Source organism: Coffea eugenioides, chromosome 7 (assembly GCF_003713205.1).
Source record: "Coffea eugenioides isolate CCC68of chromosome 7, Ceug_1.0, whole genome shotgun sequence".
NCBI classification, from domain to species: Eukaryota; Viridiplantae; Streptophyta; class Magnoliopsida; order Gentianales; family Rubiaceae; genus Coffea; species Coffea eugenioides.
This window is the reverse complement of record NC_040041.1, coordinates 30,507,552-30,579,640: the sequence shown is the minus strand read 5'-3', so window position 1 is coordinate 30,579,640 and position 72,089 is coordinate 30,507,552. Positions and strand designations below refer to the sequence as shown.

Below are 72,089 nucleotides of genomic sequence, written 5' to 3'. Positions count from 1 at the left end.
GCCTTTGGGTGATGAACCCTTTTTGAGACAAGATCGCGAATGAAATGATGCTTTATATCAATGTGCTTAGTCCTAGAGTGCTGAATGGGATTTTTTGTCAGATTAATTGCACTAGTGTTGTCACAGTACATAGGTACACATTCATACACTAAACCAAAATCATTCAATGTGTTTTTCATCCATAACAATTGAGCACAACAAGCACCAGCAGCAACATATTCAGCTTCAGTAGTGGACAATGAGATAGCATTTTGTTTTTTACTAAACCAAGATACCAAACAATTTCCAAGAAAGTTGCATATACCAGTAGTACTTTTCCTATCTATTTTACACCCACCGAAATCCGCATCAGAGAATCCATATAAAGGAAGTTCATGACATTTTGGATACCACAAACCAAAGTTTAAGGTTCCTTTAAGATATCTAAAAATTCTTTTTACTGCATTCAAGTGTGATTCCTTTGGACAGGATTGAAATCGAGCACATAAGCATACAGCAAACATGATGTCAGGCCTACTGGCAGTTAAATAAAGTAAACTTCCAATCATACCTCTGTACTTCTTTTCCTCAACTTTTGTACCTTCCTCATCCTTGTCAAGTTTGGTAGAGGTGCACATAGGTGTTCCAACAGGCTTTGAATTTCCATTCCAAATCTTTTCAGCAGTTCCTTGGTGTATTTTGTTTGATTTATGAATGTTCCATCTTGGGTTTGAACCACTTGGAGTCCAAGGAAGAAGTTCAGTTCTCCCATCATGCTCATTTCAAATTCTTTTTGCATGATGATGGAAAAGTCCTTGCACAGGCTCTCATTAGTAGCACCAAATATGATATCATCCACATATATTTGCACAATTAAAAGATCTCGTGAGCTTTGTTTTGTGAAAAGTGTAGTATCTACAATGCCCCTTTTAAAACCATTTTCAATCAAAAATCCACTCAGACGTTCATACCATGCTCTAGGAGCTTGCTTTAATCCGTATAAAGCTTTTGAGAGTTTAAAAACATGATCTGGATAAGATTCATTTTCAAAACCAGGAGGTTGGTCAACATAGACTTCTTGATCTATAAAACCATTTAAGAAAGCACTCTTAACATCCATCTGAAATAATTTAAAATTCTTGAAACATGCAAATGCTAGAAACATTCTTATGGACTCCAGCCTAGCTACAGGTGCAAAGGACTCATCAAAGTCTATTCCCTCTTCTTGAGTATATCCCTTAGCCACCAGCCTGGCCTTATTTCTAACAACCTCCCCTTTATCATTCATTTTGTTTCTAAAAACCCACTTTGTGCCAATGATAGGATGGTCTTGTGGTCTAGCAACCAGGGTCCAAACTTTGTTTCTTTCAAATTGGATTAACTCTTCTTCCATAGCTAAAATCCAGTGCTCATCATTCAATGCATCAACAACATTTTTAGGTTCAATATGTGATACTAAAGCAAGATTATCTACTAGGTGTCTAGAAGAACGAGTTCTGACCTTTTCAGATGGATCACCAATTATAAGCTCCCTGGGATGGTTATGAACAAATTTCCAGGTTCTTGGAAGATCATTAGGAGTAATGGTATCTCTGTCATTCACTTCTCCAGCTGGACTGTCCTGAGTATCAGCATCCTTTAAATCAGTTTCTGGTGAAGCAGAGTCATGATCATTGATTGCTAACTTCTTTAGTTCTTCTTGAACACCTGTATCATCATCTTCACCACAACTCATAGAAATGTCACCATTAGATTCATCAAATGTAATGTGTATCGCCTCCTCTATAATCAGTGTTCTACGATTATAAACTCTGAAGCCTCTTTTGTTTTCACAATATCCCAAGAAAATTCCCTCATCAGATTTCTTGTCAAACTTTCCAAGATGTTCCTTGATATTCAAAATGAAACATTTACAACCAAATACTCTGAAGTAACCAACAACAGGCTTTTTGTCAAACATAAGCTCATAGGAGGTTTTGTTCAAAATTGGTCTTAGGAGAACTCTGTTCATGGTATAACAGGCTGTGTTTATGGCTTCAGCCCAAAAATATTTTGGTAAATTGCATTCACTAAGCATGGTTCTAGCAGCCTCTTGGAGAGTTCTATTTTTTCTTTCTACAACTCCATTTTGTTGGGGGACTCTAGCAATAGAGAATTCATGAGTAATGCCATTATGATCACAAAATTCTGGAAAACCACAGAACTTGAATTCTGACCCATTATCACTTCTAATCCTAACAATTTTCAAGCCAAGCAGATTTTGCACTTTAGCAAACAATGAAGTAAAATTCTTAAAGGCATCATCTTTATGAGCAAGAAATATCACCCAAGTATATCTAGAGTAATCATCAACAATCACAAAACAATATCTCTTACCACCAAGGCTTGTAGTTTGTGTAGGACCAAACAGGTCAAGGTGTAAAAGTTCAAGTGATTTTGAAGTAGAAACACATTTCTTGGGTTTAAAAGATACCTTGACTTGTTTTCCAAATTGGCAAGCATCACATATCCGGTCCTTTTCAAATCTGATTTTTGGGAGACCTCTAACAAGATCCTTTTTAGAGATTTCCTTTAGCAAATCCATGTTGAAGTGACACAGTCTTCTATGCCATAACCATGGGTCCTCATTTGCTACTTTGAGACATTTGAGATAGGAGGAATCAATTTTTTCAAGAACAACTACATAGACATCATTAACCCTTTTTCCTTTGAAAACAATGTTGAACTTTGAGTCAAATATGAGACATTCAAGCTTTTTGAACAATACAAACAGATTCCTATCACACAGTTGGCTAACACTTAATAAATTGTAGCTCAGATTGTCAACGAGAAGAACATTGTGGATAGAGGTTTGACCATTCTTACTAACATCACCAATACCAACAGTTTTGACTTTGTTATCATCTCCAAACGTTACCTTTCCACTTGCTTTTTGTTTGAGTTTAATGAATTGTGATGCATCACCAGTCATATGTCTTGAACATCCACTATCAATGAACCATTTTGATTCTTTAGCAATGTTATCCTGGTTCACTTCTTCATCTCCAATGGCCATGAAAGCCACTTGAGCAGATTCCTCATCTTCTTCAACTTCGCCTTCTGAGTTGCAATCATTCCAGGTAATCTGGAAATTGTTGAACTTTGGTTTTCGTTCAACCTTGTTCTCTTTCTTTTTCTTCATTGGGCACTCATTTGCATAGTGTCCTGGTTGGCCACATTCGAAACACTTATCAGTCAGCTTCTTGTTGAATTCCAGTTTCCCTCTGTTTCTGAAGTCATTAGACTGATTTGGTAAGGAATAGTTGGATCCGCCTTTCCTGAATCTTCTCTTGTTGAGAAATCTTTTGAAACCTCTTGTGATGAGTGCAATATCACTGTCATCACCTTCCAAATCATTTTCATCCTGTGGGGCTGTTTCATCTTCGTCTTGTGAAGCTTTCAGAGCAATACTCCTTCTTACTTTTGTGTCTTCTTCATCCTGCATCTTAGATTTAAGTTTCAGTTCGTAAGAAGTTAGAGAGTTAATCAGAGATTCAATGGATAAAGTATTTAGATCCTTGGCTTCCTCAATGGCAGTCACTTTGCTATCCCAGTCCTTTGATAGAGCATTCAGAATTTTTCTGTTCTTCTCACCTAGTGAGTACTCCTTCTCAAGCACCTCTAAATCCTTGATCAGATCATTGAATCTACAATACATTTTGTCAATATTTTCATGAGGCTCCATCTTAAAAGATTCATACTTAGTGACCAGAATGGATTTCTTTTGTTCTCTCACATTCTCGCTTCCCTCATGGATCTCTCTAAGTTTATCCCAAATTTCTTTTGCAGATCTGCAGCCTTTGACTCTAATAGACTCATTTGAGTCTAATGCACTGTATAGAACGTTCATAGTCTTGGCATTTAGAGTGAGATGAGTTCTATCTTCAGCAGTCAGCTCACTTCTGGCCTTTTGTCTCGGCCTATGAGTAGTTTCATCAATAGTCGTTGCGTCATATGGACCTTCACTAACAATAAACCACAACTCAATATCAATAGATTGTAAGAATATAATCATCCTTTCCTTCCAGCTCACATAGTTTGATCCATTGAACATTGAAGCTCTAGTAACAGATTGTCCCTCAAAGAACATGGCATTGTTGGTTGTTATATCTACTCCCAAGCCGATTGAGCTTAATCTCTAGGAGACCAAACTCTGATACCAATTGTAAGGATCGAAAACAACCTAAGAGGGGGGGTGAATTAGGTTTTCAAAAAACCAGCTAAGATATAGGTCACTTTTCTTCAAAGCCTACATTTCTTTTCTCAAAGACCACCCAATGGATCAGATTACTAGAAAGCACAGGTATTCGTAAGATGAAGAGGAGAGCAGTTTATATGGAAAAGCTGTAAACGAAAATAGAGAAACAAACCAGACTTCAAACTCTACTGGAGTTTGAACAGCACTTTTATATACCAGGTTACTTCAAGTTGAACAATCTTGCAACCAATATCCTGTGTACAAGGGAAGGATCACTTCCTTCTTGCCCCAAACCACACTTGGTCAAGCAAGAAAGTTTTACAAACACTCGAAAAACCCTCACAAAGCTACACTATTGAAGAAGCCGTGTCACACTTGAAAAACTACCAGAAAATTGCACAAGCTAAGAATACAAATGTTCCTTTGGAGTATTCTAACACTTGAATCACTCACAATCTGATGTAGACTTGATGTGCAAAGTTGTTCTGAGGTGGTTGACTTTGTTCTTTTTATAGGTGACCAGAAAATTCTTCAATTAATGCTGTCAACGGGTAGAAGGCAACTGAAGAGTCAACTAGCCGTTGGTGCTGTCGGACGTCCGATATTCAGTTTTTATGCGTCCGAACGAGATCAATGAGTTCTGAAAGTTTTCTTGAATCTCTTAGGACGTCCGATCCCTTATCACCATGCATCTGAGGGTAAGATGCACACTTGGAATTTCCTCTTCAATTCCTTCGAACGGCCGATGTGTCCAGAGTGTTGCGTCTGAAGTGCAGCAACGCTTGTAGGACATCCGATACTCAGGTGTTGAGCGTCCGATCGTGATCAGTAATTGTAGAAGCCTTGGCCTGTCTTCTTCGGACGTCCGAGTCTGAGTTATTCACACGTCCGAAGATACTCAAAGGATGTCGGACGTCCGATACTCTCCTTTTGTGCGTCCGACAACTTCCTCAGCACTTTACATCCTTTTTTGATCTTCTTTTGTTTGCTTTAAGTCCACAGACCTGTTTAGTGTCATTTCTGAAAAGGATCACTACAAAGAGTATTAGTAACATCCATTTGTTTTGTAATCATCAAAAGATATGAATTGAGATAAACAGTAGGGATGATAGGTCTTTAGAGATCTGGCTGATTCTCAAGTTTGGAAAAAATTTGATGAACAAAATCCATCTTTTGCTACTGATCCTAGGAATGTTACACTTGCACTAGCTGCTGATGGCTTCAATTCGTAAGATAGAATGAGTTTGAGATATAACACATGGCCAGTGGTGCTTATAATCTATAAGTTGCCACCTTGGTTATGCAAGAAGCAACCATTTTTCCTATTATCTGTGCTTATTGAGGGTTGCAAAGGACCTGGAAACAAGATTGATATTTATTTGCAGTTGTTGATCGAGGAACTAAAAGAATTGTTTAATGTTGGTATACAAACTTATGCTGCATCTACTAGAAAATGTTTTTTTGTTAAAAGCTGCTCTTTTATAGACAATAAGTGATTTTTCAGCTTATTCAATGTTGTTGGGTTTGCTAGTCTCAAATATCCCAATTGCTCTAAGGCTGGTCTTAAGTAATAGTTGGAACAAAGGGCCCAGTTCTGCAGTTACCGCCTTACATTCACACAACGCATGAGTAACTGAAGGCTATCTAGCATACCCGACATCTCAGATAAGGATGCCAGCGAAGAGCCCAGTTCAGCCGCTGCAAGAAGATATACAACCGGCCTACATTTATACACATGTACATTCAAGTCTACATGCAGGATTATATTATTCAACTTTACAAAGGTCGAATGCAAATAAGTACATATTCACCTAGCCAAGATCAAGTCAAGTAAGTTTAGCATGTTAAGTATTTCAAGCATTTCAAATATTTCAAGGTCAAGTATTTCAAGTCAAACCTCAATCACATGTATATCAAGTTACTTGTACATGTATTCATTTTGGACAAGCCTTCATTGGAACTATCCCGAATTTTCACATTTATTCATTTTGGACAGAATGTCTCATATTTTGCCTCAAGACAAAGGCTTTGTGTATCTTTGCCCAAATTCAGTTGTTTTGTTTGCAAAGTTGTTTTATAATCCGACAATTTTTTTTCATATTTTCTTTTATTGTCACTTACTTGCCTCAAATTCTTGATTGTTTCAATGGTTGAATCATGATTTTTTTTCCTATTGTACTATCTCACTTGGTGCATGTATAATTTGGTACATGTTAGGTTTCGTAGTGCATGATACTAGTGTGACCAATTAGTGAAGTGTGTATCACAAATTTGGAGGATTAGAGAGAGTTTTGGGTAAAAAGGAATATTATGTTATAAGGTGTTAAGAGATAATTAGAGATGGGATAGATATTTTGGTGAATGGAAGACAACTAGATAAGGATTACATCTTTGATTTGCCATTTGTCAATAAGCCACCAAGTTTGACCAAGACTAAAGTTTGATCTTTATCCTTATTAAGCTTCCATTTGACCACAAAATAATCTCCTTCACTAAGCTTCTTGGGCTGGACAAAATTTGAGAGGAAAAGGAGAGAAAGTTACTCCATTTTTAGCCTTGATCTCTTAATTAAATCATGAATAATCCAAAGAAAAATCTTAATCTACTCCGATCAATCTTGAGGTAAGTTTGGAGAGAAACTCTTGGTGAAGTTTTGGAAGAAGAAAATCTTGTATCCCTCTTGATTTACTTGTCATCTTGGGGTTTTCAAGTAAATGTTCTAGGAAACATCTCTTTTTACTTGTTTCTTGAGATTCATCCAAGATATGCCATAATTGAAGGTAAATGAAGCATGTTTATGGAAGATTTTATGGTTTTGTTAGGTTTTGGAGAATTTTTTAGATTTTATTTCCAAAAATTTATGGTGATTTTAGCAAGGCTTTTGCTTAAGATACTTTGTTAAACCTTAATCTTCACATGTCTGTTGAATTTGAGCCAAGGGAGTGAAATTTTGTTAAGAAAAGTTTTATTTTCTCAGGTTGCTGGAAATTTGGAAATTTTCGTAGGGAGCTCTGTGCAGCTTTGGGAAATTGGCTATAACTTCGTATAGAAAAGTCGGAATTGAGTTCTGTTTGTTGCATTTGAAACTAGACTCATAGAGCTTGCAACTTTGGTTCAATTTCTTTAATTTCTTTAAATACCAGCAAATCTGTAAATTTTCTTGAAAATCATGACTGTTCTGTTTCTACACTTGTGATAGCAGTGATTTTAAACTGAAATTTGACTAATTTATGAGTTGAATTTCATGAAAATGTCTTCTAAAACCTGTTAGTGCTTCGAGTTTGTTTTCTAACGGTATAAGTTTTGTGAATTTTGGACATATGAAACTCAAGTTATACCTTTTCAAAGAATGTCACCAAAGTTGGAAATTTTATCAAATGGATTGAGTGGGATTTGAAAATTTTGGAAAACTTTCTAGGTTTTAAACGTAACTTTCTTTGGTTAAATCCTACATATTTTGATTTGAAATACTTAGTGGTGTGTTAACCTTAGCATGCATGAAATATTTTACTTGATTTGAGCAAGGAAACTTGGTGATTTTGAAAAGGAAAAAGTTCATCTTCCTTGGCTATTTTCTAAGTTTCTTTGAGCTTTAACTCTAAAATGTTGGCTACGAACTTATACCTTTTGGTTTATTAAACTTTTAATGCTTTAAACATGGCATGCATGAGTCGATTCATTAGTTTTGGAGAAACATGAAGTAATCATGGTCAGAGAATTGTATGAAAGAAGCTAAGAGTAAGGACAAGGTTTCCAACCTTATTTTCATGCATTTGGTTGCAAGACTCTATACCTTTTAACCTACATGTATGATAAGTTTTAAAATTAGAGCTTTATGTGTCTTTCACTTGCTTTAATCAAGGTGATAAGTGTAATTGTAGCTTGGGCATGTCTCAGGAATCGGTGGTGAATTAGAAGGAAACCCCAAAACTAAAACATGACTGTCCACTTGATTTGGTGAGTGTTTCAATGGCATGGTCTGACTTGTACTTGATTCGAATGTTGTTTTGATGAGATTATCAATTGATTGGAATGTTAGCTCTCTTGAATTGGTATTGGCTAGGCGAGTATGTACTTTATCGCACTCGACCTAATTTGACTGGATTACTATTCTACTGTTTACTTGTAAAATGATATATATGTGCTTGACTTAAAATCGTTTGGATATGTTGTCCCATCGACTATATTGAGGGACTTGAAATGCAACACTCAAGCGTTGTACAAGTGTTTATAATGACTCCTTTGAGTGATTGACTTGAAATGCAAGTGAAGTGCCAGGGATCCCAAACCCATTGGCTAGTTAGTCGAATCGAGTCAGTAAGGGCTTGGTCGAGAAGATTGACGAACCATGGGTAGTGTTTATTGTTTTATCCACTGAATGCGTCCTTTGGATTTGATATATATGAGTATTACCTCTAATGTTTATCGTGTTTGGTGTGTGGACCTGGTAGGGGGATGAACGGTGGACGGAGACTAGAGTGAAATGGAGTTTTACTAGATATTGTTACTATATGTTATGGTTGACAGAGTGTCAACGGATCCTGGACGAGCTACTGTGGAAGCTGCTCTTGAGAGCAGACTGTATCCTTATGCGTGAAAATGTTAATCGCTTATCTGACTTGTTTGCTTGAAATGTGAATGACTTGTCTTGTGAATATCCTCTTACTTTGATTTGAGCTTGCTTTGAGATTATGATATATGTAACTGCCAACTTGCTACTTTGTTTGCATATTGTCTTGCAGTCTCATTGGGTGAAAGCTCATTCCTTTAGTTTGCTTTTCTTAGCATGCATTGACAATATGGAAGCGGGGGAATAGACAGTTCGCTAGTTGACGTCATGCTTTAAGTAACTTCTCATCCTAGTTGTGCTTAGTGATTTGATTAAATGTGTTAGATTTTTTTTCCGTTTGATTGTAAATATATAAGTATGGATAATTTGGAATTTTGGATAGTGTGTAACATTTAACCATGGAGTTTTGATGTTTATTTTGGGATTTATGTTATCATTCTTGGGAATTGATATTATTTTCTAAAATATGTGAATGAGTCTTGTGACAGTCCCACCTTCCTCTAAGGCGAACCAAAGGGTTCGGCGGGCTGCCAGCTCAACTCGCGCCAGGACTCACTCATACGATCAAATAAAATACTTCCGAAGTGCTTAAATAACAATTCCACAGCTTATAACATAGCGAAGTTCAACTTACAACCCGACTAATAAAAATACGATCCAACGTACTTAAGATACAATCAAAGTTCGTCTTACAAGCTTCCAAAATATCGAATTCAAAGTTTAGCAACCCAAAACAATATACAAAAGAAACAAGGTCACACCCTAACTGACAGCGGCTTCACTCAGGTTCCCAATTCCTATTAAGGAAAACAAATTGGAAAGAATAAGCTAACGCCCAGTGAGTTCCAAAAAGCATACAGTCACATAGAACAGTTCAAATTACACTTCAAGTTCACAATTCAGAGCGAATAAATAAAGCGAATAACAATATCAAGGGGATAGGATACAGGTGACTCTCAAGAGCCGATTTCCATGAATCTTGATCTTATTTCACGTAGTCGGCACTCCGTCGACTTTCAAGTTATATCACTATGTAGAACTCCACTTACTTCATTCTCCTTCTAACGACTCCCCCCATCGGGCCCGAAATCCAAAACACTTAAAATGGGTATAATTCGAGCATACCATAGTTTTCACTTCAAAAGGGACAAGTCTAAATGCCAAGTCCAGTGAATATAAAACACTCTCCTATGGCTCGTCAAATCACCTCAACCAAGTCCTATGACTGGCTCGAATCGACATACTAACCTATATGACTTAGGAATTCCCAAGAATTAACATGCATACTCAATCACTTATCGTCGATGGGATAACAATCCAGGCGACATCACAACATTTCAACAATTCAAAACACTATTCATCTCAATCATAACATCAAGTTCATATCTATGTCACATTTGCAAATTCAAGGCAGATAACATGCATGAAAACTCACCAATAAATCAAAGCTCAGAATCCAAGTTAGGATCGGTATCACACTTTTCAATCACTCCTATAAACACGTAAAGAGAGACAATAAGTTTCGCCCCAACAATTCGCGAAACTAAACCAAATTCACTTGAACTCGACACATAAGCTCGAGTTATGAAAATAATATGTATCTAGAATAGTTTTTCCCAAAATTCGACGCATGAGAACACAAAATCAAGGGTAAAACAGTTTCGAGTTCACCATTGCTGCCGGGATAGCTTTAGCCCAAAAAATAGTGAAATAAAAATGACTTTTAACCATTAAAGTTCCTAACTTAATTCAACATATAATCATAGTTTAACATAATACCAAGTCAATTGAGTGCAATTTAGTCAGAAAGAACACAAAAATATCAAAAATGGAGGTTGAAAATTAACCCTCTTCATTCAGCTAGCTCATTCGAAAATTTCTCAAGAATTTCGCCAACAAAACAACCATTTAACCAACAAAAACTCACTCAAATCCCTATGGGTTTCATCAATCATTAGCCCTTGGTTATCAAAAGACAATTTTCAAGTAAATCCAACCAACAAATTAAGAGTTAAGTTAGCATTTTAACCACTAGAACATCTAGTGGTACAACTTCAAGAAATTTACTAGATCTATCATAGATCTTACTTAAATCAAATGAATCTAACATTTTCATGGCTAGAAATTAAAGATTAAGGGTGATTTTTAGTTCTTACCTCAAGATGTAACTAGATCTAGTATGATTCAACCTCAAAACTTCCTTCCAAAATTCCCCTTTCAAGTTTCCTCAAGAAAGGTCAAATCTTCTAGGTTGCTTGGTGATTTCTTCCACAAATCCGCAAGGAGCAAGATGAACGGTGACCCTTCTCTCTTAGTTGCTCTCTCTCTCTCTTGGCTCAACAAGAAAGAAAGAAGGAGGAAAAGAAAAATTAGGGCAGTTAATGGTTTTCCAAGTGATGTTCAAGAGCAAGATGGAGAAGGAAATGGAAAGCTCTCAAGTCTCCCTCTCTCTCTCTAAATTTCGGATGGCTCAAGGAGGAAGTGAGAGAATGAACTCTCAAGTCTAGTTTCTTCCTTTAAAGTGTGGTAGGGGGACCACCTCACCTACTCGCTTTTGTGTCGCGTTCTCTTGCAACATCTTATCCTTAACTAGATTTCCCTCAACCAACATTATCCTATCATTTTTCTATTTCTTTAAAGTCTCTACATGTTCTAGATTTTATCTTAAGATTAAATTCCACGTCACCACTCCAACATTTCACACTTAATGCTAGCCAAACGATAACCGGACAATTAATAATAAAAATTCAACTAAGTTGTAAAATGACATTTTAATAAATGAGAATACCAAAAATTTGGCAAAATCACATAATATAAATATTTTCATCATTATTATTTACCTTTCAAAAATAGTAAAATTTCTAGAGCCCTCACAAGTCTTGACGAGAGTTGGGCAGACGGTCCGCTAAACCCTGGGGTACACCCTAGGGAGAGGTGGGGTCATCACATTATAGGACTAGATGAAGGCTCATTATATAGTAACCTTGGAATCTTGGCCTAAAATGGCTATAGCGTACCTTTGACTTGCCCGTCTTGGACAGAGGTGCCTGTTAATATTCTAAATGATCTTTGGTGAGAGGTGCATGTCAATTTAGTTGTTGCTTTAAAAATGTGTGAATTTTTAAGTCTTTATATACATATCTATGTTAATAACATATTTATATAGGTCAATATTTCTTGTACTAACAAGCTATTTCACAAATCTTTGACAAAAACTCACTTGCAACTCAAAACTCAGTTTAAACTATAAAAATACATTTGCATGCAAAGAATGCATTCTCAATCAATCAAATGCATATGAAAAACTAGAAAATGCAAATTTGAGCATGAACTTCCCTTTTCTCCTCTTCAACTGCTAAGTTTGAGTTCTTCCTAATTCTTCTCCATGCAAAATGTTCTAAACCTACAGAAAACACCTAAACAAAGTCAAAATAACATCAAATACTCAAAAACATTAGGTTACCTCCCAACAAGCGCTTCTTTATACTTCCTGTGTCCCAATTTTAGGGACGTTTATTGGGAGTGCAACCTTTTATGTACAAAATATCATTATTGATAGCCAAGCCTTTACTTCCAAATTTACCCCGTTACAAATACAATAGTCAGCTGAAATTTGTGTTTTGTATGGAGTAATGATTTCGTGGGTCCTATCTCAACCAAATGCATCCCTTCGTATGTTAAATACAAGCGCCATTATTGACCTTATAAAGTGGGAGTTTGTGAGGACCCAAAAATTCCTTTAGAATTTCCTCCCATTTTTGAAACATTAATTTATATTTCATTCTATATTTCTTTACTTGATTTTTGGGTCTAAACTTCATTAGTTGATTCTAGCTCTAAACTTCATGGTGATTTCATTAGTTGATTCAAGAGTTTTACTTTTACTTTAAAAGTTAAAGTAAGTTAGGATTTTGGTGCATTTTGGTAGTGTGATCGATTGGTGAGGTGTGTGCACTAAATTTGGTGGATAAGAGTGGGTATATAGTAAGAGGAAGTATGCGGTTAAAAAGTGCTAAGAGTAAGTTAATGAATCATAAGTTAAGATAAAAGTATAAGAGAGTTAAGAAAATAGGCTTGAACCGACGTGCGCCGTTTGTTACCGGTCGAGCACACCACTTGACCAAGACTTTTTTCCCCTAATCTTCTTATTTTTATTTCATTTTTCTTTCCCTAATTTTTCCCTATGGTTGGCCGAAATTATTGACCAAAAAAGAGAGGAAAAAGAACAAAAATAAGAGGAAAAATGGTAGAGCGACAAGTGTTGGCCATCAAGCCAACTTTGAAGAAAGACCATTATGGTCTTTATCTTGTAAATTCTCCTCAAAACCTATTCATTTTCTTCCTTCTTTGGCTGACCCTTAGAGAGAAAAAAGAGAGGAGAAAGCTTCTCAAATCATCTTGATCTTGCCTTGATTTAGTAAGAAATCAACAAGAACCAAATATCTAATCCGAACAAAAGTGCAACAAAGGTGACAAGGAAGCTTGAGGTGGAGTGATTTTGCATAGGCAGCCTTAGTTTTGTATTTTTCCTTGAGGTTTGAAGGTATTAAGCAAAGAAACTCTCCTTACCTTTCTTTGTTGCATTTTATTGGATAGATGACTTGAATGTGGAAGTTTTATGGAAGATATAATGAATTTGTGAAGTTGGTAGAATTTTCCAGCTTAGGGTTTCAAAATTCTAACTTGGGTATATTTGCTTATATATCAAGTATATGTTGAATTTGGTTAGTCTTTGTTATCTAGAATATGTACCAATTGTCTCCTATAAATTGTGAGCTTGATTTGGGGCTGTTATACTCTGATATTGTAGCCTTGAAAATGGCTGGAAATTAGGGAAAATAAGGGGAAGTGTTGCTGCAAAATCTTTTCGTAGGAGACCTTGAGCAGTCTTGGAAAATCTATTATATCTTGGTGTAGAAAAATCCAAATTGAGTTCCGTTTGTTAGATTTGAAACTAGACTTATAGTGTTTTTAATCGTAAAAATTTCAAAATTTGTCCTAATTCTTATCAATATCTGTGATTTTCCAAAATTGACTGAATTTCCATTCCTGTTCTATCTTTGTGCTGGATAAAGCTGCCACTTGAGATTGGATTTTGACTGACTTGTGGATAGAATCTTGCAAAGGTGTCTCTGAGAAATTGTAACCCTTTGAATCTATTTTCCAACAGTATAAAGTTTATAAATTTTGGACTTAAGAAGCTTGAGATATGATTTTTCAAGTAGCATCACGTAAAATTGGAAAATATTCTGTTTTCTTAAAACTGTCCTTACTTTTACTTCCAACTTCAAGTTGGAGTTGTTGAACCATTTTGAGCTTGATTTTTCTTTTGGAATAATATGACTTGACATAGTGGATCTCATGACACTTTATAAATGTGATTTTAGGACGTGAAAGTGAGGTCGGAAGTGCATATGAGGCGAACACTTGAACTTGTACCGTGGTGAGTGTTCCTTGCATGTTTGTGCAATAAGTGACTATGTGAATATCTATGAGTGATTGTTTGAATGTTAAATGCTTTCCAATGACTGTTAAATGGATTTTTAATGGGCGAGTGTGTACTTTATCGCACTCGACCTAAGTGATTGTGTATTTTCAATGATCAAGTGATTGAACGTTACTTGTGCATGAATGTAAACCTTTGGGTGAACTGGGCCCTTGCCCTTCGTTGCCAGTCGACTCGAGCCAGAAGTGGACTCGGTCGGGCGGCTGGTGACCCTGGCACAGTGTTTTGGTATACTCGAGTAATACCACGAAGTCTGGTGGAGAACTGACCAATGAATGAAATACAATGAATGAAATGACTGACTGAATGAAATGAATACTGAAGGAGTTTTCACTGTCAAATGTTTTTAAATATTGGAGGAATAAGGGAAATGATCGGAGACTGAATGACTGAATGAATGAATGGCTCCAAGTGAGCACGTATCCTTTCAATGAGCGAATGTTTATTTCTTGAATGACTGTTTATTATTGTGCAAAGTGTTCAAACTGTTAAATACCATACTTCTATGATTTCTCTACCTGATTACTTGTTTGGGAACCTGACTGAGCTTTTAACTCATTCCTTTAGTTTTTGTTTTCCTTACAGGAATGGAGTTCTAGACCAATTAAGTGTGAACCAAAGTGCATAACCCTCTTGTACCTAGTCTTTTGGTAGATAGAATGTATTTTGACATTTGAAGTTGTATCATACATTTAGCTTTAGGGTTGTAAATAAGTTTGAATTTTGGTTGAATTGTAGAACTTAAATGTTATTTTAGCGGCTTGATTGGTTAATCTTGAGAGTTGATTGAAGTGAGTGAGTGAGTCCTGGCGAGAGTTGGGCAAGCGGTCCGCCAAACCCTTGGGTACGCCCTAGGGAGAGGTGAGGTCGTCACAAGTGGTATCAAAGCTACGTCGCATGGTCTCTGTGCGGGGTGAGCTTGGGGCAAGTGGTGTTATGGTCCCAATTACTTGAAAAGCGTAAAGGATTAGATGCTCTTCTTGAGCGTAAGCTGTGATGTGACAGCCCCACTCTCCCCTACGGCGAATCAAAGGATTTAGTGGACCGCCTGCCCATCTCTCGCCAGGACTCACTCGCTCACTACAGTCCTCGAATCAAATACATCCCATAACACAGGGTACAACCTCAATAATAAACGAAATAACATTTTCCCAAGCCTAGCACGTATACGTACATATATTCAAATCTCAAAATAATACAAGCCTAAATAGAACAAAGGTTCTCAAATTTGAACCAAATAATGCATTTTCATGGTAAAAAATCAGAATCTCTACGAAAACAGAAAACTGTCGGCGAATCAGGGGTTGTGGCAGTCAAGGGTATTTCAGTCATTTCACATGCTACAGTACTCTGATTGAGCTGAAATTTTGTAGGTAACTATAAAACATCATTCTATACAACTTTCATGTTTTATGCTAAGGCCAATTCGGCCTCTATCTAGGTCAAACAGTACCAGGCAGAACAGGGTTAATTACAATCCCTAAACTGGAATTTCAGCACCAACCAGAAATTTTCCGCAACCAATCATATCCAACATATACTATCTCCATTTTACACTATAACAAGCCTTCAATCCATGACTAAACCATGATTATCATATAAAACAGAAAAATAGCAATAATAAATCAAAATCCATCAAAACTTTACTTCCAACCATAAACACACCATAAATCAACATGTTCAACCACTAAAGCCACTAATTTAACATTATCAAGACTAAAGGAAGAAGTTCTTAGCAACTCACCTTGTAAACTCAAGAAAAGAAGCAATTTAGCACCTCCTCTTCCAAAACCACTCCACCACCTTCCCTAATCTTACTTAGCAAAGGGTTTTTATGGAGAAATTTGAAATTCTAGCGGTTGGATCACAAGATTTGAGCAAGATTTGGACGAAATAAGTTGAAGGTTTTGCTTTCTTTTCCTCTCAAGACTCATGGCCAAGAAGGAGCAAATGATGATGATTTTTGAGTCAATTTTGATATTTGGTAATGGTAAAGTAAAATGGTCAAAGTCCAACATCCAACCATATTGCAACACCTAGCACCCTTTTAAGTTCAAACCTATCCCTTTGTCCCTCCATGGCTAATACATCTAAGTAACCTCTAATTATCTCCTAGCACCTTGGAAAATTAATACCACTTAATATAAAATTCCAACTAGTGGTCAAAAATATATCGCACTTACCGTACTAGCGGGTCCCACGTCTACACTGCACTTCAAACTTGTCACGAACTAACTTAAACTAGGAAAACATTTTGCAAACTCTCCTCACTTATAAAATCTCTGGAAAAATCAAAATAATTGAGTATATTGAGGGAAAATGCACACGAGAAAATAAAATAAAATAATATAAAATTAAGACAAATTACGGGTCCTCACATGTGAATCATGAATGTTATAGGTATAAACCATTTTCCTTGATACTTGGGGAAGATAAATTTGTACGCCACGTAGGAATCTCTAATGTGGGTGATTTACTCGTGGGACCGGCCAGCTCGACTTGTGAATTATCCTATTTTCGAATTCATGTACCCGAGTACTAAAGAGTTGATACTTTTATGATGGTTACGAATGAAATTGAGGTAAGTGTGGAAGCTGCGATTAGGCCATGCTTATATGAATTGTTTTTGGATTGAAAGAGTAGGTTATCACCCTGGATTGGCATTACTAATGATGTATTTGAATTTGTACCTGCAATTGAAGTGGTTTGTACTTTGACTAATTTGAAATGCTTGTGATTGAGGTAGTACAAGTGAACGTAGCCAAGGGAGGTCAAGGGTATGCAGGCCCTAATGAATTTAATTTTGAGCCTAAGGTAGGGCAACTTGCAGCTGAGGGAGAAGTAGAATTAGTTGGCTCGATAATGACCTAGGTTAGAGATTCGAGAATGCAGAACGTAGGTGTAGGTAACTGGGATGACAAGCCATTTCTTGTTCTACCACTGCGTGTATGCTGCTAGTGACGTTTCAATGTTCATATGTATAGTATCTGCTTTGTTTTACGCACTCGGTTTTGATCAAGTTAATATATAAAGTATCTTTGTAACTTGATGAATGAACTTGGAATGCCATAAATGTACTAAGTGCATTTTCATATCTTTGACTGTGTGATTTAAAAATGTCTTTCTTTTGCTGCTATAGTCGATTGATTTTGTTTATGTGCTACATAACCTTTTGAACAAAAAAAGAGAGAGAAGGGTATGGAGAGTAGATGAAGTCAAGGACGAGAGGGTAGTCGGGGACGTGGGGCTAGCCGTGGACGGGGTGATAGGCAAGTACAAGTACCAAGAGAAACAAGAGACGTGGCGGCAGAGTAGCAACAAGAACCAAGGGCCGAAATAGGGGATCAAGTAGCAACAGCAATATAATAAATGGCTAATATCTTAGCGCAATTGGTAGAGCAACAAGGTCGAGCTCCAGTGAATCAGCCTAGGAACCCTGAAAATGGAGAGGACAGGGCTCTAGAGCGTTTTCAAAAGTTTGTTCCTCCTAAATTCCTTGGAGGGCCTGATCCAGAGATGGCTGAGCATTGGTTAGAGGCTATGGTTAATATTTTTACAGCCTTGAATTATACGGAAGAAAGACAAGTGGCATTTGCTGTCTTTTAGTTTGAGGGACCTGCTCGAGCGTGGTGGAATGTTATTAGGGCAAAATGGGAGAGAGAACATACGGCATGGATTTGGGTAAACTTTATGAGAGAGTTTAATGAGAAATGCTTCCCACCTCTGGTCCAAGAGAAGAGAGAGGATGATTTTATTAGGTTACGTTAGGGAACCTTAAGCGTAGCCGAATATGAAACCCAATTCACTAAATTGTCTAAGTTTACTCTTGAACTAGTGGTTACGGAGCAGGGGAATGTGAGACGGTATATACAGGGGTTGAATCTGGAGATCCAAGAAGCTTTGGCAGCTGCTCAAGTTAATACTTTTATTGAATATCTTGAGAAAGCCCAAAAGATTGAGAATGCAAAGGCACAGGTAAAAACTTTTCACGCACGCAAAAAGGAGTACACCTACTAGTACACCTGAGGAACTTAAGGAAAATGTAATACCCTCCAAAGTAAGAAAAGCGGACTTTCCGCACTACCCACCATGGACACTAGGAACGCTAGAAGAAGGTTCTACAAGGGGAAGTGAAGTGGAAAAAAGGCAACAAGAGGGAATTCCTGGAGAAGGCCAAAAGGTGGCTTCTCGTTTGACCTGTGGATACTGTGGGAAGACAAATCACACTGAGGATGATTGTTGGAGGAAGGGGCGAAAGTTCTTAGTTTGTGGCGGTAGCGACCATCAAATTAGCAACTGCCCGAAAATGCAGCCACGAAAGAATAGTGCTCAACAAGTGGATAGAACCAAACCTAAAAAAGCTAATAAAAGAGGGAACCGATCAAAAGTACCAGCAAGGGTCTATGCCGTAGACAAGCAACAAACTTCGGAGTCATCTGAGACAATGGAAGGTAAAAAATTTCGAGGATGCAATTTTCTTAAGGGGGAGAGAATGTGAGGACCCGAAAATTCCTTTAGAATTTCCTCCCATTTTTGAAACATTAATTTATATTTCTTTCTATATTTCTTTACTTGATTATTTAACTATTTTCTAACCCTAAATTTCATGGTGATTTCATTAGTTGAGTCAAGAGTTTTACTTTTACTTTAAAAGTTAGAGTAAATTAGGGTTTTGGTGCATTTTGGTAGTGTGATTGATTGGTGAGGTGTGTACACTAAATTTGGTTGATAAGAGCGGCTATTTAGTAAGAGGAAGTATGCGGTTAAAAAGTACTAAGAGTAAGTTAGTGAATCATAAGTTAAAATAAAAGTATAAGAGAGTTAAGAAAATAGGTTTGAACCGACGTGCGTCGTTTGTTACCGATCGAACACACCACTTGACCAAGACTTTCTTGCCCCTAATCTTCTTATTTTTCTTTCCCTAATTTTTCCCTATGGTTGGCCGAAATTATTGACCAAAGAAGAGAGGAAAAAGAACAAAAATAAGAGGAAAAATGGTAGAGCGACAAGTGTTAGCCATCAAGCCAACTCTGACCAAAGACCATTCTAGTCTTTATCTTGTAAATTCTCCTCAAAACCTATTCATTTTCTTCCTTTTTTGGGTGACCCTTAGAGAGAAAAAAGAGAGGAGAAAGCTTCACAAATCATCTTGATCTTTCCTTGATTTAGTAAGAAATCAACAAGAACCACAAATCTAATCCGAACAAAGGTGCAACAAGGTGACAAGGAAGCTTGAGGTGAAGTGATTTTGCATAGGCAGCCTTAGTTTTGTATTTTTCCTTGAGGTTTGAAGGTATTAAGCTAAGAAACTCTCCTTACCTTTCTTATGTTGCATTTTATTGGATAGATGACTTGAATATGGAAGTTTTATGGAAGATATCATGAATTTGTGAAGTTGGTAGAATTTTCCAGCTTAGGGTTTCAAAATTCCAGCTTGGGTATATTTGTTTATATATCAAGTATATGTTGAATTTGGTTAGTCTTTGCTATCTAGAATATATACCAATTGTCTCCTATAAATTGTGAGCTTGATTTGGGGCTGTTATACTATGAGATTGTAGCCTTGAAAATGGCGAGAAATTAGGGAAAATAAGGGGAAGTGCTGCTGAAAATTTTCCGCAGGAGACCTTGAGCAGTTTTGGGAAATCTGTTATATCATAGTGTAAAAAACTCCAAATTGAGTTCTGTTTATTGGATTTGAAACCAGACTCATAACTTTTTTAACCAAGAAAATTTTAGAATTTGTCTTAATTTCTATGAATATCTGTGATTTTCCAAATTTGACTGAATTTCCATTCCTGTTCTGTCTTTCTACTGGATAAAGCAGCCGCTTGAGATTGGATTTTGGCTGACTTGTAGACAGAATCGTGCAAAGGTGCCTTCTGAGAAATTGTAAACATTTGAATCTATTTTCCAAAGGTATAAATTTTATAAATTTTGGACTTAAGAAGCTTGAGATATGATTTTTCAAGTTGCGTCGCGCAAAACTGGGAAAAATTCTATTTTCTTAAAACTGTCCTTACTTTCACTCCCAACTTCAAGTTGGAGTTGTTGAACCATTTTGAGATTGATTTTTCTTTTTGAATAATATGACTTGGCATAGTGGATCTCATGGCACTTTATAAATGTGATTTTAGGACGTGGAGGTGAGGTTAGAAGTGCATATGAGGCGAACATTTGAACTTGTACCGTGATGAGTGTTCCTTGCATGTTTGTGCAATAAGTGACTATGTGAATATCTGTGAGTGATTGTTTGAATGTTAAATGCTTTCCAATGACTGTTAAATGGATTTTCAATGGGCGAGTGTGTACTTTATCGCACTCGACCTAAGTGAATGTGAATTTTCAATGATCAAGTGATTGAACATTACTTGTGCATGAATGTAAGCCTTTGGCTGAACTGGACCCTTGCCCTTCATTGCCAGTCGACTCGAGCTAGAAGCGGACTCGATCGGGCGTCTGGTGGCCCTGGGATTGTGTTTTGGTATACTCGAGTATTACCACGAAATCTGGTGGAGAACTGGCCAGTGAATGAAATGCAATGAATGAAATGTCTGACTGAATGAAATGAACACTGAAGAAGTTTTCATTATTAAATGTTTTTAAATATTGGAGGAATAAGGGAAATGATCGAAGACTGAATGAATGAATGGCTCCAAGTGAGCACGTATCCTTCCAATGAACGAATGTCTATTTCTTGAATGACTGTTTATTATTGTGCAAAGTGTTCAAACTGTTAAATACCATACTTTTATGGTTTCTCTACTTGATTGCTTGTTTGGGAACCTGACTGAGCTTTTAGCTCATTTCTTTAGTTTTTGTTTTCCTTACAGGAATGGAGGTCTAGAGCAATTAAGTGTGAACGAAAGTGTATAACCCTCTTGTACCTAGTCTTTTGGTAGATAGAATGTATTTTGACATTTGATGTTGTATCATACATTTAGCTTTTGGGTTGTAAATAAGTTTGAATTTTGGTTGAATTGTAGAACTTAAATGTTATTTTAGAGGCTTGATTGGTTAATCTTAAGAGTTGATTGAAGTGAGTGAGTGAGTTCTGGCGAGAGTTGGGCAGGCGATCCGCCAAACTCTTGAGTACGCCCTAGGGAGAGGTGGGGTCGTCACGGAGTTAGTCTCACACACTCCTCAAGCTTCTCCAAGTGGATAATAAATGGTGGGTCCTACAAAATTTCTTTGGACTTTTTAACACATGCACTTTGAGGGTAAGAGCGGTATGTTAGAAGGAAAATACTGTAGCATGATTCTAATTTTGAGACAATGAAAAAGGTGAAACATAACATTAACAATGGGATGGAGGGAGTAGTCATTAGCTTGACTACTTCACTTCATTTTTTAAGAAGGCTTTGTTAATGAATAATCCATCATTTTAAATCATGGTAGATCAATAAAAGTTAACTTGATAGCAAAAGCCACATATTCAAATGATGTGTGAAATGGAAGAGACTTACCTATCTCATGTGTTTCATAAATATTACCTTGTAGTAACACCACTTGAGAATTCTTCGAAGGAACGTCCACATAACCATCTTGGGTGATAACATCTTTAGAACCTTCACCTTCATGACACTCCTCAAAAGAGGTTAAATATATATCATTGAAACTCATCTCTTGAAATTCAAAGTTAGTTCTAAAGGCACAATCATGTCAAATGGATATTTCCTTATTGAAATACCAATTAGGTTCATCATTTTGATTAAAATACAATCCACTTTCACATCAGACATTCCCACCATTCACAATAGGGTCAACTTGCATATCATTAGAAGAAATAACTTCACACAAAATATACAATTGATCTTGAATTCTACCAAAGTGAGAAGCTAATTCATCTATACTTTCCTTAGTCCTATCAAAACAATTGGATATCACATTAGCTAGCCTTTCTGTATCAAAATTTACTTAATTAGCAAATTTTTGTATAGCAATCTCCCATTCACTCTTCTGCTCTTCTATGGCCAACTCCCAAAACAAATGTGTATTGGCTAACTTATCAATGGCTAACTTCTAAGATGGCTTTGATTTATTTTGTACACATTGGGGTTGATAATCATAAAAATATAGAGAATCATTATATGCACGTTGATCATCCCAACCATAAGCATAAAAATATCCCAATTAGGATCATTTTGATCAAAACAATGATTGCAATGCCCAAATTCATCATAATGATGCACATTTTGTGTTTGCATACATGTATGAGTAACATGATAACCTCCACACAAGTCACTAATCACATTATTAGAATTAAAAATATTAACATTCCTCTTTTGTTCAAATATATCCATAATGGTGTCCAATTGAACTTTTAATATTACAAAATCAAGTTTAATCTTTAACCTCAAACCATCTTCAAATGACATACCTTCGAACAACCTTTGGTAATCTCCATAGTTATAGTTTTGAGAATTGTAGTCCACTGCCGAACTTCCTTCTCTCAAACTTTTATCCACTTTTGTTTATTATTCTCCTTATAACCTAAAAATGCTTTCTAGCAATGTCAAAGGAAGATTACTCAAGAAGAATAGTTTAAAGGACAAAAACAAAAACAAGACATTAACTACAAAACAAAAGATTCAACAAAACACTAAACACAACAAACAAGACACTTGACACAACAAATACATGAAAAACAAGTAAAAATATCTAAACTAATAAAGTTGTTCTTTGTACTGATATTGAACCAAATATTCCTAACAATGGTGCCAAATACTTGATGAGATTCTAACATGCATCAAATTTTAATAACCTAAATATTCCATTTTTTGCAAGTATATAGATCGTTTATTAAGTATAGGAATATTAGAAGTGGATCCCATAGGGAAGATTGTAAATTACCAATGGTTTTTGAGCTCGTTTATTATTTAGACTATAACAAATACAAGAAAATTAATTTACACTACAAACATAAAATAAAAGTAACAAAAAATGACAATAGAAAGTCTCTAGGCTTATGGAATTCCTCACGACTCTTGTAAGTGAAATTACCAATTAATTGAATGTTGTTATCTTCGCTAGTTCTGGTGTAATTTCCTAATGCATGTGAAACTCACTCTCGTAGTGAATCAATTATATTTGTAGCTAATTTATACCTACTCTCATGGTTATAAAACTAACTACAACCTCATTTCTTCTATGAAATTACATGGAACAAGCTATCAAAGTCACAAATGTGCAGCTCGATTCTTGTGAGTGTACTTCCCAGGTTTAGCACTTCTTTGAACCAGTGTTAAATCGTATCTCTCATTACAAATCTAACACCTTGAAATTATCACAATTAATGGTACGAAGTTAATCATGATTAAAGGCACAAAAGTGTTAAATAACTTACCAAAAATAATAGTATCAAACAACCAAATAAACATCACAAACAATCATAGAAAGTTCATCCATAAATTTACGCATATGATTTTGATGGTTATAGAAGTTTGGAGATGATTTAGGTGGAAATGGAACTTGAGAACCGAAATTGGCACTCATTTCTGCCTCGAATTCGACACGAATCCATCGCCAAATTCCTCTCGGATGCTTGGGCCAAATTTGGCTCTCTATACTATCACACTTCTATTTTTTGGTCATATCTTGATGTCAAAGATTCAGAATTGGGTGCCATTTGTTACATTGGAACTAGACTCATAGAACTTTAAGCACATATAATGATCTTACACTAATTCTATACCTACAATAATTGATGAACCTTCAATATTGACCCTTGTGTTCCACTAGAGTGAGAGGATGATTTTTAGTATAGGTTATTACTTGGGGTTGGCATTTGGGGTCCTTTTTATGACAATTAAGTATGAATAAGAGTCTTTAAGATATAATTAAGTATATTATATATTTAGGTGAGTTCTTTTGGGATGGATCGAGATTGAGTTGGATGTTAGCTTGTTCAGTGTAGAGAAGTGGTGCTTGTACTTTGTATCCTTTGAAAATACACTTGTTAACCTCTTGTGACTTTAAAAGTTTTTGTATATTGAAATGGCATGAGCATATGTATGTTATTGATGTATTATAAATGAAAAACTATTGTTGAATGAGAATGATGAATATTATATTGTTGAACTCATGTGTAAGGTTACTTTTGATAGGACTAGTTCCTAAAATGATAGTAGCATTGATGAAATGGGTGTTATTGTGGTCATTGAATGGACTAACTGTGTAGTAGTTAGCATTATTGGAGGGATAATTATATTATAATTAGCACCTTGAACTACATTAACTGGACAGTTGAGAAGCTGGAATAGAGAGATTTTTGGTAATATGGTTTCTAATGTGAAGACGGCTGAGCGTGAGTTTAAAAAAAGGGAACTGGAGTATGACCTCCGCCACAGCGAGGAAGCGAAACTTCGTCTCCATGAAGCCCGGGCCATTTATCTTAGGGAACTATCTTTGGAGTGCTCCTTTTGGCATAAAAGATGGGTGTTAAGTGGCTCCAGGAGGGGGACGCTAATACAGCCTTTTTTCATTCTTTGGTCCGCCACCAACGTAACTCTAACTACATCTCTCGTATTAAGAAGGATGATGGGGTGTGGTATGAGTCTTTACAGGACATCAAGTCCTCTTCTATCGCGTTTTACTCAGAGCATTTCTCCTCTAATAGGCAACGGATGCCTATGAGTGCACTCCCATTCGATGTCCCTAAAATCGCTGAGGATGCTCACCTCAGCGGTCCCCATACGGCCGAGGTGACCTCACCCCATCCCGCACCCGAGCGCAGTCATGTCCTGAACATGACCCCTGAGCTCGGGCGGATCCCTGGTCTGCTGCTCAGGTGACCTCTGCACCTCAGGCTTCCACATCGGCTGCATGCTGATGATGTCAACCCACCTGGCATCATTTGGGACCAGTGCTTTATCTGAAAAGCACCTTATGCTCTTAATGGCAACTACGCAAGGTTCCCCGTCATCATGTCCAGGCGGCTACAGTGTCAGAGTCAGACCTCTTGGCAGGGAACAGAGCCGTAATGACCAGGACATGGGTCCCACCAGCATGAGCCCTCCATCCTACCTTCCACTCCCTCTCCATAAATACCCCTCATGTACTCCCCACAAGTAAGCATACTGTTCATCCACATATACTATTACTTTTCTCTCGTTCTCATACTAATTTGATCGTCGGAGTGATCCCAGGGGAGAAGCCCCGCCGTCCACTTCGGATAAGCAAACACACCTCCCTTCACCTGAGAAGGGACTGATTTAGGTCGGTCCAGTTACCTACCAAAAATTTCCTCTTCAATTGGCGCCGTCTGTGGTAACGAGATTACTGTTAAAATGAGATCCACGCGCTCTAGAAGTGGGAGAGTTCCCTCAAATGGGGTTGGGCAAATCTCGGGAGCCCAGCAAGGTCGCATTTCTGAAGAACACGGGTCCCCGAGGACCCAGCCCAACAACGAGGACGCTATCGCCAAGATGGCCGAGTTCGTAGCCGACAACCCTAACATCTTCGAAGAACTAGGGAGGTACTTCAAGAGGCAGGGGAAGGAAAAAGCTGAATCCTCCAAGAGGAGATCGACGAAGTCCCCTGAAGTACTTTCCGGTGAGGACTCTGATGAGGGGCACCTCTCTCGGAGTACCTCCAGGCGCGCCTCTTCCAAGACGACCTCTAAAATTGCCTCTATTTTCCGGGCGTTTTCCCGGGGTCTACTAGGGAAACGAGCTGAGGACCCACCTCGGCGCCCCGGAGGCTTAGCAGCCGACTACATGAGGGCTCCGCTCTTCACTGATGACATCAATAGGGAAATGGTGCCCCCTAATTTTAAACTCCCAGTCTTGCATTACTACGATGGCCGAGGTGACCTCGAGGATCACCTCTGCGCCTTCATCTCTGCATTCCGACTCTACTGCGTCCCCGACGCCGTGATTTGTCTAGCTTTCCCCATTTTTCTGCAAGGGGCAGCCCGAAAATGGTTCTGGGGCTTAGAACCGAGGAGCATTTCCTCACTGTACGAGTTGATAGACCGGTTCATTCATCGCTTCGTATCGTCTCGTCCAATTACGAAGACTTCAGCTTACCTCTTGAACCTGCAGCAGGCTCCCGGTGAGTCACTGCGCTCGTATGTGCAGAGGTTCAATAAGGAGAATGTGCAGATACCTGATCAAAATGAGCAGGTAACCATAGCTGCCTTCACCAACGGGTTGATTGCGGGGATATTCAACACCAAGATACATCGGGATTACCCCCGCACACTTCGAAAACTCTGGGAACGAGTAGACCAAAGAATCCGAAGTGAGGACCTAAACCGTATGAAGCGAGAAGCTCAAGTTGCTCGTACTGGGCAAGAGTCCCGGAAGAGAAAAGACACCGGCCGAGTCGAACAGGGCCCCAGTGGCTCGTCGAATCAATTTCGAGATCGCCGGAGTGTCTTCAATCGGATCGTAAAGGGAAGGTCGTCCACCTCGGACGCCGAGCTGACACCCCTCAATTCCAGTCGGTCTCACGTCTTGGCTGTGATAAGGCAAAATCACCTCGGCCGAGCCCCTTCTGAAATTCTGGGGAGGAGAGATAAGAGGAAGTCCAACCTCTACTGTGCCTACCACCGGGATGTTAGGCACGACACTGAGGACTGCAATGATCTGAAGCGAGAGATCGAGAACTTGATCCGGCAGGGATACCTGAAGCAATTCGTCCGCAAGGATGGAGGCTTCAACCGAAGCGCCTCTCACCGAGATAACCGAGGCCCTTGCCGAGAAGACAGGTGGGACAATAAGAGCCACTGCCGAGGTCCTGAGGACCATAGGGAGGACCATCGGCCCCCGCGCGATGGATTGCCGGGCTACGACCCTAGTATCGCCGGGGTAATCAACACAATCGCGGGTGGCCCGATGGGAGGAGACAGCCAGAACTCCCGAAAGCGGACCTACCGCCAAGCCGGGATAGAGGTGGCCGAGCCGAGCTCCCGGCTGTCCGAGGTGATTACCCATGGTCCTAGCGACCTTGTCCCTGCCGCTTCCAACAATCACGAAACTCTCGTGATCGAAATTCTCACCAATAGCTATATGGTCAAAAAGGTCTACGTCGACCCCGGAAGCTCGGTAGACGTCTTGTACTACCGAACTTTCGAAAGTTTGAAACTGACCAGAGAGCAACTCACTCCTGTCAGAACTCCCCTCGTCGGATTCGGGGGACACGTAGTCCACCCGGAGGGTATGGTGTCCCTGATGGTGACTATCGGACGTCATCCCCGCTGCCGAACTGTACCTGTCAGTTTCACGGTGGTCAAAACCGATTCTCCCTACAATATGTTAATAGGTCGACCCACGCTCAACGTCTTGAGAGTTGTGTACTCTACCTACCACCTGAGTTTCAAATTCCCAACGCCTGCGGGGGTGGCCGAGGTGAGTAGCGACGTGAATGCCGCCGGGGAATGCTACCTCGCCACCATCCAGGCGGCGGTCACTCCCCAGACTGCGTCAAAGGCCGAAGAAAAGAGGCCAGCTGTCCTCTCTATAGATAGCATCGATCCTTAGAAGGCAGGAAAGCCAGGCAGGCTTGAACCCGGGGATGAGGTGGAGCAGGTGGTCTTGGATGAGGTTAGACCCAACCAAGTGGTCCAAGTAGGAGCCGGACTCCCCTCGCCCCTAAAGGAAGAAGTGATTTGTTTGATAAAGGACCACCGAGACGTCTTCACGTGGTCCGTTGATGAAGTGGTCGGAGTGCCACCTGAGCTCATGATTCACCAGTTTAACGTTAATCCATAGGCCTGTCCTGCGAGGCAGAAACGTAGGCACTTCGGCCCCGAACGCAGCGAGGCCATATTTGATGAGATCGACAAACTCTTGCCCGCCAAGATGATTCATGAGGTCCAATACCCCACCTGACTGTCCAACCTCGTCATGGTCAAAAAGGACACCGATGGATGGAGAATGTGTGTGGATTTCACCGACCTTAACAAGGCCTGACCTAAAGATTGCTATCCTCTGCTGAGGATGGACGCCCTCGTTGACTCGGCAATGGGACACGAGATCTTCTGCTTCCTAGATGCCTTCAAAGGGTACCATCAAATAGGAATGAGTGAGGAGGACCAAGAGAAGACAGTGTTCTACACCGACCAAGGTGTCTACTTCTATACTACCATGCCGTTTGGGTTAAAAAATGCCGGGGTGACCTATCAAAGGCTGATCAATCGCCTCTTCAAAGATCAGATCGGCCGCAATGTGGAGGCCTATGTGGACGATATTCTCGTCAGAAGTTTGACCACTTCAGCCTTCCTATCAGATGTGAGGGAGGTCTTCGGCGTCCTGCGGGTTTCGAGGATGAAGTTAAATCCCAAGAAGTGCGTCTTCGGTGTCACCTCAGAAAAATTCTTGGGATATCTGGTTTCCCGCAGGGGAATCGAAACTAACCCCGACAAGGTCAAGGCCATTCAGGACATGTCCCCACCTCGGAACCTCCGAGAAGTCCAGAGGCTAAACGGACGCCTGGCCGCACTAAACCGCTTCCTATCTCAGTTCGCTGAGAAAGCCTTACCCTTCTTTAAGGTGCTGAAGAAGGCTGATCAGTTTACCTGGACTGATGAGTGCCAGGCTGCCTTCGACAAATTGAAACAATATTTGCACCACCTGCCTACCCTCGCCTCACCTCGGCCCGAAAAAAAGCTGTATCTCTACCTCTCCGCCGCCGACGAGGCTATCAGTGCTATGCTCATCCGAGACAATGACACCCAAGTGCCAGTCTACTATGTCAGTCGAGCTCTCCGTGGGCCGGCGATTCGGTACACCCAGGTGGAAAAGCTCGTGCTAGGGTTGGTCCACGCGGTTAGGCGACTGAAACCCTATTTCCTAGCTCACCCCATTTCCGTTAGGACAGACCAGCCTATTCGACAGATACTGGTGCGACCCGAGGCTTCCGGGCGCCTTACCAAGTGGGCCGTCGAGTTAGGGGAGTATCGTATGAGTCGCGCACCGCCATAAAAGCTCAAGCCATAGCCGACTTTCTTGCCGAGCTCACCTTCACGGAAGGTCGAGAGTCCACCTCCGCCATTGCCGAGATGTTCGCCTCACACTCGTGGACATTGTATGTGGACGGATCCTCTAATGGGGATGACAGCGGAGCAGGACTGCTCCTGGAGGGCCCCCAGGGAGAAGTATGCTCATATGCCCTCCGCTTTGACTTCCCGGCCACCAATAATGAAGCCGAATATGAGGCCTTGATCGCGGGACTCCAACTAGCCCGTAGGCTCTGTGCCCAGCGGATCCACGTCCGCAGTGACTCCCAACTTGTAATATGCCAAGTTCTTGGTGAATATGAGGCTAAGGATGAGACCATGCAACGGTATCTCTCCAAAATCCACCAACTCACCGCGTATTTTGAGTCTTTTGAAATCCAAAGAATCCTCCGCTCCCAGAATAGGCGGGCCGACGCCTTATCCCGGCTGGCTTCCACATCATTCTCTGACCTCAACAAGACCGTCTTAGTGGAAGTACTGAGCGAGCCGGGATACATGGAAGAGTTGGCCTGCCCTGTACATTCGAGAGATATATGGATGAGCCCGTTCATCCTTTTCTTAGGGCAGGGAATCCTCCTCGAGGATCGAGCCGAGGCGAGAAAGATACAACGCAAAGCCGCTCGGTACGCTCTCCGTGATGGAAAACTGTATAAACGCTCCTACCTTGGCCCGTGGCTGAAGTGCGTTACGCCCGAGGAAGGACGCCAGGTCCTCCACGAGATACACGAAGGCCTACGTGGGACTCACGTCGGCCACAGGATGTTGGCCTAGAAGACCTTGCTTCTCGGGTATTTCTGGCCTTCCGTTCGACAAGATGCCCAAAATCTTGTTCTCGGCTGTCCTTCCTGCCAAGTCCACGCCCTCGAGCACCACCAGCCCTCAAACTTTATGATTCCAATCACCTCACCCTGGCCGTTTGAGCAATGGGGGACAGACATCATCGGTCCTTTCCCTAAAACGGTCGGGGGTTATACCTTTCTTGTAACCGCCGTGGATTACTTCACTAAGTTGGTCGAGGCCGAGCCTCTAAGGACCATCACGGGGCTGGCGGTTCAAAAGTTCTTTTGGAAATGCATTGTTTCCCGTTTCGGCATACCTAAGATCATCATCTCAGATAATGGGAGACAGTTTGCCGAGAACCCATTTAAGACTTGGTGCGAGAACCTCGACATCAAACAACACTTCACCTCGGTGGGCCACTCCCAGGCCAACGATCAAGTAGAAAATTTCAACCGAACTCTCTTACATGGCCTCAAGACCCGACTACACCGAGTTGGATCATCTTGGGTAGAAGAACTCCCCAGTGTCCTGTGGTCTTATCGGACCACGTCGAAATCAGCCACGCAAGAGATCCCTTCTCCTTGACCTATGGAATCGAGGCTGTCATCCCTGTTGAGATCCTTACACCCAGTCCTCGGCTGGCAGCTTATGCAGCCGAGGTGAACGAAGAAGAGAGACTGTTGGATCTCAACCTCGTCGATGAAAGAAGGGACATTGCCTCAGCTCGGATAGCTTCCTACAAGAACACCCTGACCCACTATTACAATGCCCGCGTCAAACACCGGCGATTCCAGCCAAGTGACTTGGTCCTCAGAAAAAACTCAGTCAGCCGAACTGAGCCACAAGGGAAGTTATGCCCGAAATGGGAAGGCCCTTACCGAGTTGTGGAATCTAATCTTAGTAGGTATTGTAAACTGAGCTACCGAGATGGCTCTCTAGTGCCAAGGACTTGGCACGCCGAGAACCTTAAATTGTATTATGCTTGAGCATTTCACCAAGTTATGACTTCAGATATTTTGTTATTTTTCAACACACATCCGTCATTAAAAAATAAGGGGGACAAGCAGGGGACGAAACAAGAAATTAAAAGAGGCGAAGTGAGAAGAAATAGATATTTCATTTAATAAAAAAGAGCATTATAAAAAGATTACAAGAGCCGAGAAAAGGAGTGCTACTAAGCACCTCCCACCTTGATATTTCGCTTCAAACGCCTAGGAGGCTAGACCCCCGTCTCGGCTCCCCCCTGGCCAGTTTGTTCCCCGGTTTCTTCCCCGCCGGGATGAAACTCTCCTCCTCCTTCTCCTTCTTGCTCTTCGTCAACCTTCTCGCCGACGTCTCCCCCAATGGGAGTAGCTTCTTCATCTCCATCCTCCTCGAACACCTCGTCGAGTTCGAACAGCCATTTGTTGAACTCTTCCCTGACCTCGGCCAGGTTTCGTCCAGCTTGGATGCCCTCGGCCATCCGATCGCATAACTCGTTGGAGTCCTCGTTCTAATTGGCATTGTTTCTCAAGGACTCTAAGGCCTCGGAGGGAAGGTGAGCAGCGACCTCGTCGACAGCGGATGTGTAACCGAACATAAAGCTCGGCCTCGTCAGTTGACCGAGATCTCCAATGAAGTTCTCGGACCTCCGGAAAGCCTCCACTACCGAGGCCCCAGCTCCCTCGAGAGCTTGTTCATGGGACTTCTTCACCTCGTCCCCACTATTCTGCTCTTCCTCGAGAGCCGACTTGAGGCTGTTGATTGTAGTCTCAGCCTCCTCCTCTTTAATCTCGGCTTGTTGAAGCCGTCTTTGAAACTCCGTCTTCTCGGACTCGGACACCACCAGTTTTTTCTCCAACTTGGAGATCTGATCTTGCAATTTGCCGGTGTCCTGCTCCTCAAGTAGGGCACAGTACCGGTGTGCCATCTCGGCCACAAATGCTGTGTTGGAGGCCGTGGTTACTATTATGCTTTGAATCATCTCGGCCGGGGTCAGTTTTCTCGTGAACTCCACGTCCCTCGACAAGTTTGACTGCATCACCAACCCTTGTGCAACCCGAGAATAGGTGCACCTATCATTGACCGAAAGCGTCCATTCTGGACACCAATGCTCGCCGGGGTGGGTCTTGTCTTTTTCAGAAAACACCGGGGGCTATGGAAACGGTTCCATAGTGAAGACCCCGTGACCGCATTGACCGGAGCTTTCAACTGTTTACCTTGGCCGTGAGGAGGCGGAAGCGCCGTGTTAACTCCAATGGGTACCCCTTCTGGCACAGAAGAGGTGGACCCCGTGGCTGCGGCGGCCGAGCTGCCTTGGGCTGCCGTGGTGGGAGTGCTCTTGGCCGCCGAAGTCTTAGACACCTGCCCTTGTGTCTTCTTTTTCGGCGGGGGCGCCGATGTCTCGCCGGAGCTCTTCCTCTTTGACCTCTTGGCCACCTCGGCCGAGCCCGATGTGATGATGTCGGATAATCTGGCCACTGCATAAGAAACAAACATTATTATTTGCCACAGCCGAAGTAGAAGAAAAGCCATGGAAGAAAAATTACAAGGTTTCTTAAGTTTAGTGGAAAGGAAGGGAGGCTTGTCAGGGTTGAGTAAGGCTCGGCTAATCCCCCCGTCGACCAGCACGGCTTCAGGGTAGTCCCAACTGTATATCCGAAGTTCTGACCCCATCAACTTCTGCAAGGCCTCCTCCTCGTGGTCCCCCGCGGAAGGGTCGGCCTTCGATTTAATAGGCCTCCACCAAAAACCCCAAGGGAAGTCCCCGGCTGGGACGAAGATGAAGTCACGCTTCCAGTTCTTTATCGAAGTGGTAGCACCAATCACGAGTTTCGGGATGGTGTTGTTCCGATTGCAGATGTAGAACCACCCATTATCCGTCCCGTGTGCCTTGACAGTGTAACACCGACGGAAGAGGTCCACAGTGGGAGTCACCTATTGATGTCGGCACAGCATCTCAAATCCTACTAGGATGCGGACCGCATTTGGGGTGAGTTGAGTAATTCTCACGTCGAAGTGGCGGAGTACGTCCCTGAAGAATCTCGACGGTGGCATCCTTAGCCTGGCCTCCAACTGCTGGAGGTAGATAGCCACAGTGCCCATGGGGGGCTTCTCGGCTGAGTCATTCGGCCCAGGCGACGTGATGAGATACCCCGGCCTGAATGGGTACTTTCTTATCACCTTCTCGGCCCTATCTCTTCCCATGCGACTTCTAAACTTCGGCATCTTACCGAAGTCAATTTTGGAGACATTCTTTGGGGCAACTGGCTCCAGTACGCCCTCGTCATGGGGTATTGCAGTTCCGAGATCGGTATCATATGCGACATCGGAACCACCCTCGCTCTTCTCTGATGATTCCGACCCCGAGACTGTCCCGGCAACTTCCTCCTCGGCTGATTCCCCCGCATCGGTAGGCGTCGACCCCGCAGAGCTGGACGAAGTCGCTTCTTCCAAGGGGTCCAGCCCCTCCTCGGCCTGATAGCTCGGCTTTACGGTCTCCTTAAGGGTTTTAGCTGTATTGGCCATGTGTGAAAGATGAGAAGAAAAGAAAGATACTTACTATTGACTACGGAATCGGACGAAATTGATGACTTCGGCTGTGATCTCGGCTGACAGAATGAACCTCGGCAACGCTCACGAATTTTGCAAGCCTCAGGCAAAAATGAAATAGTGTGAGAAGTGCGATGAAAGGGACCCCCCATTTATAGGGGTTCGGGGGAACCCAAAGAGGCGGCAAGAATGCGAAAAGACAGCCACGTTCAAATTCGAAAGGACGTGCCTCTCTCTCTCTTCATTAATGTCCCGTCCTTTCAACTGACACCCTCTCTGCACGAAACGTCCCACTACTTCACGACGCGACGGTTACCAGTAACCGCTCTGTCCACCACGTCTTATCAACTGACCTACCTACGTGTCGCACCCCCGCATCTTCCGGAGCCGTTTCGGGTCCCTGACTCTGAATGACCTCGGCACAAGGAAACCTCAGTACCTCCCGAGGCTTGGGGGGCTTATTGAGGATGCTCACCTCGGCGGTTCCCATACGGCCGATGTGACCTCACCCCATCCCGCACCCGAGCGCAGTCATGTCCTGAACATGGCCCCTGAGCTCGGGCGGATCCCTGGTCTGCTGCTCAGGTGAACTCTGCATCTCAGACTCCCACATCGGCTGCACGCTAATGATGTCAACCCACCTGACATCATCCGAGACCAGTGCTTTATCTGAAAAGCACCTGATGCTCTTAATGGAAACTACGTAAGGTTCCCCGTCATCATGTCCAAGCGGCTACAGTGTCAGAGTCAGACCTCCTGGCAGGGAACAGAGCCATAATGACCAGGACATGGGTCCCACCAGCAGGAGCCCTCCGTCCTACCTTCCACTCCCTCTCTATAAATACCCCTCATGTACTCCCCACAAGTAAGCATACTGTTCATCCACATATACTATTGCTTTTCTCTCGTTCTCATACTAACTTGATCATCGGAGTGATCCCAGGGGAGAAGCCCCGCCGTCCACTTCGGATAAGCAAACACACCTCCCTTCACCTGAGAAGGGACTGATTTAGGTCGGTCCAGTTACCCACCAAAAATTCCCTCTTCAATCGCTGCTCGTGAAAATGAAATGATGAGGGAATTACCCACATTGGAGGAAATCAAGGCAGTAGTATTTGCAATGGATATCGAGAGTGCTTCGGGCCTGGATGGGTTTGGTGCGGGCTTTCACCAACAATGCTAGAACATTATCAAGACCGACTTAGTGATGGCGGTTCAAGAGTTTTTCAAGGGAATTGAACAACCGAGGGGTTGGACTAGCTCACTATTGGTTCTTATTCCGAAGGTAGAGGGTGCCTCCTGCTGGCACGGATTTCGTCCTATCAGCCTGTGCAATGTGAGCTCCAAGATCATCTCCAAGATTTTGGCAAATAGGATCAACAGACTCCTTCCAAGTCTCATCTCTCCATGGCAGACAAGCTTCGTCCAGACCGTGTCATTTTGAATATTATTTTGTTGGCCCAGGAATTACTCCTTGACCTTGATAGAAGGTTAGTTGACCCGAATTTGGTCTTGAAGTTGGACATGGAGAAAGCGTATGATTCAGTGGATTGGTCATTTTTGTTATTTATACTCAGGCAATTCGGGTTTGAAGAAAGTGTGGTGGATTTGTTATTTCGAACGTTCTCCAACTCTTGGTTCTCGGTGTTAATCAATGCGGAACCTTCTGATTTTTTCAAGTCTTTTCAAGGGGTTCGACAAGGGGATCCACTGTCTCCAGCGTTGTTTCTATTGTGACGGAATTTCTAGGTAGAGGCATCCAGCATCTCTTTGAATCCAGGAGTGGCCGTTTCTTCATCTCGGTGGGATCGTAAGTCTCGTACTTAGCTTTTGTGGATGACATTGATTATCTTTACCAGATGCTCTCTTGAGGCTTTGACATCGGTCTGGGATTTTTTGGATCTCTATCAATCTTGTTCAGGACAGAAGGTGAATGTGGCCAAGAGTTCCTTTGCTCCATCCTCTAGAATGACGGATGAACACGTCAAGATAGTGTGCTCAATCCTTGGCTTTAATGAGCAACGCTTTCCACTCACGTAATTGGGGGTCCCATTGATCAAGGGTTGTATTACTTGTGCTGCTTTTGATGTAGATTGCTATCCAAGCTGCATCACGGATTATTCCACTGGAGCTCAAAATTGTTGTCAATGGTAGGCAAGATCATCCACATTCGCCACGTTTTGAGCTCCCTTCCCTTATACTTGTTATAGGTTCTTCAGTTGCCATTGGCGATGATTGCCATGTTGGGGAGAATTTGTAACTCCTTTCTTTGGGATAGCTCCATGGAATCTAGGCGGATTCACTGGGTAGCTTGGGAGAAAGTTTGCTAGCCATTGGGAGAAGATGGGTTGGGCTCCCGTTCTTTTGATGATATGGCAAAGGCTTTCTTTTGCAAACTCTGGAGGAAATTGAGGCAAGACGAGTCAATCTGGGCGACGTTTATGCACTGCAAGTATGTGAAAGAGAGATATCCCCTGTTAGTCATGGTCGACCAGCCGTTGGCTTCGTGGCGTCATTTGATAGAGATTAGGGATGTGGCGGAAGCTAATATCCATTGGTGTCTAGGGGAGGGCTTGGTGGATTTTTGGTATGACAGATGGTGTACAGATACCTCCCTCACTACGTTGGTGTTAGGGCCTGACAAACCCCATTTATTGGTGGGTCAATTATATGGCTCTAATAGATGGGATATGCCCCGGCTTACTCATTTACTCTCGACGCAATATTTGTTTATGGTGCTGAAGTTGCGCATTTTTCCAGGGTATAAAGATTAGATGATATGGGCGGCATCACCCACACGAGACTTCTCGGTGTCTTCTACTTGGGAGCAAGTTCAGTTGAAGAGGAACGTGTTGTTAGTCATCTCGTTGATTTGGAGTCCAGTGGTTCCTGTAAAAATCTCGTTCTTTGCATGGCGACTGCTGAGGGGATGGCTTCCATTGGATGATCGTATACAGTACAAGGGAATGGTTTTGGTATCAAGAAGCTGTTGTTTTGCCTCTGCGGTGGAGTTAGGTGGTCATCTCTTCATCCATGGTCCGATTGCATCTGTAGTGTGGCGTTATTTTGGTAACTTGTTTGGAATCTCACTTCAGGGGAATGGGATTGCCATGACGCTGGCCTCTTGGTTTTTCTCTCACTGGTTTGTGAAGAGGAATCACATTTGTGTTGTTATCCCATTGCTAGTGCTGTGGTTCATTTGGAAGGCAAGGAATCGAGCCTGCTTTGAGGGTGTGGTTATGTCGTCTGAGCAAATAATTTTCCAGGTCTGCAACCTCATTGAGCAATTGGAAGTAGGTAGGCTATTGAAACAACATTTCTTTATAGGCGACTCTGACTGTATGTGGGCTAATCATGCGAATATCTTGTGGAAAAGAGTGCGTTCCTGCGTCGTTATGTGGAAGAAGCCTCCTGAACATTCCTTCAAGTTGAATATAGATGCACTGTAAGGGGTGACTTTGGGGGTGGTCTGGTATGGTCAGCAAAAGGTGATTTAGTCTTTGCTTTCTACAAAGAGTTCGGTGAGTGTGATGTCGTTATGGCGAAGACGTTGGCTCTATTGGCAGGCCTATGGCTTTGTCAGGAATGCAACATGATGAACTTTGTGGCTGAGGTGGACTCTAGTATGTTGGTACGTGTGGTTTCGTCAAGCGGTTCATCACGTTGGCCCCTTTGTAATGTGATCCAAAATTTGAAGTTGTTATCGGCCGAGATGGAAGCTTCTTTAGTTCATGTCTTCCAGGAAGCTAATTCGGTTACGGATGCGCTCGCCTTGTCGAATTTGAAGTTTGATGTTATTTTTTCATCCGACGCATCTCTTCCAGGGAGGGCTCGGTCTGCCTTCATCTTGGACAGGCAGTTAGTTCCGTTTGTACGACTATGTGCTGTAAGGAATTAGATCCATCCCCTAGGGGCTGCCTTTGCTTTTCTCTAGATCTCTGTATTTCTTTTTACACTCTCTAATAAAAGGTGGGGCTGGCATCCCCTTCCCGTGATCAGGACTTTGCTAAAAAAAACTAGACATTCAAGGCCATTAGGTAACTTTATATCATGAGCTCATTTATGATTATAAACATTGTAATGCATGCATTGTATTTGAAATATCGATGATGATCATGTCTTGGCCATACATAGATACAGACATACATATATATGTATACATACATACATATGTACATACATACATATATATGTATGTATGTACATATGTATGTATGTTTGTTTGTATATATACATACATACATGCATGCACACACATACATACATGCATGCATGCATATAAGTATCAACAAATATTTGAACTATATTTTGTATAATAACGTGCTTAAGCTAATAAAGAAGTACACGTGCTACTTACTAAGCAAGTTATTGCTCACTCTGCTTATTATAATTTACAGAGATTATAGCATTTAAAGAGGTTCAAGTCAAGGATTTGGGACATTTAGACTTTGATTCTAATGGAGAAATGATTGCAATAATGGAATGGAAATTTATATTTAATTTTCGACATTTGCTTAGTTATGTAAGTATTTGAAAATGGTTGATTATATATTTGTGGTGAACTTGTGAAATGATATCTCCTTTAGTCGTGAAGGAAATGTTGAATATGCAAGGAATTGTATTTGGTATTTGATGGAATTTAAATTTGTTTAGCTTTGTACCTTGTGCCTTGTGAATTAATCACAGGATACGATAGTGTTATGTTCTAGGTACAGGACATGACATTAGCCATTACAAAAAGAAATAAAGTTTGCTTTTCTTGGAATTTTGGCAAAATAGAATAAGAAAAATTGCTAAATCTATTAATGGATTGGTTCCCAAAATTATGCGAGGAGGAGGGCTTTTGACTAGTGGATGTAGGCGCTAAACCAAACTACTCTTGATGCTATCTTATCTCTTCTACTCTTTAGATTTCCTCATATTAACCTTTAGTTTTGCTTTGTTTGCTTAGTGTGACTTTTGTGCTTCATTTGTTAAGTGGTTTCATTTGGTAATGCTGTTCATTTTTGGGTTAATACTTGTGTTTGGTATTGTTTTAACCGTTTCGATCGAGCCAATTTTTATTACGTTTTAAAAATAAAGCTCATATCAAACAATTTGCGCTCCTTTAAGTTGCTTTGCCGGGGCAATAACCAATGGATTGCTATACCCTGTCACAACTAGATCTGGCAATGGGTTAAAAAATTTATGAGTATTTCCAACCTCAGAAGTTTCGATTTCTCAAAATTTACATCTGAGGTGCCATAATCATCAACCGAATAAAGCATCTAAATCTCTTTATCCTTATGGACCCTAAATGTTATCAAAGAACACGCTCTCGAAAATTAGTTAAAATACGCATCATTGTATTCGATAATTGTTACATTGATTTGCCATGTCACGGTCAAAGAAAACACCAAACTAAAAATAATCTAAGAAAAATGTATGCAGCGATACGAAAGTTAAAGTATAAAGAAAAGTTTACAACATAGACATATCCAACATCAGTCTATTTTGAATGGGGAGGAAAACAAAGGATTACCCTCATACGATGAAAAAAAAATTGGTTCCTCTAGAACTTCGACTGGAGGTACTCGATTACTTTCTTGTCCAGCTGAAATGATTTAGTGAGGACTTCAGGAGCAATATGCGGGTCTGTCCCAAAAACTGCATTTCCAATTGTGATGACACCGGGATTTTGGCTATTAAAGGCCACAATTCCCATGCCCTTTGTTTCCCCCACATTTCTTTGAAAATGAACTAGGCCAATTGGGAAGACAAAGACATCTCCAGGTTTCAAAATCTTAGCGAACAACTTATTTTTTGTGTTATCAGTTGGATTGGAGGTGACAAAACCAGCATAGATTGTACCTTCCAATACCACGATGACCTCAGTAGCACGAGGATGTGTGTGAGGAGGAACAACACCATCTGGCTCAAAGTCAACACGAAGTACAGTGAGACCGAGAGTGTTGAGGCCGGGTATTAGATTAACATCAGCCACCTTTACCCCAAATCCTAAGGAATTGTTGGTACTTGCTGGATTGTTGAAGCCCGTAGCGACGAAATCGTCAGTTGTTACCTGTTTTGGGTTCTTGCAGATCTTTCCATTCACAAACACTGCATAAGAATCAAGATCAATAATTTATGTAAAATTTAGCTTAAATTCGCTTCTTACAATTCCAATTACACACATAACTGTGAAAATATGAAGCAGAATGGAAACGAAAAAGAGGAACTAGCACGTTACTTGTTTTTGTTAAACAATTGCAGACATGGTTGGGTTGTGCCTAGTTTGATGCTTAATTGCTGTATGGTTCAAAGAGTTAATACTCTGCAGAGAAAACAGATACATGAAGTATCTGCATCAATGGTTGCAGCTTGTTCTCCCCTTGTGAAGGACAGCCAGTGGGGCACCGCAAAAAAATTTTGGGCCAGAATCCCTTTCATTACCAAGCCCAGCAAAGATCCAATTGTGGTTTGAGTTTGATATTCTTGGATTTAGGACTTTTACTAAAAAAATTACTTCTAGAAGACAAGTACATTTAACATGTTTGGTAAATATTATTTCTTGATTTTAAAAATAGTGTTTTGTTGCCTAATTTTGTTTCCGATGTCAAAATACAGGACATTTTTTTAATAAATTCCGTTTTGTTGGATTATCAATTTAATTTTTACGACATTTGAATGAGTTTGAACCCAAATAGCACATAATTACATGCAGTAGAACATAAATTTATATATGAAAGTTTGGAGTGAAGAAGGTAGGATCATCTTTTAACGGGTATTCTCGATGATATTCAATAGTAAAAGTTATGCACTCATCAAGTAGCTTAAGTGGGTGTTTGTTAAGTGGCTAGGAGAGGTAGAAATTGGCATCAAAATTATGATATCAATACCTATTGTTTATAAGATTAGTATAGGAATCATTCAATTATGAGAATGAAAATATTAAGTCTTACCCTTCATTATTTTCCACTTATATTGTGAATTTCAAATTGATTAACTCTTTAATAGAATGAAATCCATTATAATTCCAAATCAAATATGCAACTATAATGGACCAAAACCCATGTATAATAGAATTTATGACTTCAACTCCGATTCAGTTTTGCTTCAAGAATACGAAACCAAACACCTCATACGAAAAGCATAAAGAAGCCTCTATTGACTCGAATTACTGAGCAGTTATTGGTATACTACTTAAAGTAAAAGGATTAAGCTTGTTTACTTCATAATTTTATGACAATTGTAATCAAATCACTAAAACAGGGACATTTCTTACAAAAATTTTGCAAATTAGTGGGGTTTGGATAATTGCTTAAGCCATCAACTTGACATGATTCAATCCGAATGGTCTTGAAAATTGTCAAGGCATCAGATCCTAAAATACAGTTTTTCATCAACCTGAACATTTTGGTGACTTTGCAATGGCAGACCAGAAAGGTGAACTTCCCAGGTGAAAATCCCACCAAATGAAACATGTTCAAAATTGTAGCTTGGAAATGGACTTACCAGCTGCTGACGTATCGGGCACGGCAACGCAGAAATCCTGTAAAGGATTGTTATCATAAGCATAAGAAAATGATGACGATGAAACCAACAAAATGGCAAGCATCACCAGGAAGCCAGCAGCCTCCATCTTTACTAAAACTAATAGCGAAAGTTGAAGTTTGAATACAGAAACTACTGCTACTTATTCAGGACTTAGTCAAATATTTTAATGCCATGAAAATAACTCGAGACCTAACTAGGTATTGGTCGTTCTCCTTTCACAATTTCGGGGAAAACCTCACGCAAGTCACGCATTTCCCTTTGCTATGAATCCAGAATAAAAACTATAATTATTGAATCTGAGAAATTAGCTGACTGACTATACCAACATTGTGAGCAGGTGAAGTTGTTTTTGGTAGTTTTCGATATCAGGGATATGCTGTTGGTCTGTCCATTCTTCATTTACGGGGTTTAAGAGTATCTTTCAGTTCTTGACGGATGTGCTTGCCCATTGCTTTGCCAGCCCTTTTTTAATCTGTGTTAGACATACCAGTAGGTATATGGATGCAACGGTTTTACAAGCTATTTGACATAATGTGTTTCCATGAAGTTCTACTTTTCTACAAAATTTCACGCTTTTGTTCTACTGGGAAAATGAATTTACCTCAATATTATAGACGGAGGCAGAAATTTTGCTTCTGGGGGTGAATAATAAAGAGCGTAGAAATACAAAAGAATGAAACAAAGTATCAGAAATACAATTTAGGGTTATTATCAATTTACCCTCTTAATGTTCGGCGTCACTATCAATTTTCCCTTTAACGTTATTTTTTAGTTATTTTATCCCCAAAATTAGCGGTCAAACTTAACGTAATTTATTAATTCAAGTGATAAGACATGTTTAACTTTTAAAATTTTTATCACTTTACCTCTATAAACTATAAGCTTATTATCAATTTACCTCATAGAGTTATTTTTTAGACAATTTATCCCATCATTAAACCAACTTAACAAGTGAAAAAACTTTAGAAGATAGTAGCCTCTTTTTTGTATAATAAAAGTAATAAAAAATTTAGAGTGACTCTTTTCCTTTTTAATATCAAGAGAAAAAAGTCAAAACATTAATCTCTTTCTTTATAGCAATCTTATTAATATTGAAAAAAATAGAAAAATAGGGGAGGGGAGAGAGAGAGCTCAATTCTTTTTTGTTAATACAAACACGAAAGAATTCAATATTTTTATTATTTTAATTTTATATTTATTACTCGATTCCAATCCTAATCTCGAGGACATTAAAGTAATATGATAATATTAAATTTTTTCTTTTACTTTCTTTGCAAAATCTAATTTTTTGTTACCTTCTATCCTATCTCCTTTTCTTTTCCAAGAATTAATAAGTGTGAAAAAAGAAATTTGAGAAAATCCTTTTATTTTTATGTTTTTGGATTCCAATTTTTTTTATTTTTAATTATATATAAAAAAGTTAAATACATTTGAACATTTTGTAATATACTTTTTAGATTAATGATAGGGTAAAGTATCTAGAAGAGAGTAAAGTAATTATGTCACTGTAATTTAAAGGGATAAAGTGATAATAACAATGTAATAATGCTACAAAATAAAAGGGCATTTTTGCCAAAAATTTATTAACATGCTGAGTTAAATTACCTATGTGATGAAGTGACTAAAAGATAACATTGGAGGATAAATTGAGAGTAGTAATATAGTTTAAGGGGGTAAAGTGATAATAACCCTAAATTGTAATTCCAAATTCAAGATACTATAACTAGCATTTTAGTGCTAGGACAAGTCTAAAACAGTAATTAAAATAAAACTCACTACATTTCTATTCTTTATTAATGCGAGTGCTATGATGAAAAATGCTAAATTTTTATCACTCACTATAGAGAAACTTATGATTGGGATTACTTTTTGCAAAAATTATCTTAGAATTCAAGGATATTAGGTTTGTTTTGATATTAAAGTAAGATAACATTAAAAAATCACTTATACCATATCACGTGAAAGTTATATATGAGGAAGAATAATCAATGATTAAAAATAATTATTTAAATAAAGAATAACTAATGATTAAAAAATATAATAGAAGAATTTCTAAAGAAAAAGAAAACTTAACAATAGTACTTACATTAGAATACTTGAAGTTTGGAAATTGATAGTTAAAATTGAAAACAAGAGGATCTGACTTTTTGTGTTTTCCACAATGACATTTTGTGACTTGTGTTTGTCACAAATGAGATGGTATTATATCCCTAATAGATAATTAATGTACCTTTAAATGAGAGTAAAATTTTACATCAATAAAATGATAATTTTGTAGTGGCCTATAGATTTAATCATGTCACTCAATGGCTATCTCTTTACTTATGTTTGTCAAATTACACTGTTTTAGTGTATTTTTATAATATTAGCGTATAACTATAAAGACAAGCGGTGTAACTTTAAAAAGATGATGATAGATTACAAGAACCATTTAGAATGGCATGTAGTCTTTATTTGATGATTTTAATACCTTTAAACGAAATGATTAATGTACCTTAAAAATGAGTACAAGTTTTCATCAATAGGACAATTATTTCTTATGGCCCATGGATTTAACCATATAAATTAATAACTATCTCTTCGCTTATATTAGTTAACTTATATTGTTTCCATATAAATTTATAGTATTAGTGTGTAACTTAAAAAGAATGATGATACATTTAGAATAAAATATTAGAATGATAGGTAGTCTTTCTTAGATGTTTCTAGTACCTTTAAATAAATAAAACGGTCTTACATCCTTGATAAAATAATTAACGTACTCGTAAATGAGAGTAAAATTTACTTTTTCCACGTTAAGAAGGTTCTGCCGCTAGGGTTTCAGCCGCTAAGGTTAAGGTTCTGCCGCCTTCTATGGCTGCCCTTCAACCATCGGCTGAGGGGCAACACCCCTCTCCATCAGCGGCAAGGTCATTCTCACAGCTGTTCTCTCAACCTGCTTCATCTCCGATTCAAGTCCAGCCAGTTACAAGCTACAAAGGCGAGGCTACTGTGGTTTTCTCTAAGGAGGAGGCTGAAAAACTTGCTGCACCCTATTGCTAGGCATTAGTGGGCAAATTCTCCCATGGGCGACCAGTGCTGGAGGAGATACGGAAATTCTTCCATACACTGAATTTGCGAGACCATGTGGCAGTCGGGTTACTTGATTATTGACATGTTCTTATTAGATGCTCGGCAGAGGTGGACTTCAACCGTCTCTGGGCTAGAGGTATCTGGCAATTGGGGAAATACCCGATGCGGGTTTTTCGTCGGACTCGTGACTTCCACGTTAACAGAGAATCATCGTTGGTTCCAATTTGGGTGTCTCTACCTGCTTTACCGATCCACTATTTTGACAAACATTCTCTTTTCTCCATCTTAGCCCCAGTTGGAAAACCTTTATTCCTGGACTCAACTACTGCGGCGTGTACACGTCCAAGTGTGGCAAGGGTATGTGTTGAGATTGACCTGTTGAAACCGACATGTTCAAAAGTATGGGTGGCGGTTGAGGGTGAATCTGGTTTTTGGTAGACGATCGTGACAGAAAATCTGCCTAAGTATTGTACTACTACTTGTTGGTGTTGGGTCATGCAGTCAGTGAATGTAAGAAGGACAACGCGAATGTTTTTCATCCAGCCCAAGCGAAAATGCATTCTGGCAGTCACATGGCACACGGCCTTGGTAGCAAACCAATGGTGTATGTCGCAAGACAAGATACTCAGCGGGATTTGAGTTTTCGAGAGAAGGGGGATCAACCGGCCTTCGAGGTGTGCCTCATGCCAAGGCACTCTGGGGAGGTGAAGGCTATGGTGAGTTCAGAGGCTGTTGCAACAGCAATACAGGTCAGCGCACTCGAGGGAGACGATGCAGTACCAGCTGTGGGGGGACGAAGCTTGCAAGGAGGATGGAGTAGCCATTCACCATGCTACTGCTGTAGGGCCTTGTATGGGGACTACCAGTGCAACTCACGTAACATCTGAGAGGGGAAAGAGTGAGGAGATCAGGTGTGAGGATGGCGCAGTGACAAATGCGGACAGATTGGTTCCAGGTTTGGAGGATGCTGCTCTAGGGGTTTTGGTGTGCAGCATGGGCAGTAGAGAGCAAGGTGCGGATATCGCTGGAAGTTTGGGGACAAGTTATTTAGTTTCAATGGTAGGGGGGAAGGTTCGAGCTTCCAGGAAATGCAAACAAGGGGTGGTGGGAGATTAAATGGAGAGGTTGGGAACGAAGTGGAGGGACCTTCTGTGGTGCAGAATTTATCTCCACGGCTGTCGAATGGTCACAAGGTGAGCAACATTTCGACTTTAGACTCTCTCAATATTGACCAAACATCGGCTTTTGATCAAGGTTTCCGGAGGGCAAGAGTAAAAGGTACCCGAGCCATTTTCCCTTCGGACAGGAAGCTGAGATCCTCCTTAACCTCCTCACTAAATTCTTTCCAATTGTTATCACATGATTAATGGAATTTTCTGGAACATTAGAGGGGTGTCAAAAGCTCCAAATCTACGAAGACTATTAAAGTTAACTCGCCTTTATGATGCAAAGTTTGTCGCTATCTGTGAACCTAAATCGGACGTATCTCAAATAGAAATTGGCGTATGATGCAGTGTTTGTTAATGAAATGGCAGATCTCTGGGTGTTCTATCGTTTGCCTTTTGAGTGTCAAATGGTGGGTAATTCATCTCAGCATCTTTCGTTGTCGGTGACGCACCCACTATTGTCGAGCCCCTTCGTATTTTCCCTTGACCATGCAAAATGTACCTTAGAGGAATGAAGAGAGCTATGGCAGGAGTTACTAGCTGACAAGCCATCTGCTCTACCCTGGTATGTTTGTGGAGATTTTAATGGGATTTTGGCACTTCAAGAGAAAAGAGGGGACGGGGGTGTTCGATGCGAGGTTTTCTGGATCTGATTTCACCTGGTGTAATAATCAATGAGGCAGAGCAAAAATATGGAAATGACTGGACAGATTGTGAATTAATGGGGATTGTGCAGGATTGCCCTTGTCCATCTCTGTAACTCACTTGGCCAATCACCCTTCTGACCATGCATCTCTGAAGATTGGCTTTGCTACTCGGTTGGATAATAAACCCCGTCCTTTCATTTTTTAAATGTCTGGACCTCTAAACCCTCGCTCTTAGAGGCAATTCGAACAGCCTAGCAGGAAGAAGTAATAGGGTCGCCATTAAAGGTTTTATGCACTAAGATTTTGGGAGCTAGGAGAGCTATCCAAGCTTGGAACAAGAGGTCATTTGGGGACATTTTTTATGCTATTCAGCGGGCAAAATTAATGGTACAAACTGCGAAAGATGGGTGGAACAAGATGACTCAGAGGAGGCTCAGATGGAGCTCAATAAGGTCCAAGCCGAGTTGAGCCATGCTTTACGGAATGAAGAGTTTTTTTGGAGTCAAAAGGCGCGAGTGAAGTGGCTGCTACATGGAGATAGCAATACTAAATTCTTCCATGCAGTAGTTAAGCAGCGGCGAGTCCAAAGTGTAATCCATCAAATCAAGGACCCGCAGGGGGCTTGGATAGAGACTGACAAGGGAATTGCTAATGAGGCTATATGGTATTTTTCAAATTTATTTGAAATTTGAACCTGTGGGCATAGCAATAGATTTGTTACATATCATCCCGCCACTAGTTATGAAGGAGGATAACATGATTTTAGAGGAGGATCCTACTTTGGAGGAGGTCAAATGTGTCATTTTTGAGATGGACGAAGATAGGCTGGGCCTGATGGTTTCACGGGTAAGTTCTTTACCTTTGCATGAGACGTTGTTCATCAAGACGTTTATAATATTGTGATTAGTTTCTTCTGTGGAGCTGAATTGCCGTGCTTTATTACCTCAACCTCTATAGTTTTGATTCCCAAAGTTCAGAATCCTTATGATTTCTTGCAATTTCGACCCATTTGTTTGTGCAATTTTTTTAATAAGGTATTGTCCAGAATTCTAGCAGATAGGGTGGTTAAGCTACTGCCAAAAATCATATCTCCACAATAGACGAGGTTTGTTAAAGGCCGTAATATAATAGAAAACTATCTATTAGCCCAAGAAATTGTGAGGGGTATAGGCAACAAGGTTAGAGGTAGGAATGTTGCATTAAAATTGGACCTGGCCAAGGCCTATGACCGTGTCTCATGGTTTTTCATTGTCAGTGTGTTGAGAAGGTTTTGTTATGGGGAGAGGTTTGTAGACATGGTGTGGAGACTGATGTCGAATGTGTGGTTCTCGGTCAGTATCAATGGGGCGGCCTATGGATATTTTAAATCGAGTCAAGGCCTTCGTCAGGGTGACCCGTTATCACCTGCATTATTTATTATTGGGGTTAAATGAGCTGGTGTCGTGTCCTAGTTTCCTGGGTTTCAAAGTCCCGAATAGGTGTCCGGCTATAACCCATTTGGCTTTTGCCGATGATGTGATTATATTTGCAAATGGCTCTGCTAATTCACTAAAGGCTATAATGCACAGGTTGGAGTCATATCAAAAAGTGTCGAGTCAGCTGGTAAATGCATAGAAGAGTGGGTATTTGGTTCATCCATCTATGTCTGTGGCTCGAAGACGGGTGATTGAAAGGATTACAGGGTTCCCAAGGTAGCAGTTTCCTGTTCGGTATCTAGGGTTTCCATTGTATATTGGCAGGAGTAAAGCAGTTCTTTATGAGCAGGTAGGGCAGGCCGTGCTTGGGCGAATACTATCTTAGAAGTCGAAGTTTTTGTTACCTAAAAGGAGGATGGTCTTGATTAAGCATGTTCTTTCCTCCATACCTCTCTATTTATTATCTGCTGCAGTTATGCCGACTTTGGTGTTTAGAGGAATAGAAAAAGTATGCTCTGATTTTTATGGGGAATCTCAGATGAAGATGCCAAGTACCATTGGATACGGTGGTCCCATTTGTGCTATCCGATCGACGAGTGGGGAATTGGATTTCGAAAGTTGAGGGATGTGTATATTGTATTCTCTTGTAAGTTATGGTGAACATTCCGGACGGGATCATCCCTCTAGTCGGTTTTTATGACGGCTAAATACTGCAGGGGCATGCATCCGTGCCAGGCAACCATTTCTCCCTTCAGCTCTGTGACTTGGAAACGCATGGTGAATGTTAGTCGACAGGTCGAACTCTCCATGAGGTGGTTGGTGCATGAGGGCTCGTGTAGCTTTTGGCACAATAATTGGATTGGGAATGAGCTTTATTTCTTAGGATGGCCGATGTCCCAGATTTGTCGTTCAAGGATTTTCTAGTGAATGGAAGGTGGGACGCACAAATGTTGGTTACGGTGCTGTCACTGGAACTCATTCCAGCTATTCTACAGCACTCAGCTCTTACTGGTAGGGCTATAGACGAGGTCATTTGGATGCCTACTAAGTCTGGGAGGTTCTCGTTATCATCAGCGTTCCATGAGGTTAGACAGGCTCGTCACACTTCCTTTGTGTATTCTAACATTTGGAAGCCCGACATCCCATTAAAGGTGTCCTTTTTTAAGCTGAGATTGTTGATGGGGAGGCTGCCTTTAGACAAGGTATTGGGGAAGTTTGGACTGCACCTGCCTTCCAAATGCTTTTGTTGCTCTTCATCAGTGGGGGAAACTATAGAACATGTGTTCTCCAAGGGTCAAGTGGCGACGGAGGTATGGAACTACTTTGCTCGGAGTTGTGGGATAAGACTCTCAGCCTTTAATTTACGGGCTAGATTAGGTGATTGGTGGTTTTCTGCATGTACTGGGGAAAAAAGTCGATTCTTATTTGCTATCCTTCTGAGCTTTATATGTTGGCATATTTGGAAGGCAATGAATAAAGCAATATTTGAGGGGAATACACCATACAACGAAGTTATTTTCCAGGAGGTTAAAACGGTTGTGGAGATTCACTTCAAAATGACTTCAGCAGGACGAAGCTTCCATCAATTTCTGGCCTCACTCTCTCAATCTTCGAGAGCGTTTGGCTATAAGATGGTTTCTTGGAAAGCTAGTTCAGAGGGCCTGCTGATGCTTAATACAGATGGTTGCTCTAGAGGGAACCTGGGAATGTGTGGGGGTAGGGGGTGTTGAGGGATTATAGTGGAGGGATGCTATTTCCATTCTCGGCATATCTGGGCGACAATTCTAGCCTAAGGGTGGAGGTTTTGGCTATCTTGATTGGTTTGCAGTTGTGTTTGCAGAAGGGTTTGGGCCAAGTTTGTGTCCAATCTGATTCGTTAGTTCTAGTGGGAATACTGCAGCGCCGTTTGGAATATCCTTGGCACATTCGGAGAGAAGTCAAATAGATATGGCACATGGGCTCAAAAGCTCTAACTATCTCGCATTGTTTTAGGGAGGCGAACAAAGTGGCTGATATACTATCAAATGAGGGAGTATCTCATTCCCAGGAGTACATTCAGTTCTACAATACCTTTGCCTCAGAGCCCCAGTTGCCTCAGGGGGCAATTAGGCTAGATCGGTTAGGAATACCTTCATTTCGAAGGGTCCGGTCCATCAAAAATCTTTTGTATAAGCGCAGGCATTGTTTGTTTTATGGTATATGAATAAAATTTGGGAAAAAAAGAGAGTAAAATTTATATCAATAAGATGATAATTTCGTAGTAGCCCATGGATTTAATCATATTAATAAATAGCTATCTCTTCAACTATGTTAATCAACTTATATTTTGTCAGTGTAACTTTATAATATTAGTGTGCAACTATCAAGACAAGCAGTGTAATTTTAAAACAGATAAGAATACATATCATCACCATTTAGAATGATTAATAGACTTTTCAGACTGGAAAGTCGCTTTGGGCACAGTTATGCGACCTAAATACCTCAGGGACCTTTATCCGTGGTAGGTGGAATTGCGAAGGTTTGACTCATCGACATGCAGACGAATGTTAAACATAAGCCGACAGGTGGAGTTAATCATGCTATGGGTGGTGAATGCGGGGTCATGTAATTTTTGGTATGACAATTGATTGGAAAGTGGAGCTCTATGTTTGAAAGTTATAGTGAACCCCACCCTCTCCTTCAAGGACTTCCTCACTAATGGGGAATGGAATGGTGCTATGCTAAGGCAATATATACTACAAGAAATCATCGCTCTAATTCTAGAACACCCAGTCCCAAGTGGAGATCGCCATGACGAGTTGGTATGGAGCCAGATGGCTTCGGGAAAATTCACGTTGGCATCGGCATTTTAAGAGGTCTGTCAAGCTCGGAATTACTCCTTCTTACACTCTCAGGTATGGCATCCTCGGATTCCGTTGAAAGTTTCATTCTTCATGATGCGTTTATTGTTGGGGAAATTGCCTTTAACTGATGTCTTGCGGAGGGTTGGAGTCCAATTGGTTTCAAAGTGCTTGTGTTGCCAAGAGGGAGCAATTGAGACACTGCAACATGTGTTCGCAGAGGGCCAGGTTGCAAAGGATGTCTGGAGATATTTTAGTAGGATTTGTGGGGTTACACAACTTGCCTCGTCACTACGAGCATGGCTAATGGCTTGGTGGCTGTTCTCCCCTCGGCAAGCGGTAAGACGGTTTCTCTTCTCGGTTCTTCCCAGTTTTATATGTTGGCATATTTGGAAGCCTCGGAACATTGCATACTACGAAGGAAGGCAGATGCCAATGGCGAGGATTTGTCTTGCCATTTTGTTAGATGTGATAAGGGTGGTTGAGATTCAGTTTAACCAAAAGCTTGAGGTGCACACGTTTTTCAGCTATATGAGTGGACAACTCAACAAACATCGCGATATAGTTTTCACCTGGTGTGGTGGAAGGCGAAAGAGACGGGATTGCTAACACTAAATACAGATGGATGCTCCAAGGGAAATCCAGGAGTGAGTGGTAGTGGGGGAATACTTCGCAACTCATCGGGATTGCCATTATTTGCGTTCTCAGCTTACTTTGGGGAACTTTCGAGTTTACGCGCAGAGGCATTAGCCCTGGCAATGGGGCTCCGTTTGTGCGTTCAAAAGGAGTTTACCGATGTAAGTATTCAAGTTGATTCCCTAGTTCTCGTTGGGATTCTTCAACGCCGGCTCCAGTGCCTTGGGTGATACGACGGGAGGTAGACCAAATTTGGGGCATGATTACTGATATGACACAATTTCTCATTCCTACACAGAAGCAAATAGGGTGGCGGATAGTTTGGCAAAGGTGGGTGCGTCCAGCCATAACCGGAATGTTATCATTTATGATGAGTTCAATGCAATTCCACGACAGACGCGAGGGGAAATTCGCATAGACAGGTTAGACATGTCTTCCCTCAGGCGGAGGAAAGCAAGCTAGCCTAGGAGGTTGGCTAATTCGGGATTCTTTACAAAGAAGTAAAAGATAGGTTTACTGCTTCAGATATAGGAGATGGTGCTCTCGTACCAGCTGCTTAGCTCTTCATCAATTGGGATTTCGTAGAGTTACAATGTAGCATGTGCCATGTAATATTTTCCTTGAATTTGGGTTTGTTGGCGGGGAGTTTCATCCATTTATAAGGGGAAACTCTGCCAAAATTTTCTTAAAATAAATAAAATATTTATTTAAAAAAAAAGAAAGAAATAGCCATCACTTCTAAAAAAAAAAAGGAATGATTAATAGTTTTCATTGGAGGTTTCTAATACCTTCAAATGTAATGGTCCTACAATCATAATAAAATAATTAATGTAATTTTAAATGAGGACAAATTTTTATGTCAACTGGATGACAATTTCGTAGTAGTCAATGAATTTAATCGAATCAATTAATAACTATCTCTTCACCTATATTAGTCAACATACACTGTCATAGTGTAACTTTATGATAAGGTTTAACAATCAAGACATATAGTGTAACTTTTAAAAAGGATGAGGATATATTATAATTACTATTTAGAGTGATACGTAGTCTTCATTGAATGTCTTTGATATATTTATTTTTTTAAATAAAATCATTATTATTAATTAGAGAACCAACCGAAAAATAAAGGAGAGGGACATGAACAAAAACCTCTAGCAATAAAAACAAACTATAGACCTGAAAGCCATATTTAACTACGGAGACGCCGCCTATGAACAAAAGGAACACCTTGCAAGTCCATTCGTAACGCAACTTTGCCGAAACCGTCAATGCAGAGTGAGAGTCAAAAACATGGAACGATGAAACATTACACCCACCTTAGACAGAGCATCCGCCACTTGATTTCATTCCCGAAAATAGTGTGTTACTTTGGAAACGAACCCCATGAAACCCTTAACCTATTCCACCTCCTCCAAGATCGTCCAAGGGCAAACCACTTTATTCAGCAATATTTGCACCAGCAAAAGAGAATCAACCTCCACGTGCAGCCTATGAAACCCATGACTTACTCATTTTTGTAGTCTAACAAGTAAGGCTTTTGCTTCAGCTTGGACACTTGTCATCTCCCCAAAAGGAGCCGCAAAGGCAAAAACCATTCCACCATTATTATCACAGAGAATCTCGCCGTCCCCACTTCTTCTCGGGTTACCTACAGAGCATCCATCCATATTTATCTTAATCTCCCCCACCAACGGCTTCACCCAAGTAACCAACTGAAACAAGTACTAGGAGCATAACAACTGCACCCCATCATGGAATTCCTGCCACGAACTCACCTCCGACCAACTATTGCGAAATTTTAGACCAAAAATAATCTTTAGTTCCTGAAAAATCCAAGTACAGCTTCCTTGAAAATGTGGCTCACACCCTTTGAAAACCCTCCTATTTCTCACCTTCCAAATCTGCCAACAAATCAGCAATGAGAAAATCTCATAGACAAATGCTAAAAACCCATTGGAGTGACAACGAAACCAAAAAGCCCATCAGCTGTGTGTGAGGACCCGAATTTTTACTTATTTTTATCTTATTTTAATGGCTTAATTAATTATTTATTCACCTGTTTTCTCCGAATAATTTATTTCAATCATTTTAAATCCATTTATATGGAATAATGTCTCCTTTATGTTTTCAAAATGTTTTGTTAGAAAAATTTATTTTTCGGAGGCTCGTTCGATAAGAAATGGTGAAGACACGTTTGTCGAGACTATATTCGAATCATGAGTGCAATAATCTTGGAGATTTGAGGACTCATGTTTTATTTCTAAAATGGTTATTTTATAATTAATTACATTAGTAGTAGTTAATTATATAATCATTATATGAATTTCTCGTCAATTTCGCTTTATCGCGCTCGAATTAGAATTTTGGGAATATCAAGTTGGAATGGTTGAACGGAGATTTAAGAAATTTATTCTAGACTATTAAGAGTGAATAATTATAATGTTTAAGAAAGTGCATTGGAGGTTTAGTGCACAAGTGAAACAAACCCGAGAGGAAACGAGTACGAAACGCGCGCGCACGAGTACTATTCTTAGTTGACTTTTGGAGTAATTTGGGCCACAAACTCTTAAGCTTCTCAAGGAAGCCTCAACCATCAGCCAACAACCCTCCATTTTCTCTCTAAGCAGCCGTGCAACACCAAGGAAGAAAGACTAAAAAATTTCTTCATCTCATCACTCAAACTTGCTCCAAATCATCTCAAATTCCTACCACACCTTGCAAATAGCTTGGAGATCATCTTGGACTAGGAGAAGAGCTTCATTCTCACGGTTTTCTTGAGCTCAAAGGGACCGAAAATTTCTGGTTTAACATCTAGGAGGTAATGATGATCCAACCCTTGAATCTTAACTTTTGTAAGTTAAATTGCACTTGGAAGCTTGTAGCTTCATGTAGGTACCTCTATATTGTTGGAAATCATGTGAGTGGGCTCTATGAAATCCGACAATAGTCTTAATGAACTGATGTGATGATGTTGGGTGTTGTTTATGTTGATTTAGTGATTAAACTAGTGATTATAAGTTGAAAAGTGGAAAGAAAACTCAAAGGAAGTGAAATGGAAGAAGGGCCAGTTCTACCCTGTCTTTTCCGTGCCCCTTGGTACGATTTTTTTGCAGTTAAATTGACTTGATTTTGATGTAGATATGTTGTATAGGTTGTGTGAAAAGTTTCCACCAAAAATCACTTGATTTGGTTGGGTAAATGTTTAGATTTCGAAATGGTTTCATGACTGGAAAACGTGTCCAGAGTCTCTCTGGCAGCGAATTTCAAACGACTATAACTCTTTGCTCCGACATCAAAATTGAGTGCTGTTTACGGAATTAGAAACTAGACACTTCCAGTTTTTGAACGGTATAAAATGTATCCCCTGATTCCACTTGAGTGAACTGTACCAGCCTTTCAAAGTCACCTGTCCTGTTACTCTGCTGTGTTAGAAAACTGGTTCTGTTCTGTGACTTGTTGTTCGATTATGAGCTAGTTGTGGACAGAATCTCAGAACGCTTTCTTCTGAGAAATTGTACTATTATGAATGTAGTTTCCAACGCCACCAACCATGCTCAATTCCAAGTTGAATTGAGTGAGTTGTGGCCAAATTTCAGAACTGCAACAGAGATTGAAAACTCTAGTTTTGGCTAGCAAATGGCTCATTTTGAATTGGGACTTGTTATTTTGAAACTCTTGGTGTTAATTACCTACCAAATGTATCTTGTATGTTTCTTAGACCTTGTCTTCATAAATGAACCATGTTTGAGAAGATTTCATTGGCCAAATGTTTGAGAAAAGGAAAACGGAAGTACAAGGCAGATTTGCCTTAGAAATTCTTGGAACTTCAGTGGCTTTGTTAACTGACTTCCCGTACAAATTTTTGTATGAGATTTTGACAGAGGAATAGCCCTTATATGGTAGTGTAATACTACCAAATTTGGTGCCATTCCGAGTCAATTTCGATGCCCAACTAAAGTCCCAAATTTCATGTTTCAAATCTGGAAAATCCTTGTTCAGTGAGGAAATTTCAGTAATTTTGAGTTGCTATATCTTGGTGCTCAAAACTCCGATTCTTGTTCCTCTTGCCTTTTTTTAAACTTTGATTATAACTCTAATTGAGTTTCAAATTTGAGAGGCTAGTTCACATTCTGTGAATTTTGCCAAATTTTCAAAGTTGGCCAAAAACTAACCCCGAAACTGTCTTGATAGCTTAAATCAGCGACTTTAAGCCAAAATTTAAATGTCTTCCATCTGGAATCATGGAAAGGTGTCTTCTAGGAACTTTTAGTATTTTGAAAGTAGTTTCTAACGGTACCAAGTTTTCCAATTTTTGACCTACAGAGAGTGAGATACGATTTTTCAAAAATTGCTTATCAAATCTAAAATTTCCAAACTTAAAGGAAATTAAGCTTTTAGAACTCAGCATTTTCCTTCGATATTACTTGGCCGTTTTACACTTGATTTCAAAGATGAAAATCAGATTTTCTTCTATTATTAAAACCCCCCTTTTTGAGTCTCGACTTATGAGTAATTAAGGCTCATTTTCATGATATTTTTCTAAATTGTAGAAGTGTGCAATCTTTCGGTATAATTGGGGGTTTCTAAGAGATAGTTAATCATTGATTGCTCAGGCATATAAGAGGACCTACAAGAGGTCCCACGGTGGACGCTTGAACCCTCGAGTGGACATTTCTTCCTTATTTTACTTGGTGAGTGTCAAGTGTAGTGAACTTGATACGTGCTTAATTGTGATTAATGATTGGAAATTTTGAAAATGGAGTCGAGTGTGTACTTTACCGTACTCGTTCTCATTTGAATGAATCATGATTGAATTGATTGAAATGAAATGAATGAATCATGAATGACTTGATTGAAATGAAACGAATGATTGAATGAAATAAAATGGTATGCAATGGCTGCATAAGTATATTGGAGTGAATCTCCTCGACTCATAATTGAACTGCATGACTGCCATGGGAGTGCGCTCATCGGCCTATAACGGTATTTGTCGATTGGACTGAATGTCATCAACCATTATAATTGTAATAGTATATTCGGGTCTCTGAGCGATAGCATATACCACACCGATTCAGGTGGGAGGTATCTCTCATGTCGATTGAGAATCATAAACAATTGTAGTCGGTTCCCTGAGTGATAGTATGTACCACACCGATTCGGGTAAGAGGTACCTCTCATGTCGTCTCAGAACCATAAACCATTGTAGGTCGGTTGGAGCGATGTCTCATCGACCACTGAGCGATAGTATGTACCACACCTATTCGGGTGGGACGCACCTCTCATGTCGACTCAGAATCATAAATAAAGTATAAGTCGATTGGAGCGATAGTATGTACCACACCGATTTGGGTGGAAGGTAACTCTCATGTCGACTCAGAATCATAAATAAAGTCTAAGTCGATTGGAGCGATAGTATGTACCACACCGATTCGGGTGGGAGGTACCTCTCAAGTCGACTCAGAACCATCAACACATAATCGATTCCCTGAGCGATAGCATGTACCACACCAATTCGGATGGGAGGTACCTCTCATGTCGACTCAGAACCATAAATGGAATACGTGGAGGTATTGAATTGAACTTGGGCAAAACAAGTGGAAATTAGCTCATGAGAGCTCCTGCATCCTACTCAAGTGTATTTTATTATAAATTGTGAATTACTTGAATATTATAGCTTTCATTATTGTGTGAGTGCTATTGTTATTTGAACTACGTGTGTTGCATGTTTTCTTGGCCTCACGAGCATTCACTCACCCCATTAGATTTGTTTTCATTAACAGCAGCTGAAATGGAAGGAATTATGGAGAGGTCGACTTGATGGCCCTTTTGATTAGAATTTTGAATGTATTTGTTTAGACAATTTTTGGAAGCTATATATTTTGAGAATGTAAGATATTTTGGTAGCTTTTGATGTAAGACTTGAACGATTATTAAGGAATTGACCTTTCTTTATATCTTCAACTTTTAGTATCGATTGGTTATTTTTAAATTTGAATTGAATTTGCACCGAGTCCTGGCATGAGTTGGGCAGCGTCCCGCGGATACCCTTGGATTCGCCCTTGGGAGAAGTGGGGGTGTCACAGTTGGTATCAAATCTTAGGTTTCAAATCTTTGTAGAGTGTCCTAGGGTTAAAGGTTTAGGATACCGGACTGTGGGATTTAATTGTGTATTACGTGCAATGTGATCTTGGTGTTTGAGGTTATAGCACTATTTTGCTCATAAAATACTATAAGATTTTACTCTTCAAGTTAGGTTGGAGGTGAGTCCAGATTAGGAAATTTAAATAACTATTTGGTGAATTTAAGGGTTAGGAACCTTACTTCCTCCATTATTTTGCTTGCTAAACTTTCCGAAGGAAAAGTTGAACCATTTGAACAATTTTGGACTCCACTTTGAACTTGAAAATGAGATATCTTTTGCATTCTGTTTGGTTTGACTTATTACCCTTACTTGTATAAGAACTTTCACATTGAATCTAGTGAGGAGGCTAAGAATTTAGAAAGTAATTTAGGCTTTTGGATGGAATTTGGAATTTACAATTACTCGAATGATGTGATTTGGCATCGTGGATTCTTCTAGTTTTGCCCAAACTAGGTTTATGATTTTTCTCCTTTTGATCCCGCCTATGATAGTAGGGGTAATGCATGCCGTGAGGTCTTTTTGTATTTTGCCTACATGTACTCCTATAGTTGTGGCACTTAGTTACCTATGACCTGTATTTGATACTACTAACTCGTTGTACGCACATTGACATGCGACATGACTTCTAACTTATGTAAATAGCTATGCTTTGATTTAAAGTGTTCTTCCGATGTGTATCTATTTTTTTCAATTCATGCGCTTATACTTTCTACTTTTATTATACGTCTAGAATCTTGCTAAATGGATCGACGAGGATGTGGACGGGGGCGTGGGCGTGGGCGTGGGTTTCAGCAACCCTGCACTCTCGAGAGAGGTGAGGGATCCGCGACTGGACCAAACCAAAACCCTAGAAACGAGGAGGGTGACCAAGTGGCTATAACCGTATGACCGATATTCTCGAGCGCTTAGCTGAGCGCCAGGGACCTGAACCAGTCAACCAACCTAGGAACCAAGAGAGGGGTGAGGATAGAGCCCTAGAGCGATTCTTGAAGTTCGTTCCACCTAAGTTTCATGGAGAGTCTGATCCCAAGGTAGCAAAAAATTGGTTTGAAAGGATGGTTGATATTTTTACTACTTTAAATTATACCGAGAAAAGGCAAGTGAATTTTGCCATTTTTCAATTTGAAGGGGCGGCACGCTCGTGGTGGAATGTTGTTAGTGCAAAGTGGGAAAGAGAACAAACCCCTTGGACTTGGGTAAACTTTGGGAGGGAGTTTAATGTCAAGTTTCTCCCGCCAATTATACAAGAAAAGAGGGAGGGCGACTTTATTATGTTGAAACAAGGATTATTAAGTGTGGCCGAGTATGAGGAGCGGTTCACCAAACTTTTCAAATTTGCCCCTGAGCTTGTAGTCACCGAACAGAAAAGGGTAAGGAGGTTTATTCAGGGGTTAAATGTAGAAATCCAAGAATCTCTAGCAGCAGCCTAGATTACCACTTTTACGGATGCTTTGGATAAGACACAGAGAGTAAAAAATGCTAAGTCTCAATCTAAGGCATTTCATGCTAGAAAGAGGGGTAACCCAAGCGATACCCCTAAACAGTCCGAGAGATCTACCCAACCCCTTAAAATGAGAAAAGGGGTTGGAAGAGTGAAGATACCTAAAAAACCCGAAGAAACCCCATCAAGTGAAGTCCCGCCAAAAGGAAATCAGAGTAAGCGAGATCAACAAAAGGAAAAATCCCAAACTAGTCAAGCCATGACTCCCCATGTAACTTGTGGATACTGTGGCAATATTAACCACACTGAGGCCAAGTGCTGGAGAAAACAAGGAAAATGTCTGAGGTGCGGTAGTACCAAGCATAAGTTTTCGAATTGCCCTAGAGCTTCTAAGGGAGAAGGAAATTCTCAACAACTTGCTAAATCCACCGCAAATCAGTCGAGTGCCAGAAGGAGTGATTAATGCTGATCAATGTAAGAGGAATCCAAATAATGGAAACTCTACGAGTAGGGGTGAATCTGATTCTACTCGACAAATAGGGATCGTAGTCTTACCCTAGCATAGACTGGCACTTTTAGAGATTGGAATCTTTTGTATAGGGGATGACATCCTTTTGTGGCATATTGCGACTTAGCACATTTTGATCTTGTTGTTTCCCTTTTTCTTTTGGAACGATTTGATGAACTTATTATAATTTAGTGTAACTATTATGATCTTTTATGGCATATGAAAATTTACTTTGCTTTTAATTGATTTTACGGTTTATACTATATGTATTCTATTGCTCCACGTTTCTAGACCTGTAATAAGATCATGAATTGCACCTGAGAATAGTTAAGTTTAATAAGTGTGAGTTTTGAATGGGAGAATTAAAAGTGATGAAAATTGGTCACGGGAGGAGAAAGTATTTGAGGTTATTTATAAATCAAGGTATGAATTTCGAGAACGAAATTCTTTTTAAGGAGGGAAGGATGTGAGGACCCAAATTTTTACTTATTTTAATCTCAGTTTAATGGCTTAATTAATTATTTATTCACCCGTTTTCTCCGAATAATTTATTTCAATCATTTTAAATCCATTTATATGGAATAATGTCTCCTTTATGTTTTAAAAATGTTTTGTTAGAAAAATTTATTTTTCGGAGGCTCGTTCGATAAGAAATGGCGAAGACACATTTGTCGAGACTATATTCGAATCATGAGTGCAATAATCTTGGAGATTTGAGGACTCATGTTTTATTTCTAAAATGGTTATTTTATAATTAATTACATTAGTAGTAGTTAATTATATAATCGTTATATGAATTTCTCGTCAATTTCGCCTTATCGTGTGCGAATTAGAATTTCACGAATATTGAGTTGGAATGGTTAAACGGAGATTTAAGAAATTTATTCTAAACTATTAAGAGTGCATAATTATATGTTTAAGAATGTGCATTGGAGGTTTAGTGCACAAGTAAAACAAACTCGAGAGGAAACGAGCACGAAACGCGTGCGTACGCGCACTATTCTTAGTTGACTTTTGGAGTAATTTGAGCCACAAACTCTTAAACTTCTCAAGGAAGCCTCAACCATCAGCCAACAACCCTCCATTTTCTCTCCAAGTAGCCGTGAAACACCAAGGAAGAAAGACTAAAAATTTTTCATCGTCTCATCACTCAAACTTGCTCCAAATCATCTCAAATTCCTACCACACCTTGCAAATAACTTGGAGATCATCTTGGACTAGGAGAAGAGCTTCATTCTCACAGTTTTCTTGAGCTCAAAGGGACCAAAAATTTCTGGTTTAACATCATCTTGGAGGTAATGATGATCCAACCCTTGAATCTTAGCTTTTGTAAGTTAAATTGCATTTGGAAGCTTGTAGCTTCATGTAGGTACCTCTATATTGTTGGAAATCATGTGAGTGGGTTATATGAAATCTCACAATGGACTTCATGAACTGATATGATGATGTTGGGTGTTGTTTATGTTGATTCAGTGATTAAACTAGTGATTATAAGTTGAAAAGTGGAAAGAAAACTCAAAGGAAGTGAAATGGAAGAAGGGCCGGTTCTACCCTGTCTTTGCGGTGCCCCTTGGTGTGATTTTCTTGTAGTTAAATTGACTTGATTTTGACGTAGATATGTTGTATAGGTTGTGTGGAAAGTTTCCACCCAAAATCACTTGATTTGGTTGGATAAATGTTTAGATTTCAAAATGGTTTCATGACTGGAAAACGTGTCCAGAGTCTCCCTGGCAGCAAATTTCAAACGACTATAACTCTTTGCTCCAATGTCAAAATCGAGTGCTGTTTGTGGCATTAGAAACTAGACACTTCCAGTTTTCCAACGGTATAAAATGCATCCTCTGATTCCATATGAGTGAACCGTACCAGCCTTTCAAAATCACCTGTCCTGTTACTCTGCTGTGTTAGAAAACTGGTTCTGTGCTGCGACTTGTTGCTCGATTATGAGCTAGTTGTGGACAGAATCTCAGAACTATTGCTTCTGAGAAATTGTATCGTTATGAATGTAGTTTCCAATGCCACCAACCATGCTCAAGTTGAATTGAGTGAGTTGTGGCCGAATTTCAGAACTGCGACAGAGATTGAAAACTCTAGTTTTGGCTAGCAAATGGCTCATTTTGAATTGGGACTTGTTATTTTGAAACTCTTGGTGGTAATCACCTACCAAATGTATCTTGGATGTTTCTTAGACCTTGTCTTCATAAATGAACCATGTTTGAGAAGATTTCATTGGCCAAATGTTTGAGAAAAGGAAAGCGGAAGTACAAGGCAGATTTGCCTTAGAAATTCTTGGAACTTCAGTGGCTTTGTTAACTAACTTTCCGTACAAATTTTTATATGAGATTTGACAGAGGAATAGCTCTTATATAGTAGTGTAATACTACCAAATTTGGTGCCGTTCTGAGTCCATTTCGATGCCCAACTAAAGTCCCAAAGTTCATGTTTCAAATCTGGAAAATCCTTGTTCTGTGAGGAAATTTGAGTAACTTTGAGCCGCTATATCTTGGTGCTCAAAACTCCGATTCTTGATCTGCTTGTTGTGTTTTAAATTTTGATTGTAACTCTAATTGAGTTTCAAATTTGAGAAGCTATTTCACATTCTGTGAATTTTTCCGAATTTTCAAAGTTGGCCAAAAACTAACCCCAAAACTGTCTTGATAGCTCAAATCAGCGACTTTAAGCCAAAATTTGAATGTCTTCCATCTGGAATCATGGAAAATTGTCTTCTAGGAACTTTTAGTACTTTGGAAGTAGTTTCCAACGGTACCAATTTTTCCAATTTTTGACCTACAGAGAGTGAGATACGATTTTTCAAAAATTGCTTGTCTAATCTGAAATTTCCAAACTTAAAGGAAATTGAGTTTTTAGAACTCACCATTTTCCTTCGATATTGCTTGGCCGTTTTACACTTGATTTCAAATATGAAAATCAAATTTTTTTCTATTGTTAAAACCCCCCCCTTTTGAGTCTCGACTTACGAGTAATTAAGGCTCATTTTCATAATATTTTTCTAGATTGTACAAGTGTGCAATCTTTCTCTATAATTGGGGGTTTCTAAGAGATAGTTAATCATTGATTGCTCAGGCACATAAGAGGACCTACAAGAGGATCCCATGGTGGACGCCTGAATTCTCGAGTGGACATTTCTTCCTTATTTTACTTGGTGAGTGTCAAGTGTATGTGAACTTGATACGTGCTTAATTATTATTAATGATTGGAAATTTTGAAAATGGAGTCGAGTGTGTACTTTACCGCACTCGTTCTCATTTGAATGAATCATGATTGAATTGATTGAAATAAAATGAATGAATCATGAATGACTTGATTGAAATGAAAGAATGATTGAATGATTGAATGAAATGAAATGGTATGCATTGGCTGCATAAGTCGATTGGAGTGAATCTCCTCGACTCATAATTGAACTGTATGACTGCCTATGGGAGTGCGCTCATCGGCCTATAATGGTATTTATCGATTGAACTGAATGTCATCAACCATTATAATTGTAATCGTATAATCGGGTCTTTGAGCGATAGCATGTACCACACCAATTCGGGTGGGAGGTACCTCTCATGTCGACTCAAAACCCTAAATAATTGATCGGTTCTCTGAGCGATAGCATGTACCACACAGATTCGGGTGGGAGGTAGCTCTCATGTCGACTGAGAACCATAAACAATTGTAGTGGGTTCCTTGAGCGATAGTTTGTGAGGACCCGAATTTTTCATATTTTATTTTATTTTTCTGGATTAATTAATTATTTAGCTACCCATTTTCTCTGAATAATTTATTTCAATCATTTTAAACTTATTTACATGGAATAATGTCTCAATTATATTTTTAACACGTCTCGTTAGTAAAATTAATTTTTCTAGGGATCGTTTAACGAGAAATAAGGAGTACACGTTTTTCGAGACTATGTTCGATCCGAGAGTACATTAGTCTTGGAGAATTAAGAATGATCCATAGTAGATTAAGTAAAGTTAATTGAGAGATTATATGTGAGTTAAAGTTTAACCTTATACCGTGCGCGCGCTGAAAGTTTTTCGAAAGACGCGTTAGTACAATTAATTGGAGATTTGAGGAATTAATGCTAGACTCATGTGAGGACTCATGTTTTTATTTCTAAAATAATTATTTTCATGGTTATTTACCTTAGTATTAGTTGGTTACATTATCGTTATAAAAATTTCTTAGAAATTGCACTTTATCGCGCGTGCGATTAATTGAGAGACTTTGGACCTTTATTTTTAGACTATTAAGAGTGAATAATAATAGTATGGAATGAAGTGTATTAGAGGTTTAGTGCACAAGTTATGAGGATTCATATTTTAATTATTGCAAAATATTTTTAAATTCGTCATTTAAAAGTATTTTTGCATGTGAGTTACTCAAGTTTTCCCAAATTGCATGAATTTCTCGAAAATGAGTCTAAACAATTGGTTCTTTAAACAATTATTATTTTAATGACCAAATTGATTCGAGTTGAATTATTTATGATGATTTTGATTGTTATATATACTTGAATTATCATATTTTAAAGTTTTAGAGTCGAATAAGTTGAATTTTCAAAGTTCGAGTGAGAATTCCTTAAGTTCGACCCTTGTGCGCCCGCGTGTCGAAATGGCCGCGACAGGCGCATTAATTTGCTTAATTGGAGATTTAAGAATTTGATTTGATATTAGACTACTAAGAATGTACTATTAATGCACTAGAGGAATTACCTCGGAGGTTTAGTGCACAAAAGTAGCAAACGAGCGCGAAAAGTGGTCGCGCGAAACCCTATTCGGACCTAGCGAGGTTTGACCTTGAAAACTTAGCCTTTAAGCTTCCTTTTCTCCCCAAAAACACACTTAAAAAAATTCTGAAACAATCTCTCTCATCTTTCTCTCTCTAAATTCGGCCCTCACTAGAAAAAAATAAAGGAAGAAGAGCTCTCCAATTTTTCTGCTCAAACCTTGCACCTAATCCATCAAAGTTCCTCATCAACTTGTGGGTTTTCATCCTAGCTAAGTGGAGGAGCTGATTTTGTGGCTTTGAGGGTGGATTGGGTGGTTGATGGTGGTGAAATTTGGGAAGGAAAATTCTGATTTTTCTAGGTTTCATAGCTCCAAGAGGTAACGCACAAAATCCTTGCTTTCTTGGTTCATTTCTAGCTTTGAAGCTTGTAGCTTCCTTATTGTTGTTATTAGTTGAATTTGGTTGGTTGATGTGGGCTTTATAAACTCCCACCATTGTTGTTTGAGGGCTGTTAAGATGGTAATGTGTGTGTGAGTGTGATTTTGATGAGTTATAATGGTAGAAACTAGAAGAGGAAGAGAAAAGAGGGAAACCGAGAGAAGGGAGGACTGCTGACTGAAATTCTTGACCTTGTTACTCTGTCTTTCTGCCCATATTTTCATGCCTTTTTTTTGGTCCATTTGAGTGCTGATATGTTGAGCTTTAAGTATACAAAATTTCAGCCAAAAACCCTTTGATTTGGTACACCAAAATTGCACGCATTGTTTAGTCACAACCCTGGAAAATTTCTGACTTGCTGCCCGACTTTCTTGTTTGCTGCTGCCCTGTAATTTCGAAAATTTTCTGGTGCTAATTGAGCTTCCAAATTGATGTAGAGATGTTGTGCTATGTGTATTGTGGTTGTCTACCAAAAATCAACCCAAATGGTTGGTTAAATTTTGAGTGACAAGTAAAGAAGCAAAACTGGAACAAGCTCCAGAATTTTCTGACCAGCAACATTTGTGTAGATATCAAGTTTTGCTCGTTCATCAAAATCAAGTGCTGCTTGTGGAATTTGAAACTAGACTCTTATAGCTTTAAAATGGTACCAAGCTCATTTTCTAGTTCATCCCAAGTGATCCGTGGTGAGTCTTGAAAGTTTGCTGATTGACAGCCACTGTTCACCCGAGGACAGTCCAGAAATTGCAACTTGTTGCTGATTTTTGAACCACTTGTGTTTGGATATTGAAAACGATTTCTTCTGTATAAATGTAGCCTTGTGAATTTAGTTTTCAATGCCACCAACCATTCCTGATTTGAGTAAATATAGAGCCAGATATGGCCTTTTTGCTAAAGTGTGTCAGAATTGAAATTCTGGAAAACAAAGCTCATCAGTCCTTCAGCTTGTGCGAACTTCAAAATTTTATTTCTTGAGCTAGGAATGGCGGAATCGAGTTCCGTTCATTTTTTTTTTTTTTTTGAAAACTGGAATGGAACGCATATCAAATTTCAAAGGCTGGTTTTGATTCTATGATTTTTGACAAAAATCCAGGGTTATTGGAAAAGTGGGGACTGTTTTGCCCTATCTTCTATGAACAGAAATTTCACTTGAAAAATTGACTTGCTTCTGATTTGACTTTTGGATAACAGTCTTCTACAAAGTTGTTATCTTCGCATGACGTTTCCAACGGTGTAAAATTTTCCATTTTTGGACTTTCTGAACTTCCGAACCGATTTTTCAAAGTTTCACGCGTAAAAGTGAAATTTTCCGATTTGAACCTACTTGCTCTTTTAAGAGCTTAGGCCACTCTTTTGAGACTCTTGGGATATTCCAAACTTATTTTTATGGTGAAAATGTGCTCACTTATAATTTGGAACTTTATTTTGAATGTTGGTTTCGATAAACCAAAACACTTGAAAATTTGGCCTTGAGCATTTTAACTAGAGAAATCCTTGAGGGATTTCACTAAATTTCCTATTTGAAACTTAGAACTTTAACTTCCATATTTATTATGGAAAAAGTGATTGTTAGGAAACTTTGATTTTGTAAGTTTAGAAAACATGATTTTTCACTTATATTCTAGTACTTGGGCTTCAAACACATTTTTCTCCTTTCTCGATTTTCGTGCCAAATTAAGCATTTTACTCTTCTTTTGAAATTGATAGTCCTTGCCACGATTTAACTCAGAAATGGGACTTTTAAGTTCCTTTTGGTTATTATTCCAATGATTAAGTGAAAACTTCCTATTTCGATTTGTTTGAGCTTGAGGCTCTTGAGTGTGTGTATCTAAGAGGTTTTCTTTTATTCGTCTTGATCGAGCATCTAGGTTATTCGTGATTGTGATTAATCTCAAGTGATCCAGAGGACACCGAGAAGCTCTTTTAATTTCCTGCTTCTGCTCTTGCTTTGCTCCGGATTACGGTGAGGGATTCCAAACTGTTTTGCACAAAATTGCTTCTCGAACTTTTATAACCACTGTTTGTATAATTGCATATATATATATATATACGTGATATGACTTGATAAGTGCTTTGTACATGCCTAAGTGGTCAAATACTTGATGAATCTTGTTCAATTGAATGAAAAATACTTATTCCTTTGCGAGTGTGCACTTTATCGCACTCGACCTAATTGTTGTTGTATCACTTAACTGTTCAATATTTCATTGTTTATATGTTATTTGTGTATGCTGTAGGCCATGTGTACTTTATCACATCGGCTGAACAAGGCCTTTCCCCCCTTCGTTATCACCTATTCGAGCCATAAGCTGATTCAGTCGGATAGGTTGATAACCCTGAGCACTGTATTTTGGTATACTCGAGTATTACCGCTGGAGGGATAAGGTCTGACGCCCCCACTTCTCTCTAAAGCGAACCAAAGGGTATCCACGGGACGCCTGCCCAGCTCTCGCCAGGACTCACTACAATCCACAATTCAAAAACTCGGAATACTTCAAATGACTTTAATACATAATTAAAGTACTCCAAAATATCTCACACTTACAATTAATCAGCCCTCAAGCTTAATACAATCCAAAAAAATATTTACTATAGCCATCTGCTGTAATACAACTTTAAATTTTCAAAAGAAGGCAATCTAGTACAATTCACGAGCACTCTTGGTCTCGAACCCTGTTAAAGAAACCCAAAACGTGGGATGAGCTACACAGCCCAGTGAGGTTCCAAGACACTCTAGCAGTTCTAATAAATCAAGTAATTGAGCATATCATATGTATGGTTCAAGATTATACATTGGCATATTAACATGAGACAATAATCATTGTATAAGTAATTTGAGCATATCACAGGTACGCACATTTGTATGAAACGGTTATCATTATGCAAAATAAACACACATTGAAGGATACGGTGTTCCGGTGGAACCATTTCGGTCATCTGCATGTGACAGCCCTACCTTCCCCTAAGGCGTACCAAAGGGGTTAGCGGACTGCCTGCCCAACTCTCGCCAGGATTAACGAGCAGTTAAATGAAATCGAAAATGTTCAGGAAGGTAATAGCGCACTCAAACGATTCAAAGTCGCCAAATGGCAAAACGAAAATCGAAACCATAATGAATAGTGGTTGCCACGTCACCATCCAACCAGAAGCCAATCGAATACAGATATAGCCATATAACTCGGGAAGACATTTCCAAACCAAATAGGATACATGAACAGGGTAAATAGTTTTATACATATATATTTGTAATTTACAAATAAAAGAAAAATATTTGGATCCAAGTACATTCAGAGTTTCCAAGCATCGAGGAGCTTTACACAGAATATGTATTAAAACTAGCTCAACTCGTACATCAAAATATCACAGTCTTCAAAAGTTGTTCCCTGTAAGGAAAATAAAATTTAATGGAGTGAGCTTTCACCCAATGAGGTACTATCACTCAGGCATTCAAGGGGTTCAAAATCACAGAGATACACTATTCAAATAAGTTCATCAAGTAAGCACAACAAACATCACATTCCAAGAAGATTTGTAAAAGGATACGGTCGGCTCTCAAGAGCCCTTTTCCACTTTTGGCATACTTGATCTCACCTCATTGACGCTCCGTCAATGTTTAAAAGTAACCAATTCCATAGACCCCACTTTACTCCCATTTCCTTCCACCTCACATACCCCTACCGGGCCCGAACTCCAAACAGTTCAATAAATGGTAAAACTCGAGTATACCGGAACCAAGAGTCTCATACTCAATGATTCCTTATAACAGTCCCCATGGTTTATCAATTTTCTCGACCAATCCCTTGCTGGCTCGATTCAATTGACCACCAATGGGGTTGAGCTCAGTGATAACAGTATAAGTCGTTGGAGACACGTCCAAACGACACAGTTCAAGTATAATCAAGTCAATTCAAGTGATACAGTGAACAATCAATTAAACCATAGAGTGCGAGAGTGGTAAAGTACACCCTCGTCTCAACCAGTATCATCAGTAAACACAAACATTCCAATCATGTATCTCAAGTACAACAAAGCCAAGAAGTATCAATCATGTGAGTAGTACACTCACCAAGTAAGCAAAGAGAATTTTCACACTTGTCCACCCGACGAGCGTTTCGGACCACCGTCACGCCCTAAAACATTCAAACAAGCACAATGAGACTCGCTTACGAGTCATAAACCATATCCACATACTACCAAAAATAAGACTCCATTAGAATGTATAAGTACCAAAGTAAGCTAGGGAAAGTCCGGAAATGAAAGTTAAACACTAAAACCCAAAAACAGATTTGATGTCATTTAGCGTATTGGACACAACCGGCGCTACGATTATCGGATTGGGGTGTAATTTATACCGTTGCGAAGCTAAGACAGAGGGATACAACTTTGATGAAGGCTACTCAGTCCAGTTTACAATGTTTCTAGGTCAAATTTACCAAAACAACCTCAGATTTTCCAATTCGAAGTTTACTGTGGCAGTCCTGATTCATTCAGTCATATCTTAGCATATACAACTCCAATTCAAGTGATTCCAAAGCCATTTGAAAGCTAAGATACAAGGCTATAAGTCTTAAGAAGACATAGACAACCAAATCAATAGTATTCCTGGTCAAAACAACCAATTACAGAAGCTGATTAGCATGTTCGGATAGAAACAGGGCAGCAGGGGTATTTCAGTCTTTTCACAGGCTACGTTTCTCCGTTTGGGCTGAAATTTTGCAGGCATATATTTAACTCAAGTATCTACAATTCATGTTCTGAGCAGGACCTGGTTCGGCCTTTACCATGGACAACCATGCAGTGCAAAAACAGGGCAGATTCATCATCTAAGTTACAAATTCATTTTCCTGCAAAAACAGGACATTCAAGCAGGACAGCCTACTTTGAGGAATCACGGACAGTAGTGCACCAGGAGGAAAAATATTAAATTTTTACAGAACGAAGGTCCATGAGTCTAGTTTCCGATGCCACTGACGGCACCTCAATCGGATTTTTCTACATCAAGATACAAGCATTTTACTGAGACTGGTCAGTGAAAGCCGAAAATCTGGAAATTCATTTTTCACTTGTGAAAAACTCCTTTTCTCTTTTAAAACCACAAAAATTTTATTCAAACCACTCATACACTTAAGTATGACAATCATATCAGCAACTTTAACATAATTTAAGCATCAAATTTCAACAAAAAACCAAAGGTGAAGCTCAACTCTTCCTCTCTCCCATTTCGGACAATTTCAAGCTTTCACAAGAGTTACTCAACTTTATTGCTGCCAATCTCACATGTAAGCCAGAAATTTTCTACCAAGATCAAAGACAACATGCTATATATCATACGAAACAAGAAATATAACATTTATAGCAAAACTTCCTAGTGGAAACTCCTCAAAATTTCACAAGAAAAGCTGTAAATTGAGCTCATGTTTCTCCCTCGGTCAAATCTGGAAATTTCATTTTAGCAACCACTAGCTCACGTGGATGCTATATTTACACCAAGCTTCATCTATCAAAAGGGATTCAAGGATTCCCTAGTAACTTGCAGCAAAACAAGAGCCAAAATCTAGAAAACAAATGGTTATTCCTAGTTCAATCCAAGCTGGAAAATTTCCAGCAATAAAGCAAGTCTCTACAACCTGTTTCTACCTCAATCCAACCTCAACCAAACATACATCAAAAGCCCTCTAAAGTATGTGAAAGAAATTGAAATTCCAAGTCATGTTACCTTTGACACAAGCTAGAAGTTAACTCCCCTGTTTTGGTCCTTCTACCCGATCAAGCAAGCTGGAAATGGAAGTAAGACACAAGCTTCCTTTAAGTGTTCTCTCTATGGTTCCTCTTGGCTGAAGTGGAAGCAAAACAAGAGAAATTTCTTTATTCCTCTCTCAAGCTCCTCTCGGCTGGAAGGTTGAAGCATGGCACAAATTTTTCCTCTCAACTCTCTCAACTCTCTCTCGGCTAAAGTGAGACAAAACAAGTGACCAGTCTTGTTTGTCATTGTTTTTCTTTCTCTCGATGGTTGAGCTGAAGAAAAGAAACAAGAGGAGGTAAATTTGGCTTAGTCAACTTGCATGCTACTTGGACTTGGTCAAAAATGGAGGCAATGGAGAAGTATATCTCTCACGGTTGGGAAATTGGAGTAGGACAAGGGAAAAAAATTCCTGCAGCTTTCCTTGACTTTTCCTACTCTCTTGGCTGGAAAAATGAAGAAGAAATATCTCTCACCTCCCCTCTCTCTAGAACCGACCAAAGCAAGAGAAAAAGAATGAGGAATAAAGCTGCATGAAACTTCAACTGGATAGACATAACTCTAGTCTTGGTCAAGGTTGGTCAAGAGTTATTCTAACAATTACCCCTCACTTCTATATTCTCATGTTATATTCCTACTAATTTCTCATTCTAGTTTTCATTTCTATAAAGGTTGATCCAACACTAATATAGGGTACATCGAAGTTATTTAAAATAGTACATCCAAGTACATCCATGAAATTGAGTGTAAAAGAAAGAGTAACGAGTTCTTAAAAACTCATTTCATAAGAAATTGGGAAATTTCAGCTTTGCATGATGATCTTTGGAAAATCGAATCTTGAGTTTGGCACGTCTAAAAATGGAAAACTTTACACCGTTGGAAACTAGGTTCAAAGTACTAAAATTTCCTAGAAGACATTTTTCCAAGATTCTAAACTGAAGGCATTCGTTTTTTCCCCCCAAAGTGGCTGATATGAGCAAGCGAGGCAGATTCAGTCTTGTTTTTCGGCAATCTTTGGAAATTCGGCAAAATTCACAGAAAGTGAACTAGCCTTTGAAATTCGTAACACAATAAGAGTTCCAAACAAGGTTTCAAACACAATAAATGGAACTAAATTTGGAGTTTTTAGTAAGAAGATGTCACAGTCTAAAGTTAGTTAAATTTCACCACTAGAACAGTGAAGTTCCAGATTTGCCAAGCAATCTTTGGGGCATCATTTGGATATCAAAATGGCATTGAAATTACACCAAATTTGGTACACTTAAACTTTCATATGAGAACTACTTCTCTATCCAATTTCACGTAACAAATCCCATGGAAAATCATTTAATGAAATGACCAAAGTTTGGGAAAATTTTTAAAGTAAGTCTGCCAACCTTAGTTCTCCTTCTTTTCCAAAAGTTTTGTCCACTAAAACCAACCCCAATCCACTCCGTCTTTGAAACGAAGGGTCTATAAACATTTGATGAGCAATGGATGGGTGTTTGACATCAAAATTTTCAAAACAATACATCCCAAAACTAACCAAACCATTTGGCTAGCAAGAAAAGAAAGATTTCCACTTTTGCAGCTTTGCTGCACTTTCGAACTCAGACCACCACTCACTCAATACAAGTTCAAATTGAGAATAGTTTATGGTGTTGGAAACTAGATTCAAAAGGCTACAATTCATCAGAACAAGTCGTTAAGAAACAAGTAACAAGTAAACATAATACCTTCAATTCTAAAACAAGATCATGAAAAACCCAATAAATTTCGGGATCTCACACTGCACCTTATAACTTCCGATCCCCACGGTACTGTCTGGCCATCGCCTTATCCCTCCAGTGGTAATACTCGAGTATACCGAAACGGTGGCCCAGGCTTCCAACCTACCCGACCGAGCCCAGTCCTGGCTCGAGTAGGTCAGTAACCAAGGGCAGGGCCCAAGTTCAGCTTAGAGCTTACAACATGCACAAGTAATCAAGTAAATCGGTGAATGGTAAAATTTATCATTTTAGTAGGTCGAGTGAGATAAAGTACACACTCACCTTAAAACAGTGGCCCACTTCATATGAGCATATCATTTATGATAATCAAGTAATCAGGTGGTCAAGTAATCAAGTAAGTTGGTGATCACGTAAGCAGATAATCAAGTAAGCAGGTAACCAAATAGATTAGAAAACGGTAAGTAAACATGGTTAACGGTAAACGGTTAACG

The 72,089-nt window shown here is 39.7% G+C and overlaps 3 protein-coding genes and 1 long non-coding RNA gene across 4 annotated transcripts; 2 read left to right on the top strand and 2 right to left on the bottom strand.

Annotated features, from left to right (window-relative positions):
- The first annotated feature begins 25,580 nt into the window (after window positions 1–25,580).
- LOC113777217 lies at window positions 25,581–27,776 on the top strand. The gene has a single exon (XM_027322253.1). The coding sequence runs from the start codon at window positions 25,581–25,583 to the stop codon at window positions 27,774–27,776; it is 2,196 nt and encodes a 731-aa protein (XP_027178054.1).
- A 459-nt stretch (window positions 27,777–28,235) lies between these two features.
- On the top strand, window positions 28,236–31,020 carry LOC113777216. Its single transcript, XM_027322252.1, has 3 exons — window positions 28,236–28,988; window positions 29,111–29,770; window positions 30,559–31,020. The coding sequence occupies exons 1-3, from the start codon at window positions 28,236–28,238 to the stop codon at window positions 31,018–31,020; spliced, it is 1,875 nt and encodes a 624-aa protein (XP_027178053.1).
- An 8,096-nt stretch (window positions 31,021–39,116) lies between these two features.
- On the bottom strand, window positions 39,117–41,186 carry LOC113777215 (germin-like protein subfamily 1 member 7). Its single transcript, XM_027322251.1, has 2 exons — window positions 41,060–41,186; window positions 39,117–39,664 (listed from the first exon to the last, which is right to left on the bottom strand). Exons 1-2 carry the CDS (start codon window positions 41,184–41,186, stop codon window positions 39,117–39,119), a joined length of 675 nt encoding a protein of 224 aa, XP_027178052.1.
- A 26,245-nt stretch (window positions 41,187–67,431) lies between these two features.
- LOC113778717 lies at window positions 67,432–70,077 on the bottom strand. The gene is made up of 3 exons (XR_003469311.1): window positions 69,866–70,077; window positions 68,216–68,279; window positions 67,432–67,532 (listed from the first exon to the last, which is right to left on the bottom strand). It is a non-coding gene; the product is annotated as an uncharacterized LOC113778717 (long non-coding RNA).
- Between the last annotated feature and the right edge of the window lie 2,012 nt (window positions 70,078–72,089).

Coding starts and splice junctions, on each gene's coding strand:
- LOC113777217 (XM_027322253.1), top strand. CDS start 25,581: ATGAGATCCACGCGCTCTAGAAGTGGGAGAGTTCCCTCAAATGGGGTT.
- LOC113777216 (XM_027322252.1), top strand. CDS start 28,236: ATGGACGCCCTCGTTGACTCGGCAATGGGACACGAGATCTTCTGCTTC. Junction 28,989..29,110: donor CCCAAGTGCCAGTCTACTAT/GTCAGTCGAGCT, acceptor CATTTCCGTTAG/GACAGACCAGCCTATTCGAC. Junction 29,771..30,558: donor TGGAAGAGTTGGCCTGCCCT/GTACATTCGAGA, acceptor AGAACTCCCCAG/TGTCCTGTGGTCTTATCGGA.
- LOC113777215 (XM_027322251.1), bottom strand. CDS start 41,186: ATGGAGGCTGCTGGCTTCCTGGTGATGCTTGCCATTTTGTTGGTTTCA. Junction 39,665..41,059: donor GCCCGATACGTCAGCAGCTG/GTAAGTCCATTT, acceptor ATTCTTATGCAG/TGTTTGTGAATGGAAAGATC.